The sequence below is a fragment of the Lampetra planeri genome, unplaced genomic scaffold, assembly GCF_965212315.1.
Source record: "Lampetra planeri unplaced genomic scaffold, kcLamPlan1.2.h2 scaffold_227, whole genome shotgun sequence".
NCBI classification, from domain to species: Eukaryota; Metazoa; Chordata; class Hyperoartia; order Petromyzontiformes; family Petromyzontidae; genus Lampetra; species Lampetra planeri.
In genome coordinates, this window is record NW_027615043.1 from 1 (window position 1) to 72,089 (window position 72,089).

At 52.8% G+C, this 72,089-nt stretch overlaps 2 protein-coding genes across 2 annotated transcripts; one reads left to right on the forward strand and one right to left on the reverse strand.

The window, feature by feature from the left end:
- Positions 1-592: 592 nt before the first annotated feature.
- LOC144740536 (uncharacterized) lies at positions 593-1,555 on the forward strand (the record flags this gene model as incomplete). Its single annotated transcript, XM_078623379.1, has 1 exon — positions 593-1,555. A coding segment is annotated over one exon (963 nt), but the record flags the coding sequence as incomplete, so codon positions are not given.
- Positions 1,556-1,762: 207 nt separating this feature from the next.
- On the reverse strand, positions 1,763-29,600 carry LOC144740535 (SAM and SH3 domain-containing protein 1-like). Its single transcript, XM_078623377.1, has 4 exons — positions 27,595-29,600; positions 16,668-16,793; positions 3,837-3,884; positions 1,763-3,111 (listed from the first exon to the last, which is right to left on the reverse strand). Exons 1-4 carry the CDS (start codon positions 27,742-27,744, stop codon positions 2,947-2,949), a joined length of 489 nt encoding a protein of 162 aa, XP_078479503.1. The 5' UTR covers positions 27,745-29,600; the 3' UTR covers positions 1,763-2,946.
- Positions 29,601-72,089: the final 42,489 nt, after the last annotated feature.

The following is a 72,089-nucleotide window of genomic DNA, read 5'->3' on the forward strand; positions in this document are numbered from 1 at the left end:
ACCATTGCCACACGTTATTTCGAGCGTGCAAGTTTAACTTGCGCCTTTCAAATTTTCCAGATATACAAACATAGACGTAACTTCAACCGAGATGATGGATTCTATTCGAGCAATCATTGCAAGGATGTAATTAACCAAATTAAAATTTTAGCTGCCGAACAGTTTACTGCTAGACAGCCAGTTTAGATTTATTTTCATAATCATATTCATATTCCCAGTATGTTACCCCCAGCTTAAAACACTACCATCACCATTGCCACACGTTGTTTTCAGCTTGCGCAATTTACCCCCCGAGCGCATAACAAAAGGCTGCTTAATCTAAGCTTTCTTATCTACTTCCGCCCGCGGCATCACAAAGCTTCAGTTTGACTCCGTACGTTGCACCCACCCCGTTCCTCACATCATTGCCTCCCCGCCCACAGCCCGCCCACACACTCACCCTGGCCCCTCCCCTCCCTCCATCCCCCGCGACTATATAATTCCTCGTCACAGCCATCTCTTAGACACACTTAAGCGGTTGTGCTTTCGCTACGTTGTCCCAACCTGAAGAAGGACACTTGTGTTGCGCCCGAAAGATCGTGATTCAATTTAGTTGTTTTCATTTATTTTATTTTTTACCTACGTGACTTTACAGCCTACCACAGCCTCACACTCACAGCCTACCACAGCCTCACACTCACAGCCTACCACAGCCTCACACTCACAGCCTACCACAGCCTCACACTCACAGCCTACCACAGCCTCACATTCACAGCCTACCACAGCCTCACACTCACAGTCTATCACAGCCTCACACTCACAGTCTACCACAGCCTCACACTCACAGCCTACCACAGCCTCACACTCACAGCCTACCACAGCCTCACACTCACAGCCTACCACAGCCTCACACTCACAGCCTACCACAGCCTCACACTCACAGCCTACCACAGCCTCACACTCACAGCCTACTACAGCCTCACACTCACAGCCTACCACAGCCTCACACTCACAGCCTACCACAGCCTCACACTCACAGCCTACTACAGCCTCACACTCACAGCCTACCACAGCCTCACACTCACAGCCTACTACAGCCTCACACTCACAGCCTACCACAGCCTCACACTCACAGCCTACCACAGCCTCACACTCACAGCCTACTACAGCCTCACACTCACAGCCTACCACAGCCTCACACTCACAGCCTACCACAGCCTCACACTCACAGCCTACCACAGCCTCACACTCACAGCCTACCACAGCCTCACACTCACAGCCTACCACAGCCTCACACTCACAGCCTACTACAGCCTCACACTCACAGCCTACCACAGCCTCACACTCACAGCCTACCACAGCCTCACACTCACAGCCTACCACAGCCTCACACTCACAGCCTACCACAGCCTCACACTCACAGCCTACCACAGCCTCACATGTGGACTGGAGGGGGGCCGGGGGGGACGTCGGTACAAAATTCAAGAAGCTCGCTCCATTATTTCAACTTCCACGCCAATCAAACCGGCGACCTTTGGCTCCCCAGTGCAAGTGGAGCTGCTGCGGCTGCTGCTGACCAATGCAATACGTGGAGGGGTTATGGGTGGGGGGGTCCAGGTCTCCCCTGACTTCTCCAAAGCCCCCCAATTGCCGGTGACACGAAGTGGTGGCGGCGGCGGCGTTTGGGGGTGAACGGTTCCACTGACGCACGCGACTCAACCACCCACCCACCCCCACCAACCCACCACCACCCCCCCACCCACCCACCACAACGCGTCGCGATCCAATCCGCTTGATGTCAGCACTTTCCTCCGGCACTTAATGGCCGGTAATTGCACGTTCCGCCAAATTGGGCGCCCGCTTAAAATGCCAGGCGGCGTGCGACGGTGTCTCATCATCCCGCCACAACCACCACCTCCACCACCAACAACAACCAGGCATATCAACATCGCAACCATCTCCTGCTGTTTAAAATTCAGCTTCAAGATCCTCAACGGATCTGGCGCGTGGCCTACCTCTCAATCGACTCCCCTCTCACAATGTTACAATAAAAAAGATCGTCTCTTTGAACTCATAAATGTTGCCCCTTTTAATTTCAAGATGCCGTTCGGACTCGCGACAAAATGTGTAGGTTTTTTTTTTTTAACTCGATGACACATTCAACACCGTGCCTATTCCCTAAATAGCAATTACTAGATGTTGCAAAGCATTCCCCATATCGCCGTTTTTGTTAGCGTTTATTTGCCACGAACGCCCCTTAATTTATTTCTCCTTATTAGCGTTAATTTGTTTCAGGGGTAATTACTCACTGTTTTAATCAGCGGCAGTAATTACCACAACTCGATAGAAGTTTTTAATTTATCTTGTAAAATGGGGCTGGGAAATGTCATTACGATGACGACGATGGCGACGATGACGATGGCGATGATGATGACGATGATCTGTCACGTTGCATTGTGGAAGCACGCGCACAGACACCGTGCGTGCCATGAAAAAAAAAAAGAAACATTTAAATTTCGATTTAAAGCTTTCGTGACTGCAGGGATTCATCTTCTTGGTTCTTTCGGTAAAGTCACGCAGAAGGGAAATAATAAAATAATAAAAATAAATCATAATAAAATAATTCTCACGACGTTTCGGCCACAACGCAAGCAGCCGTCCTCAGGTGAAGAACAGGTCTGTCGGAAAGACAGCGTCTGAATGACGCAGAACAGGTCCGTCGGAGAGACAGCGTCTGAATGACGCTGTCTTCCCGAATCATCGCTTCTGGGAGGCTCCCCCGGCTACATTTGGGAAGGTTTTGGCCAACGCCGGTGACACAGCGAGGAGGCCGATGAGGCTGGCTTGTAATGACCGGCGAGACGTCACAGTACTCGAATTGTGAATGCTGTGGGTTTACTCTCCAGCACACCGGCGTGCTGAACTGGTAAACTAATCGGCACATCTTGTTTACGTGACAAAACCTTACTAATTGGCTGCGTCAGGCGGTGGTGGCGGGCTTAACGACAGGTTTACATTCACGCGATCTAACCCACGCAACAAAAAAAAAAAACCTCTATTAAGGACAGCAAGGGGTACGTACCTCCTCGCGACCTCCGGCGTGGAGTACCCGCTCACCGCGTCGCTGGCATCCTGCACACACCGAGGGGACACGAGGCACCGGCGTTCAGCCACACACCGCCCGCCCCTCCCTTCACACCGACGGGCTGGTGAAACCGGCAGCCGACGAACCGGCAAGAGGTCAAATAGGCGCAGCTCCTGCGTTTGCTCGACGGCGCCGAGGACCAAACGGCTCTTCCACCAGAGGGTGAGCTCCGGCCTGGTATTGTTGGGGTGCTCTTCCAAGCGGGACGCTAGGACTCGCCACCGATGTTAGCCGTGCGAGTCGAAGCGAAGCTCGCTGTGCTTATAATGATCGCGCCACTGCTCCGTCATCATCATCATCATCATCAAATCTTTACTCGGCCCTTAGGGCAATGTGACCAGTCTCCTGAAGGGTAAGTAACTAATAGCAACACAACGGTATAGACATGGCGTGGATGATGATGATGATGATGATGGAGTGCATGATGATGTTGATCAGAGTTGGCAATGGCACTTGTTTACACCGTGGCGGCCTGATGAGAAAAACATTTTAGAAACGTTTTTGATGAGCAGAAAACCTTCCAATCGCATCATCTTTACGAGAGCTATCTTGGCCTCACGACACAGATGGACAAACAGATGGACAGACGGATGGATGGATGGACGGATAGACGGATGCACAGATGAATGGACTGATGGATGGATGGACGGATGACGGACAGACAGAGTTCATCGCATAGGTGAGAGAAGCGCCGTCATGTCCCGACTCCCACCTCGAACGGTGCCGGGCAGCCATGCAGGGCGCAGTCCTCCTCCAGCTCCTACGGAAACAACCCAGAGAGGAGCACGGCTCAGAGGAGATCCTCCCAGAGGCGAAACAACAACGGACGGACGGACAGTCCGACCAACCAACCAATAGGATGGATGGACGATCGAACAGTTGGACGGAGGGAGAGACACACGATCAGACGGGCGGACTGACGAACGGACTGACGGACAGATTGCCAAACGACAACTCGGCACGATTGAGATGATGACGGTGATGAGAATCGGAATTCGGAGTATCCTCCTGCTGCTGCTGCTGCTACATTGCATTAATATTTTAAAGATGTGTCTTTTTTCCAGCAGATTAACGACGCGTCGTGTTGCCTGGAGCACCCGGAGAAAACCCACGGCTTGTGCGAGGGGACAACGCTCTATATCCCTGCACAGATGGCGATTCGTCCACTTGCTGTGGTGCCTTGTACTGGCGAGCCAGAGTACGGCTCCTCTTCGATGCCCACGGTGGAAGGGAGTTTCACAACCCATCTGTGTGCTGATCCGCCAACCCTCGCTGCTGCCTCCACAGTGCTGGGTTACAGGCGGTCAAGTGTAGCAGCGTAGCCATCACCGATAACAATGTGCCAAGAAAACCACGTATGTGGCATTCACGTCTCAGACGTTTTGGACAAAGGCCCTGCTTCAAAGCACAATTTAAATATATTGTTGTTGTTAATTGTGCTTGTGCACTGCTGCCAACGTAGCAGTAGCATCATCACCAACATAATTTGTTCAATTATATAAATGATGCGTCTTCATTCGGAGTTGTTAATCTAGCCTCACGCTTGGGTGTCTGGTCGAGAGCACCCATCGTCACGCTCGCCGACTGTCCCATTCCACACTCATCACCAGGATCCCACACTCATCATCAAGATCTCAGACTCATCATCATCCCACACTCATCATCAGCATCCTACACTCGTCAAGATCCCAGACTGATCATCATCATCATCATCCCACATTCGTCATCAGCATCAAACACTCAAGATCCCAGACTGATCATCATCATCATCCCACATTCGTCATCAGCATCATACACTCAAGATCCCAGACTGATCATCATCCTATACTTATCATTATCATCCCACGCTCATCATCAAAATCTCAGACTGATCATCATCCTACACTCATCATCATCCCACATTAATCATCAAGATCCCAGACTCATCATCGTCATCCTACACTCATCATCATCCCATACTTATCATCAAAATCTCAGACTGATCGTCATCCTACACTCATCATCATCATCCTACACTCATCATCATCCTACACTCATCATCAAGATCCCAGACTCTCATCATTATCATCCTACACTCATCACCAGCATCCCACACTCATCAAGATCCCAGACTCATCATCATCATCCTACACTCATCACCAGCATCCCACACTCATCAAGATCCCAGACTCATCATCATCATCATCCTACACTCATCACCAGCATCCCACACTCATCAAGATCCCAGACTCATCATCATCATCATCATCATCCTACACTCATCACCAGCATCCCACACTCATCAAGATCCCAGACTCTCATCATTATCATCCTACACTCATCACCAGCATCCCACACTCATCAAGATCGCAGACTCATCATCGTCATCATCCCACAACAGTAGCATAACGAGCGTGGGCACACAGGCGCGTGCCTTGCCCCCCCTGGTGGCCAATGCTACGAGTTGGGGGCCCCCCTTGACAACCACCATGATATTTGTTTTGAACAACAGTGTAAAAACACTCAAACTTATGTAAGGATGTGATTAAGCAAGAGGAGCTGCGGTGTATAATCGCCTGGGTGCGACCGTCCGAGACGAATCAAATATTGGGGCCCCACCTGACGGATTGCCGCACGCCCTGAGCTGATAATGTCGCCACTGTCCCACATCATCATCATCACCCAACACTCACCATCACCATCATCGTCAAGATCCCACACTCATCATCATCACCCCATACTCACCATCACCACCCCACACTCACCATCACCGTCATCGTCAAGATCCCAGACTCATCATCAAGCTCCCACACTCATCATCATCAAGATCCCACACTCATCATCATCATCCCACACTCACCATCACTATCATCATCACCCCACACTCACCATCACCATCATCGTCAAGATCCCACACATCATCATCGTCAAGATCCCACACTCACCATCATCATCATCCCACACTCACCATCATCATCATCGTCAAGATCCCACACTCACCATCATCATCATCCCACACCCACCATCATCATCACCCCACACTCATCATCACCATCATCACCATCATCGTCAAGATCCCACACTCACCATCATCATCACCCCACACTCACCATCATCATCATCAAGCTCCCACATTCATCATCATCATCAAGCTCCCACACTCACCATCGTCAAGATCCAACACTCATCATCATCATCACCCCACACTCATTATCATCCTTTATTCGCCATAAAGGTCCCACACTCATCATCAACATCCCACACTCACCATCATCATCAAGATCCAACACTCATCATCATCGTGAAGTTCCAACACTCATCATCATCAAGATCCAACACTCATCATCATCGCTGGCTTTGGTGAAACAACTCTGAGCGGTTGTAAATGTCACGATTTTCACTCGCTCGGCGTTTACCACCATCATCAACATCAATCGTCATTAGCCATGATCAATCCACTGCTAGATGACCACCTCCCCAAAGCCGCCACCGCCGCCGCGACCACGTCTCATCTTTCATGCGATGCAAGACTCCAAACGAAAAAAAAACAATCAATTTGAACCGAACCAAACGCTCGATTACAGACATCCCACGTGGCCCCATCGGACGCGCTCAACCGGTTCAGCGGCTGTGTGCTCCGCCCACGTGAACCACTCCCAGACACGCAGCAAAATGCTGCAAGGCGGTTGTCCGTCACCACCACCACCACCCACCCGTGGAGCCCCGGGAACAGCAGGCTTCACGCGGGATTCATTTGCAGCAGGGACCGTGTTTCTCCCAACGAACAGCGTGGATGATGCACTCGCCAAAGTGATGGGCACATCTTGGGGGGCATCGACGTTGCTGCCCTGGAAAAGGAACTCACAGGGAGTCCTCGAATTCCCCGAATTAAGTGAAAGCCAAAAGTTTCGATTTTTTTTTTAATCGATGATTAATTCTAGATTTGAAGCTTTCGTGACTGCAAGGATTCATATTCTTAGATTTTTCGGTAAAGTCACGTAGGTAAAAAATTAAAATTAATCGATGAGTGGACCCTGGGGCCGAGTCGATCAACTCTCCGCACTTGCAGAGCCCCGGTTTCATCACGGGCAGGGGCTGCAAACCGGGATCGGAATTCCGAGCCGTTCTCTGCGGAGGCGGCTCGGCCACCTGCTGCTGAGAACGAACGGCCTGGGGGGGGGGGGTGGTGGTGGTGAGGGGGCGGCCATCAGCCGTGTTTGTGGGAACTCCACTTGGAGGGGGAATTTGGCGAAATTCCCCCCCCCCAACCCGGCGGGAATTTCCAAGGCGAGACGAGCTCCACGTGCAACGCGGTGACGCATCCACCTCTGCGGGGTGGGAGCTGGACGGACGGACGAGCAGACTGACGGATTGACTGACTGGATGGACGGATAGACGATTATATAGGTTGACGGACAGACCAATGGACTGACCGACCAGACGCACTGTCGAACAGACTGACGGACGGACGGACAGACCGACCGACTGATAGGATGGATGGACAATCGAACAGTTGTACGGAGGGGCAGACACACGATCAGACGAACGGACTGACGGACAGATGGACGGACGGGGACCTCGGGCGTGCTTTTAGGGTTGCGCCGCGCGTCGTTTCGGCACCGCGTCCGACGTTTCGCTCCACGTGCCGGGAGCTACTCCGCAAAGGTCAACGGAGGAGGTGGTGGTGGTGTGAATGAATAACGACGCCGGCGGTGATTAGGATCGTCCTCAACAGTGTCATGATTATCATCGCCGATGTCATCATTATTATCGTCACCATCATCATCACCGTTAAATCATCATCATCATAATTTGTTTCTCCGAGGGCCAAACACGCAGAATGAAGCTGGTGTCGGGCAAACTTTCCCTGCAAGTGACTCTCACACACAGACACAGCAGCAGCAGGAGGCATTGCCACCCCGACTCAGTGAGACTCAGTGAGGCTGCCGGACCCGAACAAGGGAGTTTCACAGACAGAGATCCCCCACCCATAAGCCACAACAGACTTTTTGGGGCAAGTACTCTTCAACTAGTAGCACCTATTAGGGTGGGTGGCCAGAACCACGCCTTTGTCTGCAGATGTTTACACACACAGCACCGGGCACCACATTTTTATAGCCGATTCGAATTTCGCTACAAACCCGAGTGGCCGGGTTTGCAAGCGCAGCGCAGATAGAGTGCAATGACAGGCAGGGCTACGCATGCAGACAGGCAGACATACAAATTTCAAGAACGCCCCCGTGTAGTCTTAACAGACTGTTGGGGCAAGTGCTGTTAGCGAGCACCTATGAAGGCCGGCACGAGGTGGGTGGCCAGCAACCACGTCCGGCCGCCTTTGTCTCCCTAGTGGCGATGTTTACACTCATCACTGGTGTTGGTGAGTGGGAATTGAACTCGGGTCGCTGGGTTCGTAGCGGAGCGTGCTAACTGCTACGCTACAGGGCTACACACACGCACACACACACGCACACACACACGCGCACACGCATGTAATGTATCTTCCATCCACGCTAAAGCACCAATGCAAAACACAGACCGGCAGCGTCTCGACCAGATGTGGCGACTCCGTGACTCACCCCGCGAACGCTCAGCATAGAAAAAACAATCCCACCAACACCACCACCACCGCCACCACCACCACCACCGCCGCCGCCACCGCTACCACCGCCACCACCACCACCACCAACACCACCAACACCACCGCCAACACCACCGCCACCACCACCAACACCACCAACACCACCAACACCACCACCAACACCACCAACACTACCGCCACCACCACCACCAACAACACCACCACCACCAACACCACCGCCGCCACCACCGCCACCACCACCACCACCAACACCACCACCACCACCACCAACACCGCCGCCGCCACCACCGCCACCAACACCACCGCCAACACCACCGCCACCACCACCACCAACACCACCAACACCACCAACACCACCGCCGCCACCACCGCCACCAACAGCCACCAACACCCACCAACACCACCACCACCAACACCACCTGCCGCCACCACCAGCCACCACCAACCACACCACCAACACCACCACCGCCGCCACCACCAGCCACCACCACCACCACACCACCAACACCACCACCGCCACCACCACCACCACCAACACCACCACCAACACCACCACCACCACCAACACCACCACCGCCACCAACACCACCGCCACCACCACCATCAACACCACCGCCACCACCGCCAACACTACCGCCGCCACCACCGCCGCCACCACCATCGGAAACTGCTGCTACCACCGCCAAATCGCTGCCTTGCTGCAGTTACTTTAACAACAAAGTCCGTATCATCATGGGACATCTCTTGCCAGTATCGAAATATAAGAGTTGGCTTTTAATCTAGAATTGAGTTGGGTTTTAATGTAGAATTGAGTTGGGTTTTACCCTTTCTGGCAACAAAACAGCTGTGTTAAGATGTGCTTATATTACCAGATTGTGTTCTTGTGTTACATGTTCACCGCGAGTATGTGTGGTCAATGCAGACATGATTCCTTGCAAAAAGTGTTTTTGTTCGATGTTTTAACATCTTAACGCAGCTGTGTAATCGCCAGAAAGGGTAAAAAAACGAATTGTAATACTAAAGTCCGTGTTTTTATTTGTTTACAAGTCTAATATACCTATTGGTCGTCCTTGTAACACCTCTCATTACTGTCGCTGCTGCTCGATTGTAAATCGAATTCATCGTCGTATTGGGTTGCTCAGCGGTATGTTTTGAGGCTACACGGGGGATCTTTGTCTTTGTGCATGTGTGTATATGTGTGTAGCGGTAGTGTAGCGGTTAGCATGCAGCGCTACGAACCCGGCCACCCGAGTTCCGATTCCCGCTCACGGCCAACACCAGTGTTTATCTGAATCGGTTCTGGGCCTCCCTTGGGTCGACTCAGCCTGAAATGAGTACCTGATGCGGTGTGTAAACATCGCCACTGGGGAGACAAAGGCGGCCAGGCGTGGTGTTGGCCACCCACCCCTTCGTGTGCCGTGCCGGCCTTTATAGGTGCTGCTCGCTAACAGCACTTGCCCCTACAGTCTGGTCAGGCTATACGGGGGATCTTTGTCTTTTTTTTCGGGGGGGGGTATCTATGTGTGTGTGTACGTGTTGGGTCGTATCTGTGTGTGTGTGTTGTGGGTATCTGTGTGTGTGTGTGTGTGTTTTGAGGGATATCTGTGTATGTGTGTGTTAAGGTATCTTTGTATTTGCGAGCGAGCGAGCGAGCGGATGGAATCGACCTCAAAATGTGAGCGACGACCTGGCGAGGTCTTCTCACGGTTCCGGGCGAGATGCGTGCAGTCTGGATGATTCAGCACCGCACGAGCTCGCCACATTTGTTACCGAACATCATTACACGCTTCGACGAAATAGCAAATAGCACGGTGCCTCTACCCTCGGCTTTATTAAAATATATTCATATATATACACGCATGCGTAATTTGTTTGTTGGCCAATATATAGAGGTTATCGTATTTTTTTTCCTCTCCACGCTCCGTTAATCAGGGGACAGCCTCGGCGAGTCTCAAGACCCGCTCGCGAGGAGGGTACTGCCGAGGAGAGGGGGTGGCGATGCTGGCCACCTCCGCTGCCGTGGGATTCCAATGGAGTTCATTTGTAGGGAATGTATTTTCAGCGTTGATTTGGGATGTCTGTGTGTTAGTGGGTGCAGGAAACCCATGCAGAAGAGTAGTAGAACAAGACAAAGATCCCCCGCATGGCATCAACAGACTGTTGGGGCAAGTGCTGTTCGCGAGCACCTATGAAGGCCGGCAAGGCACACGAAGGGGTGGGTGGCCATAACCACGCCCGGCCGCCTTTGTTTCCCCAGTGGCGATGTTTCTTTACACACCGTACCAGGTACTCATTTGTGGCTGAGTCGACCTAGGGGAGGCCCAGGACCGATTCATATAATCGTCACTGGGTGTTGGCCGTGAGCGGGAATCGAACTCGGGTCGCCGTGTTCATAGGGCAGCGCGCTCACCGCTACACTGCCGCTCCCCGCACACACGCACTCATTCACACAGTCACACACACGCACTCATTCACACAGTCACACACACGCACTCATTCACACAGTCACACACACGCACTCATTCACACAGTCACACACACGCTGCAGAACAGGGGTAGCATACAACTCCACGCGGAAAGGAGGCTGAGCTAGCAATCGAACCTAGACCCTTGTCGCTGTGAGGCTCACAGCTTACGTTATCAACAATAATAATAATAATTCACAGCCGCCTTGTCAAACCACTGCCGGTGTCACGATCCCAGCGGTGGTTTGACCATACTTCACCACGCCGGTCAGAGCGGATTTGCGAGGGCGGGGAGTGTGAAATCTCACGTGGACGGTGAAACGCGACGGCTTCTCGGGGCAAGGAAATAAAGATTGCTCGCAAATACGTTGCTTCATCTCGGAATAATTTGCTTGCACCAGTGGGCAGTTGGTGGATGTCACGTGACCGCGATCCGGAAAACAGCGATCGCATTGTCCACTCGGACCGTGACTCACACGCGCGTGCACACACACACACACACTCAAAGACAAAGATGCCCCGTATAGCCTCGACAGGCTTTTGGGGCAAGTGCAGTGAGCGAGCAGCACCTATGAAGCCCGGCATGGTACACGAACGGGCGTTGTGGCCGGAAGCACCACGCCCGGCCGCCTTTGTCTCCCCAGCGGTGATGTTTTACACACCGTGCCAGGTACTCATTTCACCTAGGGGAGGCCCAAGATCGGTTTCAGATATGCGTCACTGCTGTTGACCGTGAACGGGAATCGAACTTGGGTTGATGGGTTCATATCGCTGTGCGCTAGCTACTGCGACACCGCTCCGTACTCACACACACATGTGCACACACAGAGAAAAACAAACACGTACCAAGGTTTCCTGCATAGCCTACACGTGCTGTTGACGTCACAAAGACAAAAATCACCCATATAGCAAGCACCTACATAAATACACACACACACACACGCACACACACACGTACGAGTACACCTACACACAAAGACAAAGATCACCCATAGAGCATTTCACAGACTTGTTGGGGCAAGTGCTGTAAGCGAGAACCTATCAGGGCCGGCATGGCACAGAAGGCAGTCGGTGGCCAGACGCGTGCCAGACCGCCTTTGTCTCCGCAGCGGCGACGTTTTAGACACCCCACCACGATGCAGGTGAGGTCCAGGGAGGGCTCAGATAGATAATCGTCGCTTATCTTGGCAGTGAGCGGGAATCGAACTGGGGTTGCAGCGTTCGTGGCGCAGCACACTAACCGCTACACCCCCCACACCCCACACACACATGTACAAAGACCCCCGTATAGCCTTAACAGACTGTAGGGGCAAGTGCTGTTAGCGAGCACCCATGAAGGCCGGCACGGCACACGATGGGGTGGGTGGCCAGCACCACGTCCGGCCGCCTTTGTCTCCCCAGTGGCGAGGTTTACACACCGCGCCAGGTACTCATTCGAGGCTGAGTCGACCTGGGGGAGGCCCAGGACCAGTTCAAATATCCGCCACTGTTATTGATCGTGACACATGGACGGAGCTGTCCCCTTAACACATTTGACCTCATGGCCTGGATGGCGCTACAGAAAAAAACATCAATGTTTGTGTTGCTAAACTGCCATTGCGTTTCAGCCTTGTCACTTTACCAGCCACACAGAGTTTCTAGTCTTGTGCACAATAGCTGCGTCAGAAATCTGAGCACCGATGCCAGTGTCAAGGTCCTGCTGCTGCTGCTCACCATGACGAGAGGGGCTTCTCGGCAGAGAGAGAGAGAAGCGCAAACTACAGTGGTTGATAACATTGCCCGTAGACTAACATTGTCCATCGACTTAACATTGCCCATCGACTCAAACATTGCCCCATATACGTACCATTGCCCACACACTCGTCTATTCCTGCTTATGACAATGTGGTTCAGGAGCTCGATGCTCAATGTCGAGGGCTGCTACTGCTGCTGGCCACGATGAGAAGGCCCCAGCAGTCATAGAGAGAGAGAGTTCGTGTCGTGTCGCTGTTCCTCCTCCTCCGTTGTAGAAGCGCAGACCACATTGGGTTGACCACGTGGTCAACAGTTTTGGGTTACGTGGTCACAGTCACTCACACTTCCGTGGCTGCGTCTGCAGTCCGCGTATGCCTGTGGTATCGCTTCCACACCGCACAATGTTTGCACGTGGCTGTTGTTTACCGCCGTCAAAACACCTCGTGCTTACGCAATACAACCTCTTGGGAACCCCGTGTACTCGTTCACTGCAGTTATCGATGTGTGTGTCTCTGTTTTGTAGTCGCTGCTGCTGCTGTGCTCACGCAGCACCACGGATCTCGCGTGCGAAATAGCTGGATAGCCCTGGCTACACACGGCATCAAATACACTCAAAACTCCATAACAACTCTACGTGAAATTTCGATTTAAAGCTTTCGTGACTGCAGAGATTCATCTTCTTGGTTCTTTCGGTAAAGTCACGTAGAATGGAAATAATAAAATAATAAAAATAAAACATAATAAAATAATTCTCACGACGTTTCGGCCACAACGCAAGCAGCCGTCCTCAGGTGGAGAACAGGTCTGTCGAGAAGACAGTCTGAATGACACACCCCAGGCTTGGAGCGTCTATTTAAGCTGGGATGGAGGGGGAAAGAGCGCCTTGACAAAAGAACTCTACGTGAGTGTCATCCATCTCAATGTCTCTCTGTCTCTCCATGCATCTCAATGTATCTTCGTCTGTATGTATCTGTGGGTCTCGATGTATCCCTATGTATAGCTAGAGGTCTACGTATCTCTATGTATCTCTGTGTATCTACGAGTCTTTATGTATCTGTATGATTCTCTCTGGGTGTATATGTGTCTCTGTGGGTCTACATGCATCTCCAGGAGACTCTACGTGTCTCTGTGTGTCTCTTTAGGGGTTTACAACTTGGACCATAGTTTGCGCTGCGTGGCCACACAGAGGTCAGGATCGTGGCAGTTTTGAGATAACAACTTCCACGAAAGTGTCCGCGGGTGAATGATTACACAGAGAACAATAACAACGTATGAAAAAAAGAATGCGTATATTATCAGAGGGTGTATGTTTGCATGTTGACCACGAGTGCGTGTGGTTAATGTGAACTTGATCCCTTGCTAAAGGGTTTCTCTTTGGTGTTGGAACATCTCAACACCTCCTGCTTGATTGCCAAAACGGGTAAACACCTAGCCTTGTTTTTTCATACTTTGACACTGGCAAAAAAAGGTCCCATTTTATAGTGATAGGGTTTTACCCTTTCAACTGGTACAAAAACTGACACCTTTATACAAGGGATCATGTTTGCAATAACCACAACACAAGCAGTCAAAATGCAAACAAAAAGAAACAACTCTGATAATGATAATGATATGCACTGTCCTTGAAGTTGATTGGTCCACACCCGAGACAGCTTTTCTTAGAGCCCAGTCTCACATGGTGTTGGACCAGATGACGCCAGAAGGCGTACAACTCAAAAACAGCGCACTATCAGAGTATTGAGAGCTCGGGGTAGGCATTTACACAATGAGACCTCCTTTACCAGTGGCAAGCTATAGTAATAGGGTTTTACCCTTTCAACTGGTACAAAAACTGACACCTTTATACAAGGGATCATTTTGTAACAACAACAACGAGGCACTTGAAAAACAAAAACAACAAAACACGGACCGGACCTTCTTGACCTTCACACGGCCAGGACCTTGACAGGGTCAGCGCAACCGAGAGCCAAATCACGAATAATATTTATAAAATTGCGGTGAATGTTATCGTTGCCGTGTCATAAACGGCGTTTCAGAGCTGTGCCCCCGAGTGGGGATTATTTTCGTCAAATATTTTGCCCAAAAAGTCTGTTTACATTACCATCCAGTGTGCGTGTGTATATGGCAGGTGCTCGCGAACAGCACTTTCCCTCAAAGTATGCAGAGCTATAGGGTGATCTTTGTCTTTGTGCAAGGGGATCGGTGGTGCAGTGGTGAGCACACTGCAATACCCACCTGGCGACCCGAGTTCAATTCCCGGCCACAGTTATCATCAGAAGTCGAACCCGTCTGGGGCCTCCCCCCCCTAGGTCGACTCAGACTTGAATGGGTACCTGGTGCTGTGTGTAAACATCAGTACTGGGGAGACAAAGGAGGCCGTGCTGGCCTTAATAGGCTCAAGATAACCGCACTCGCCCCAACAGTCTGTGCATGTGCGTTGTGCAACAAGGTGTCAACCCCTGGCCTCTGCTCATCCACGATCAAAACCCCTGACCCCTGACCTCTCGTTCACCGCCACGATAGCAAAGGCCAAAGTTTATCTCCGCTCGGAGGAGCACGGGGCAAGACTCATCTCCATTCTCAAGCCCAATTCAGTGGTGTCAATTCCACATTCCCAAGACGGGGACCAGTCTCTCCATGAGACAACTGTACACTATTACTGAAGTTCCCCCCAAAGCGCGAGATACACCGACGTTCGTGCCACCCACACGTGGTCACCCTTCCGAGCACCCACGACTAATCAGGCTCAAGCCTGCCGAGCTTCTGAGCAGCGATGAGATCGGGCGCCACCAGGGAGAGTTCATCGCATGCAGATTGCCGAAAGGGTGTTGTTGTTATTATTTCTCTTTAAGATTTTTTGAACACCAACAACAACAACAGCCGCCATTCGCAACTATGTGGCGGTGACGTCAGCACGGCACTTGTGCCAGGCTCGGTGCACTCCGAGGCCACGTGAAGTCTCGAAGGCTCGCTGGGCAGGATGTCACGGGACAGACCCAGGTGCCATGGGTTGATTGACTCAGATGACTGGTAGATGCACCAGCTGTGCCCCCTGCTGTGCCAACTTGCTACATTTTAGCCGCCCGCCGCTCCGCTCGTTATTGTGAGCGTCGCTCCTCCTCCACGCTCCACTGTTGTTGCTGGAGGGTGACTGCCTACTAACACCAAAGACAAAGATCCCCCGTATAGCCTTAACAGACTGTTAGGGCAAGTGCTGTTAGCGAGCACCTATGAAGGCCAGCACGGCACACGAGGCGGTGGGTGGCCAACACCACGCCCGACCGCCTTTGTCTCCCCAGTGGTAATGTCCCCACATTGCACTAGGTACTCAATTGAGACCTAGGCGACCTTGCGTAGGCCCAGGACCGATTCAAATATTCATCACTGGTGTTGTTGGCCGTGAGCGGGAATCGAACTCGGGTGGCCGGTGGTCCGTGGCAGATTGTCAGCGAGATCACCGATTCTGGTCTTCAGCCCCTTCATATTGCCGAGCACACACGGACATCTCCTAACGTCACCGCATGCCTCATAGGAGCGAGTCTCTGAGCTGCAGCGGACCAATGGTTATGCCAATAAGATTAACCGTCTGACATGGCCGTTGTTCACAATTGAACAAAAAAACACCACCACCACCACAGCACCACCACGGCACCACCACCACCACCACCACCTGCTCCTCGTCAACGCTCTCGAACCGTCCTCCGCTAAAACTGAACGGCGGCGGGGGGCGGCGCAAGATGGCCGGGTCGAAGAGGCCTGCACTCACCGCGAGCTCCAGCACCGAGTGCCTCTTCTGCAGCTCCTCCATCCGGTCGAAGACGTCGTCGAAGTGGGTGTTGAAATACTCGGCGTACTGCTGCGCCAGGTCGTCTATGTTGCCCAATGAGCCGTCCTGGAGGTGGGGAGGGGGGGGACACACGGGGGGTGGGCACAAGGGGTGGACACACAAGAGTTACTACTGGAGGTGTCTATGTAGTTCTGTGGGGCAAAAAATTACCCCCCCCCCCCCCCTTTTTGGATCCCACGTTTCATCGCCCAGATGTCTCGTTGAAATATTCGGACAACAATGTCGTCATCATCATCTTTGTCATCGTTGGCTTTCATCGATCCACTGCTCCCCGCACGCCCCCCCGCCCCCACCAAGCCTCCGCCACCAACTCTCGCAGCAGCGATCCAAGACCGGCAGCTTTAAAACCGGGCTGAGATCTCATCGCTCCATCTCCTGTGCAACAACAGCACGGTGCCTGTTGTTGCACATTGGAGTCCGCGTGTTCTCTTTCATCTCTCGCCGTTATCCGTCGCGTGGATCGTTTTTCCGGCTTCCCCTGGTTTTGTGCCCCTCCTCCTCCACATTTTTAATCAACACGCGCTTAGCTTTATTCGGCTGCTGCCATAAACTCCCACGTGTGATGATGATGACAGAAGCCACCTCAATGCGCTATCATCACATACCTAAATATGAAATATAACATATAATCAAGTTTCTCTAACCAGGTAAGGCCCCACTGAGCTATGTAGCTCTTTAGCAGAAGCCACCTGGCCACAAACAATCGTGGCTCATCACGTGGACATTTACAGCAGCCGAATACTCTGAACGCGCGATGTTGATTCTAAGTATGGAGGGGAAAACCGAGGACCCGGAGAAAAATCCACGCGACCACTGGGAAAAAAAGAGAGCGAACATGCACGCTCCAAATATACAGCGGGCGCAAGGGTTGAGATCGAACTTACGAACCCTCCCTGTAGACCAGGAGAGGTAGTTAACATCTCGCCACTGCGGCAGATGCGTGGCCAGCTCGCCTCTGAACAAGAGCCAAGTAACCTCAACGGGCTCTACCTAAATTTCGATTTAAAGCTTTCGTGACTGCAGGGATTCATCTGCTTGGTTCTTTCGGTAAAGTCACGTAGAAGGGAAATAATATAATAATAAAAATAAAACATAATAAAATAATTCTCACGACGTTTCGGCCACAACGCAAGCAGCCGTCCTCAGGTGAAGAACAGAATCAAGAAGAGGGCTCTACCTGGTTCGTAAAGGAACAACAACAACCACAACAAAAAGGAGGTGACGAGCAAAGCACTTGCAGGGCTGCGCCTTTACCGGCGCGCTACATCAAAGGGCGGTGGCGGTGGTGGCGCTGGGCGCGGTGATTTGCGCTGACGCGGTGAGCCCGGGGAGCCCGGTGAGCCCGGGGAGCCCGGTGAGCCCGGGGAGCCCGGTGAGCCCGGCGGGCTGCTGCTGCTGCCGGGGGATTGTGAAGCAGCGTTCTCGCTGTCGGGGCTTGCGCTGTGCGGTGCGGGGGGGGGGGGGGGCGGTGGGGGGGGGGGTGCTGCGGAGTTTCCGCAGCAGCAGCAGCAACAGCAGCGCAGAGAGCGGCAGGGGTGGGGGGGGGCCGGGGATGGCGGGGGGGACGGGGGAAGGGGGGGAAGGGGGGGCGGGGGGGAAGGGGGGGGCGGGGGGGAAGGGAGGGCGGGGGGAAGGGGGGGGACGTGGGGGGGCTGGGGGGCTGGGGGAAAGAGGGCCGGGGGGGGCGGGGAGAAGGGGGGGCCGGGGGGAAGGGAGGGCGGGGGCAAGGGGGGGAAGGGGGGGCGGGGGGAAGGGGGGGAAGGGGGGGCGGGGGGAAGGGGGGGAAGGGGGGGCGGGGGGGGAAGGGGGGGGCGGGGGGGAAGGGAGGGCGGGGGGAAGAGGGGGCCGTGGGAGGGCTGGGGGGGCTGGGGGAAAGAGGGCCGGGGGGGGGCGGGGAGAAGGGGGGGCCGGGGGGAAGGGAGGGCCGGGTGGGCCGGGTGGGCCGGGTGGAAGGGGGGGCCTAAGGAAGGAGGAACGGGGTGGAAGGGGGGGGCCTAAGGAAGGAGGAACGGGGTGGAAGGGGGGGGCCTAGGGAAGGGGGGGCCTGGGGAAGGGGGGGCCTGGGGAAGGGGGGGCGGGGGGAAGGGGGGGGCCGGGGGGAAGGCGGGGGCTGCGTAGTTTCCGCAGCAGCAGCAGCAGCAGCAACGCAGAGAGCGGTAGGGGCGGGGCGGGGGGAAGCTCCGGTCGGCCGCATTCCTGAGCGGTTGGGTAGACGCAGCGACGGAGCGGCTCCCAGGCGAAAGGCGATCAATCGAACGCCAAGGGCGGGGACACCCCGAAAAACAAACCCGAATGAAAATATCGAGAGAGAGAGAGAGAGGAAGAGGAGGAGGGGAGGGGGAATAATTCGGCGAAAATGGAAAAGTCGGGGCGAGGGAGGAGAAGGAAAAAGAGGAACGGAACTGAAAAAAATAATAATCCAAACAAATCCGGCCAGATGGTTCAAGTTGGCCCGTCGCCCATCCCACTCCGGTGAGGTTTTGGGTTAGATTTAACAAAAAAAAATGCGATACTATATAAATCACGGATGCCTGAGCATAGACCCCTAATGGCCCTAACAAGCGGCCAGCAACAAACAGCACCGTGAAATAGTGTTGCGCGTTTCTTGACTGGAGCGAGGTTATTATTGTTGTTGTTGTAAGAACTTAGGGAGGGGGGAGCACAGTGGAGCAGCAGAGAGGTGAGGTTATCTGCAGTGTGGTGAGTGGGTGGGTGAGTGGGTGAGTGGGTGGGTGAGTGGGTGGGTGGGTGAGTGGGTGGGTGTGTAGGGGGATGAGTGGGTGGGTGGGTAGGGGGATGAGTGGGTGGGTGGGTAGGTGGGTGGGTGGGTGGGTAGGTGGGTGGGTGGGTGGGTAGGTGGGTGGGTGGGTGGGTAGGTGGGTGGGTGGGTGGGTAGGTGGGTGGGTGGGTGGGTGGGTAGGTGGGTGGGTGGGTGGGTGGGTGGGTGGGTAGGTGGGTGGGTGGGTGGGTGGGTGGGTGGGTAGGTGGGTGGGTGGGTAGGTGGGTGGGTGGGTGGGTGGGTGGGTGGGTAGGTGGGTGGGTGGGTGGGTGGGTGGGTAGGTGGGTGGGTGGGTGGGTGGGTAGGTGGGTGGGTGGGTGGGTGTGTAGGGGGATGAGTGGGTGGGTGGATGAGTGGGTGGGGTGGGTAGGTGGGTGGGTGAGTGGGTGAGTGGGTGGGTGAGTGGGTGGGTGGGTGAGTGGGTGGGTGGGTGGGTGAGTGGGTGGGTGGGTGAGTGGGTGGATGGGTGAGTGGGGTGGGTGGATGAGTGAGTGGATGAGTGGGTAGGTGAGTGCTTAAATGAGTACTTAAATGAGTGTGTTGTTGTGACCTGCAGTGTGATGGTGGTTGAACAGTGTTGGGGTGGTTGAACACAGCGTGGTGGTCGTGGTGGTGGTTGTTGTTGAACACTATGGTGGTTGTTGAACACAGCGTGGTGGTCGTGGTGGAAGACACTGTGGTGGTGGTGGTGGTGGTTGAAGAGCGTGGTAATGGTGGTGGATGAGATGAAACAGTCGGCGTCTGACAGACCGGGTCCTTAACACGGGTGACGTCCACAGGAACAGCGACCGCGCTAGTAGCGATAGGAGAGCGATAGGGAGGCGACTGACCGCTGGTGAATTAGCGAGTGACTCGGTGAGTGCTGATTCCGAGCTGGAATCTCCGGCGAGGCAGTGAAACTCAACCCACAACCACCATCATCATCAACAGGGGGTCACGTAAATTAAGTACCCTTTTGTGTGCAGAAGTTCGTAGTTCGAGGACCATCGGCCGCCCTGGTTAATACCGCCCATGTGTATTCCTCATAAAATAACACTAGCAGACTGCGTCTGCTTCGGAGTGGCCATGAAAGACCCTGGGACGCTCGTTGGCTACGTACGGTGCGAAAGAGGTTCATCATACGTACATAGATTTTTTTTAAAGTAGGCAATTAGAAAAATCATCCCACTCTGTGAAACGGCACAGCAGCAGTACCGTCCCCACAGAGCGAGCTCGCCCCCAACTAGCAAAGGCGCCGTCGGCACTTATTCTCCTATCTACAGCCCTGATGTAGAGCCAGTGGTGTAAATTCCACATTACTGTGACGGGGGGGGGGGGAGGTATCTTCATTGAAAACTGCTGTTGGTGTTCCCCACAAAGATTGTTGTCAAAGTTTGTCGTCAAACAAACTTTGTTTGCGTTGAGTTTTTTTTCCGTCCTTCCCACCGTACATTAGCACGGTTGGCTACGTATGGTGTGAAAGAAGTTCAACATACATGCATACATATATACAAAGTGATACTTATTTTATCCAACCCGGAGGGATGGATGATGATGGGCTAAAGCCAACCAACCGCCCTCGACCGCCACCACAATGAGAACTTGAACTCTTGACCTTTGCGTTGGCCGCTCCCTCTACCTGCTGAGCCACCTAGACGGATGACGGCATGCACCTCGACTGCCAGACTATAATTAAAAAAGTATTATAATAATAACAACCGATTGATCCAGCAGAGCCACGCTGAGTCACCGGAGTCTGATACATTAGGGTGTTTGACGATTGTAAGTTTACAGCCAATAAACGACGACGACCTGTGTTCATTATTCACGTGGCGGAGAAAACCCCGACGCCCTTCCGCGAGGGGGGGCAACGCTCAATCCCCCGCACAGATGGAATAAACAGATGGCGATTAGTCCACACTTGCTGTACTGACTTTGCCTGGCGAGCCCAGGGTTATGGCACCTCCGCACGCCGACAGGGGAGGAAGTTTCACAAAATAAGTGCGGAAAATGTGAAACTCTCCAGTAGCAGCGGTGCGACTGTGCTCGTCAAAGAGCAGACCGTGCAGCGTGTAACGCGCTCAATGCCCCGATCCACAAATACGAAGGGGACGTCACAGCGATGGATACGCCACTCCGCTGCTCCCGGTTGTCCTGGCCCTGACCACCTGAATGTGAAATCGTACGTTGTCGCTCTGCCATCAACATCAGCAGCGGTACGAACGATTAGGCAGTGCGGCGACCAACCAACCCTCTCTGTCTCAAGCAGTGCTGGACTGCAGGCCACCTGCATCGCTGCTACCGCTGCACCCATCTGCGAAGCGTCGTGGCGACTTCGTGATAGCCTTGCGCTGGTGACCGATTCCTTTAGAACTGCGGTAGCACGGTTGGCTACGTACGGTGCGAAAGACGTTCAACATACACACACACATAGCGCCACACCAAACGTGCTCGCTATTATTATTATAAATACAGACGCATGTCGGTCACGGAGGCTGAGTCACCAATGCCCCGTGCGGTTATGAATTCTGTGCACTTGGCATCGTTTCAACTCAACACTACGACAACGCTGCGGGCGGCTCATCCCCATCCCCCCCTCCCGCATTCCCCCACGCAATGAGCCAAGAACTTCGTACGAATACACAACACAGACAAAAACAGAGATCCCCACAGCCTCCAACAGACTGTTGGAGCCAGTGCCGTTAACGAGTAGCAACCTACGAAGGCCGGCACGCCACACAGCACCACGGCTACACACACACAAAAACAAAGATCCCCACAGCCTCCAACAAACTGTTGGAGCCAGTACCGTTAACGAGTAGCAACCTACGAAGGCCGGCACGCCACACAGCACCACGGCTACACACACAAAGACAAAGATCCCCACAGCCTCCAACAAACTGTTGGAGCCAGTACCGTTAACGAGTAGCAACCTACGAAGGCCGGCACGCCACACAGCACCACGGCTACACACACAAAGACAAAGATCCCCACAGCCTCCAACAAACTGTTGGAGCCAGTACCGTTAACGAGTAGCAACCTACGAAGGCCGGCACGCCACACAGCACCACGGCTACACACACAAAGACAAAGATCCCCACAGCCTCCAACAAACTGTTGGAGCCAGTGCCGTTAACGAGTAGCAACCTACGAAGGCCGGCACGCCACACAGCACCACGGCTACACACACACAAAGACAAAGATCCCCACAGCCTCCAACAAACTGTTGGAGCCAGTGCCGTTAACGAGTAGCAACCTACGAAGGCCGGCACGCCACACAGCACCACGGCTACACACACAAAGACAAAGATCCCCCGTATAGCCTTCACTGTCGGGGCAAGTGCTGTTAGCGAGCACCTTTGAAGGCCGGCAACAGTAGACGAGGGGGTGGGTGGCCAGCACCACGCCCGACCGCCTTTGTCTCCCCAGTGGCGATGTTTTTACACACCACGCCAGGTACTCATTTGAGGCTGGGTCGACCTAGGGGAGGCCCGGGACCGGTTCCGATAAACGTCACTGGTGTTGGCCCGTGAGCGGGAATCGAACTCGGGTCGCAGGGTTCATAGCACAGCACGCTAACCGCTAAACTACCGCTCACCACACACAAAGACATAGACTCAGTATAGCCTTCAAGAGACTGTTGGGGCAAGTGCTCTTAGCAAGCACCTATGAAGGCCATACTTCACCACATTGGTCCAGTCAGGACTAGTGGCTCCCCGCACACAGCTGTGAAACTCCCGTCCCGTGCGCGTCGAGGAGGAGCCGTATACCCTGGCTCGCCAGGAGGCGGTCCTAAAAAAAGTGTCGACTGATATCGTCTTTCCCTACTGCACGGGATAGAGCGTTGCTCCCTCGCTCGCACGAGCGGGGTCTCCTCCGGATGCTCCGGTATTCCTCCCACACGTGTAGAAAGCCCACTCATTACATTGGCCAGAAAGCGTCTCAACATGTCCGTAGGACTGCAGAGCTTGGGAAAAATGTTGGGTAACGGCGGCTCCTCGCCACTGATTTGCCTGCTGCTGCCTGTCCCCGCTCGTCTGTGGTTCCTCCTCTGAGCGCCTCTGAGTCGGATGCCGTGCGGTAGCGATGGGAGGAAGGGGGGGGGGCAATGCTACGAGTTAGAATTCGACAAACGTTTATTTGACAGGGACACTTTCTGCGACAAGCACCGTGCAACGCGTTGCATCGCAGGTAGCCGCAGCGTCGACAAGGCGACACGCGGCCCTGCCAACACCAATGTCCCACTCAGCGCTTCAGCGGCGTTTAATAGAGGAGGAGGTGGTGGAGTAGGAGGGGGTTGTCAGTGCCATGATGACCCCCAGCAGCGGATTTAGCGCGGAGGGATACGAGAGGAGACGGGACCGAATGTGTTATTGGCAGCAGCAGCAGAATAGCGAGAGAGAGAGCGAGTGGTGTTGCGTTGTGGGTTGAGTGTAAAAATGATGAGTCTGCGAACCCAGTTTGATTCCTGCCCTCGGACAATAACATGTGGCGAACATCCTGACCGCCCCCCCCCCCACCAGAAAAGCAGTGATGAAAGCGGGCAAAGTCGCCCTCGGCACTACACCTCAACCAGCCCACCCACCCACCCCACAGATGAAACACCAATGACGCTCGCCACCCCCAAAACCACCAACTTCATCACTGTGCCGTGCTCCGCAACTCTCGACTTGCATCACCACCACCGCCTTAAATACCACTGCACTGCCCTAAATACCACCCCTACTCATGCCACCAATCACTCACTCACCCTCGTCACCCTCACCACCCCCCCCCACTCATCCACCACCCCCCACTTTCACTACTCTGTCTGTCTCTGCCTGTCTCTCTCTCTCTCTCTCTGTCTGGCTGTGTGTATTTGTTTTCCCTGGCCGCCTGTGTCCATGTATCCGTCTCATATCCCTGTGTGTCTCTCTGCGTCTCTGTCTTGTCATTGTGTGTGTGTGTTTCTCGGTCTCTCTGTGCGTGTCTCTCTGTCTCGTCTGTCTCCCTGTATTTATGCCTCGCTGTCTCTGTTGATTTGTCTCTCTGTTTTTGTTGTATCCTCACATCTCTCTACGTCTCTCCGTGTGTCTCTCTCTCTCTCTGTCTTTCTGCCTCTCGGGTTCGACAAGCACTCCTCCCTGGGCTCCCACTATTTATTAGATATTCTTCTCGACTCTCTGCTGGCGTCTCATCTCTCTGATTCTAGTCCTTTTTCTCTGGGTCTCTCCGCCTCTGTACGTCTCTGTATCTCTCCAATTGCGTCTCAACTCCTTCTGTAAACAACTCTCCGTCTCTCTCTCTCTCTCGTTGTCTCCTCTCTCTCACACACACACTTCCCTCAACCGTGATGAATGACCTCGCATACTCTCCGATAATTATAATCACTCAGATTATGTGACTCAGATCCCGCACCCCACAGCCCGGCTGGCACTCGAGCCGGTAGCACGTGGTATGCAGGGATTGCTGATCCCCCCCTCCCCCCCATCAACGAGGGGTAGGGAGGGGGGAGGGGTATGGAGGGGGGGAGGGGAGGGGGGAGGGGGGAGGGGAGGGGGAGGGGAGAGGGGAGGGGGGGAGGGGAGGGGGGAGGGGGAGGGGGGGAGGGGAGGGGGAGGGGAGGGGGGAGAGGGGAGGGGAGGGGGGAGGGCAAGGGAGGGGGGAGGGCAGGGGGAGGGGGGAGGGCAGGGGGAGGGCAAGGGGAGCCGGAGGGGGGAGGGCAGGGGGAGGGGGGAGGGCAGGGGGAGGGGGGAGGGCAGGGGGAGGGCAAGGGGAGCCGGAGGGGGGAAGGCAGGGGGAGGGGGGAGGGGTAGGGAGGGTGTATGGTGGAGAAGGGGGTAGCGTGGGGGGGAGGGGGTAGGGAGGGGGGGAGCGTTGAATCACATTGCACGATCCATCCCATATACCCCCTCGGGGTAGCGATTCTACACAAGGCCGGTTACGATCCATCAGTTCTCCCCAACGTTTTAATTGGCTACCGATACAATGCGGATGGCTGTCGCAGACGGTGGTGGCGTTGTAAGCGGTGAGCAGCGCGGCCGGACTTGAAACCCAGAGAGAAGGGGGCACCCCATCTCCCCCGGCGAGGCAGGCAGGTGAAGAAAATAAGTTGGGCGAGTTCACAAACCGCCACCACCAAAACAACCACAACAACCACAACCACCACAACCACAACCACCACAACCACCACCACCACAACCACCACCACCACAACCACCACCACAACCACAACCACCACCACAACCACCACCGCAACCACCACCACAACCACCACCACAACAACCACCTCTGCCCACTCAGCCAATGGGGTTAACCACAATTAGGCTATGATCCTGGAGGTTACGCGTGGTGGGGTAAAGTGTGGATAACTCCCACCTCTAGAGCTCCCCTCTAGTGGAGGCTCTTCCGCCAGCAGTGCAGTGAGCAAAGACATTGCAGGGCTGCGCCTTTAACTCTGCCAATGGGGGTCCCTTCGTCAATTAAAGTCGATGGTTAAGGCGATGATACAAACATTGACTCGCGCGAGTTTAGATTAGATTAAGATATGCAAAACGAGATGCAAATCGGGCTCACGATGTGGCCAACCGACGCTGTGTGTTGAACTTCTTTCGCACCGTACGTAGCCGACCGTGCTAATGGGAGGTGCTGGGGGGTGGGGGTACAACAAACGCAAGCACGAAAAGCAGTTCAGACGAGGAACAATACCGAGAAGACGGATCCAAGAATACAGAACCATCCACTCCCGGATTGAATCATGATCTCGATTTTCGACTCCGTGTAGAAATCTCTCTCCCTCTCTCTCGAGTCTGTTTTAACAGTCGTATTCGTGTATTCCTATCTCCGCGTCCCTCTCTCTCGGTAACAAATAACCAAAATCGAATCTCTCGTTACATTCGTAAATTACACTCAGTGGCTTCTAAGTTTGCGTTTTTGTCAGCTGCGTTACAATGATGACGATGATGGTGATCAGCATCGCCTCCTCTCTTCCACTGCTGATGAATATTCTCACCTCCACAACCCTCGGCGGTGGCTAGGAGATGTTAACTATCTCACTTGATGTGCAGGAGGTCGTAGGTTAGATCCCGACCCTGACGCCTGCTGTAGTTTTGGGAGTTGTGCGTGTTATCTCCCCGTGGTCGCGTTGATTTTTCTCCGGGTCCTCTCGGGGGTTTTTCCCCTCCACATTTAAAATCAACATCACGCGTTTAGAGTATTTGGCTGCTATATATTTCAACGTGATAAGGCACTTCGTTGAGCTATTATTTGTAGCCAGGTCGCTTCTCACAAAGAGCCCTACAGCTCAGTGGGGCTTAGCTGGTAAAATAAAACAAAGTAAAATATAATCTTGGTGTAACAGCTCTCTCGCTGGTTCAGCAGTTCCACTGCTGGATTATTTTTTCAGCCTGAGAACGACCGCTTGTGTTGCGATCGAAACGTCGTGATACTGTATATTATATTTTACTTTATTTTTCTACCTACGTGACTTTACTGAATGAACCAAAGAGTATAAAACAATACATCCCGGTTTCTTTATAGCTCAGAGGTCGAAACTGGACTGACTCAATCCACTCCACCACCAAAAACAAAGATCCCCCGTATAGTCATTTAAAAGCCTATTGGGGAACGTATTGTTCACAAGCGAGAACCTCCGAAGGGCGGCACGGCAACACCACGCGCGGCCGACTTTGTCTCCCCAGTAGCGATGTTTACACACCGCGTCAGTTACTCATTTGAGGCCGAGTCGATCTAGGGGCGAGGCCCAGGATCGGTTCAGATAATCGTCGCCCGTGCTGCTGGGGCCGCGAGTGGAAATGGAACTCGAGACGCCGGGTTCGCAGCGCGGCGACCTAACCACTGCGCCACCGCTCCGCCACCCCTCCACCGCCACCCGCTGACGCGGTCGTGATGACAGCTGCTCAGCTGTGAACCAGTGGCATGCAAACAAATTCCCGAACAGACAATTTACCCTGGGCTAGGATTCAGCCGAGCCATCCACTCAACAAAGCCAACGATTCCAGCAATGCGGACCGCATTGACTGTTGGGACAAGCGCTTTTAGCGAGCACCTATTTCTGGGTCGACACACACAATAAGCCTTCTCACTCACCAGGACACCCATCATGTCGTCCATGAGTTGCTTGCTATCCGAACTTGCTCCTTCTCCTTCTGTTGGAGGTTCAGCCGTAACAGCCGCAGATGACTCATCGCCAGTATCGACCTTCTCGGCCGCCGCCGCCGCATCCTCCTCCTCCATCATCTCTTGAATCGTTGTGCGGTTGAGGTCTTCTCGCTCTCCTCAAGTCCTTCTCCCCCTCCGTCTCTCCACTGTCGCCCCGGTCCCTCTCCTCGCAATCCAAAGCAACTCTCTGGTCGTCTTAAAACCTATTCGTATGAACCACCTCTTCGTCAGAAGCACCTCTTCGCATGAAGCACCTCTTCGTCAGAACCACCTCTTCGTATGAAACACCTCTTCGTATGATGCACCTCTTCAGTCCCGTGTGTCCCTGCGTCGTCTTAATGGACAACTTCGAAAAAAACTTTACGGCTCATCGGATTCCTCCGGTCTGGAATTCAGATCCTGATATTTCTGTCACGGTTTCAACGCCGGATATTATTTGGGCCAAATCCAGTGGAGATTAAAAATAAAATACACCAACCCCTGCGCCTCCCCCCAATCCCACCTCTTCCTCACCTCGTCTCTTTCCTCTCCCCCCCACCGCACCTCCCTCTCAGAGTAAAATATCGTAGCCCTGCCGAGTTGTGCCCAGCGAGAAATCACTTGGCGCAGGCTATCCGCGCAAGGAAGTACCCCACGTGGTGGTGTTTTGTTGTAAATCTCAGCCACGGAATTGGGATTTCGTGCCCCCTTCTTCTACTTCACCCCCCCCCGCCCCGAACGCCACCCTCATAAAAATAATCCCATAAAAATAAACCTGGGGTAGGTCACCAGAGGCGAAGAGGCGAAGCTAATTTGTAAACCAAAATCACTCCGCGTACAATTAATTATTGCTTGCCTCCTGCCAGTGAAAGTTCAACAAAGCATCACAATCAACGCGAGTTAATATTTAATTGTTTGCTATTGACTTTCCACCAACAACTTCACAATAAACAACCCAGACTCCCTCTTGTCACTCACTCTCCACCCTCACGACCTCTCCACCCTCACCTTCTTACTCGTCCACCCTCTCTCACTGGCCCCTTGTCTCTCCCTCCCCTCGCTTCCTAACTCTCCGTCGACACCAACTTCTGCAGTGACCTCTCTCAACTCATCAAACACAAATCCGCTGCAATTCTCCCCGTCTCTCTCCCCGTCTCTCTCTCTCTCCGTCTCCCTCTCCCCGAGCTGTCGTCCAGCCTCCTCAAAGAACAATCTCAAAATCTTCTTGGAGGCTCCAACAACCACTCAGGGAGTCGTCACCTCCTCCTCCTCGAGTCACCCCGTGACTCTCTCAGTCGTCGTGCTGACAGTTGTCCACCTCGCCACGTTGTCCACCATGCCCCGCTGAGCAGAGTGCCCGATGTGTCTGTTGTTGTTGTCGTCTCTAACAACCCAGTCGAGAACGTCCAGGCTCTGTCGAACTCGCCGAAGATAATCCAGCAGTGGAGTTGACGCTCGGTGGCAGCTCTCGAGCTGAGCGGCGCGCGAGTGTTGGATGAATCATGACGCTTTGATGGCAGCTGAACGCACACGCCAAAGTTGCTCTCAGCTCTCGTCTCTCTCAGACTCGCAGTGCCGCTTCTCACAGCAAGTGCCACGGTCTCCGCAAAGGCTTCTCTGGGTATTCTCAGTCTCCCTCGAGGCTCTCTCTCTCAGCCTCTCCCCGCACCCGGCTACACTACGTCCCTTAAGCTCTCTTTGTTTCCTTCGCCATTAAGAGAGGGCGAGAGAGAGAGAGGGAGCCGTGATGGAGTCCGAACCCTCGTCCGCGCCCTCGTTTAAAAAAAACAAACAAAACACAACCACCGGCGTTGACGAGGTGAGCAGTGAAGGAGTGAAACTCACAAACTCACGGGCCGAACTAAACTAACTTCGTTTTCCAGCGCGACTCGGCCGCCGCCGCTGTTGTGTCAACTCTTACTAACCCCTCCCTCCCCCACCACCACCAACCACATTATCCAGTCTCCCACGACCTGCATGCACACACCATCATCCACCCTGCCCCTCCTCCCTCCCTCCCTCCACCTCTCCCCCCACACAGGCACAACCTTTTTTGGGGGAGGGAGGGAGGGGAGGGAAACAAAGTGATGTCAAAAGCATTTTAGACTGTGCCAAGTTGGGTCCATGCTGCATTCGGGGTGGGCGCGTGGGAAGGGAGGGCTTTGTGCGAGTGGGAGAGGGGAATGGAAGTGTGTTTATGCACGAACGAGCTACCCCTCGCACGCACGGCTCAGTGGACTTGTCCGAGAATTGCCCTCGGGTTTGTTTCCGTCGCTTTTAAAGAACCACGTTTTCTCGTCCTTCCTGTCCCACCAACCAACCACACTGGACGGGACAAACGTGTAGGTTCGACACCCGGCCACGTGACCAAGCCGGGAGGGCAATCGGATGATTCAGTCCATCATCATCATCCCTCCAGGGTCGATAAACTTGTCCGAGAATTGCCCTCGGGTTTGCTTCCGTCGCTTTTAAAGAACCACGTGTTCTCGTCCTTCCTGTCCCACCAACCAACCACACTGGACGGGACAAACGTGTAGGTTCGACACCCGGCCACGTGACCAAGCCGGGAGGGCAATCGGATGATTCAGTCCATCATCATCATCCCTCCAGGGTCGATAAACTTGTCCGAGAATTGCCCTCGGGTTTGCTTCCGTCGCTTTTAAAGAACCACGTGTTCTCGTCCTTCCTGTCCCACCAACCAACCACACTGGACGGGACAAACGTGTAGGTTCGACACCCGGCCACGTGACCAAGCCGGGAGGGCAATCGGATGATTCAGTCCATCATCATCATCCCTCCAGGGTCGATAAACTTGTCCGAGAATTGCCCTCGGGTTTGCTTCCGTCGCTTTTAAAGAACCACGTGTTCTCGTCCTTCCTGTCCCACCAACCAACCACACTGGACGGGACAAACGTGTAGGTTCGACACCCGGCCACGTGACCAAGCCGGGAGAGCAATCGGATCACTCAGTCCATCATCATCATCATCCCTCCAGGGTCGATAAAGTTAGTACCACATTGTGTCGGGGAAATCAACAATGGGTAGTCCTATGAATAGACTCTCCCGCACCATAGGAATGTGGAATTTCCACCACTGGCTTAGGCCCTGTGGAAGAGATGAGCACGACCTCCACGCTCATTTGAGCAAGAAATCACTTAGACTTTTTCACAGTTTGCGTGGAGAGCTCTTTCAGATAAGATCTGGCAACCCAGCAGCATAGATTTAAGACTCCTGCTGATGAGACCCAGAATATGTAAAACTGGTCCAGAGATGTGTTTCCCTTAAACAAACGCTGCCGCTGCTGTGATATGGAGACTGGGCACGCGACCTCTAACCCAGCACTGCGGAGGCAGTGGCGAGGGTTGATGGATCACACAGAGATGGCGTGAAACTCCATTCCCGTTGGCGTAGAGGAGGTGCCATACCCTGGTTCGCCCCGAGAAGGCAGTCTCGCAAATGTGGACTCCACTTCTTGCATCTGTAGGGGATAGAGCGTTGCCCCGTCACACACGTGCGTTTTCTTCGGGTGATAACAGGAGCTAACCAGACCCTACCCCTAGCCCTCACAACATTCGCTCACCAGACCCTATTAAGCGGATTATCGCGTCCAAAGCGCTCGGAGACGGCCTCGGTATGAATGGCGCTCTCATGTGTTGACTGACTGAGATGAGGACCCTGAGGCGAGCGAGGAAGATTGTGGCCGACTCCTCCCACCCTGGACACTCTCTGTTCCAGCTACTCCCCTCCGGCAGAAGGCTGCGGTCCATCAGGACCAAAACTTCACGCCACAAAACAGTTTCTTCCCATCCGCTGCTGGCCTCTTCAACAAGGCCAGGGGCTCAAACTGACTTTAACGCTCAAACTGACTTTAACACAATATCTGCACAATGACACCCTGCCATATTTTCACTATGTTGCCCTATTTGCATTTTTGTAATTTTATATTGTATATTATAGCTATTGTATATTTTAGATTTTATTTTATTAAATGTTTACATACTTTAGCTCCTTAGTATTAGTTAGACGTGTACCTTTAGTATAGTTAGACTTGTAAACCACTTATTTTTAAGATTCCTAAATGTTAAATGTATGCACCTTCCGGCCAAAGTAAATTACTTGTCTGTGCGAACTTTCATGGCGAATAAAACCCTTTCTGATTCTGAATGGCAAATGCACCACCTGTGCCCCCCCCCCCTCCTCCCACAACCGTGCCACCTCGCAACCTTTTAACCGCCCGGCGCTCCGCTCGTTGTGGTGAGCGTCACTCCTCCTCTACCCTCCACTGTTGTTGCTTGAGAGCGACCGCTCCTCAACTTGCCCGGTAGCGTCCTTCACAAGCCTCCTCCTCCTGCTCCAAAGGGGCCGATCTCAACACCGCTGGTACCCGTGATTGGGCAAGTCCCCACTTGTGAACACACACACACGCTCCCCGCCACTCCCCGCTCTCCATTCATGCTGCAGCTCCCTCTAAAGGAATGTGAAGTGACGACAGTCAGTCAGACAGTCTGTTCTCTCCAGAGGGCCCCGTGCTTGTTGAGTCACGGCAACCCATACCCAAAGGACATTTAAAACTGGAGCCAGCGAACTTTGTACCTGTACGCAAATTAAACATCCGCAATCGTGCGAATCGCCGCTGTTTTGTTTTTTCCCGTGCGCCTTTTATGGGCCAGTGTAACCCCAGCAATAACAAATCAAAACGTTGGGCCCATGTTGGTCCAACGGTTCGACCCACATGTCAACAACGTCGCACCAACGTCGGAAACGTCTGCTCGGGTGCAACGTCGCATATCCGACTCGCCGGGGCGGAGGGGTGGGGGCGGGGAGTGACGGGCGTGACGCTAGGCGCGTCACGTGGTGACGCGTTTAGCAATCATCTGGCGCGTGCAGCAGCGTGGAGATCGACTTTAATATTTTACGTGAATGGGCGAAGATTACATCGGTGAAGGCGGAGAGACGGAGCGTGGTGGTGGCGGTGGCGAGGATTGAGGGGGTGGGGCAGCGAGAACTGGAGTGTGGGAACTCCCTGACTCGCGAATTCTCAACGCAGCGTCGCCTCCGTCAATCAAATGACCTCCGATCTCGCGGAGCGCGATTCTTGCGAATGGAACTTCGTGAAGTTGAATTTGTTTTTTGTGAATTTATATATTTACTTCCCCCCCCTACAGCCACAACAACAACAAATGGTCTACGTGACGATAAGCCACTTCTTTTCGATTTAAAGCTTTCGTGACTGCAGGGATTCAACTTATTGGTTCTGTCGGTAAAGTCACGTAGAAGGGAAGTAATACAATAATAAAAATAAGAAAACATAATAAAATAATTCTCACGACGTTTCGGCCACAACGCAAGCAGCCGTCTTCAAGTGGAGAACAGGTCTGTCGGGGAGACAGCGTCTCACTTCTCGTTAAGCTATCATTTGTGGCCAGGTCGCTTCTGAAAAAGAAGCGACATTGCTCAGTAGATCTCGCCTTGTAATATACAAACATAGTTTCGTTTTATATGTTTTATATTTATTTTAAGTGATGTGTTTTCTTTTCCTATACTTTGCACTCCGATCGTGTTTTTGTATTGTTTGTTGTCGTAACCGTCTGACCCCGTGTCCCCAAATGGACATCTGTGAAAAAGAGCTTCATAGCTCATCAGATTCTGCCAGTATAAACACATATTCTGATTTTGAACAACAACCATCACCGGCAGGACCACACACAGGATCGGGATGCAACAGCTTCCAAGCGACGCGTGCATCGCAATCATAGCGAACCCCCAGCAGCTGCGATTCGCTGATCTCTCTCTCTCGAGGGAGAGGGAGAGAGAGAGGTGGTGGGGTGGTGGGTGGACAGAGTTTTGACTTTTTAAACAACGTTTATTGCCGCCAGCAGCAAGAGCACTGGAGGCGATTCCAATACGAAATAAAACAGTCACCAGCAAACAAATAAACAAACGCTATGAATCCACGCGATGTGGCGCTAAATGGGTGGACAGAAAGACGAGTGAGAGAGAGAGGAGAATGAAGAAGGTAGAGAACACGACTGCGCGAGCAGATATATCCAGGATTGGGAAGCCCTCCTGCTGTAAATTCACGTAGAAGGGAAATAATAAAATAATAAAACATAAAACGTAAAAAAATAAAATTCTCATAAAATTCTCAGTGGCAATTTTATTTTATTATGTTTTCTTTTTATTATTTTATTATTTCCCTTCTACGGGACTTTATCTGCAGTCACGAAAGCTTTAAATCGAAATTCCTCCTGCTGTGTTTTGTTTCGCACCTGATGACGGACGCTTGTGTTGCGATCGAAACGTCGTAAACTATTATTATTTTTTCTACCCACGTGACTTCACCGAATGAACCAAAATGCATGAATTCCTGCAGTCACGAAAGCTTCAAGATTGGGAAGAGTTAAACAGATTTTAAAAAAATCCCAGCCGACTGTAGTTAACACTCACCCCGCGGCCACACATCATCGCCACCGTCTCTCTCTCTCTCTCTTCTCTCTCTCGTGGATTTTCACGGCAATTTGCCACTAAGCGACAGCAGCTGTTGCATTTGCACCCCCCCCCCCGACGCACCCCCTACCCCCCACCCATCCTCCCCCACAGTCGCTACCCGACAGCCCCACGTGGTGGCCTTGAGAAAATAGTCACACGGCCCAAACGTGTGCCCCCCCCCCGCCCCACCACCAACCACGAAGATGAATCAATTCATGGGGGACTGCGATCAAACGTCAGCTCTGATGGGATGGAGAGAGAGAGAGAGAGGACACACCAACTCTCGAGAGGAGACGGCGAGAAAAGGGGAAGAGAATCGGAGGAGAGGCAACAGCAGAGGAGACAACAGCAGAGGAGGCAACAGCAGAGAGACGACATCGCAGAGTTCAGAGGTCACGACTGACCAGGGGCAGCTGGGGAGAGGAGGGAGTTGGGGGGGGGGCTCTGTCCAGCAGTTGGGGAGTTACAGGCTGACAACAAAGACAAAGATCCCCGTATAGCCTGCAACAGACTGTTGGGGTAAGTGCCGTGAGCGAGCTACGGGATACGATCGGGGCAAGGTGGCCATAACCACGCCCGACCGCCTTTGTCTTGCTGATGATGACGCTTGCACACACACGCGCACACTAGCCGCCACTGACGATGCTAATGATGGAATGTTTCCCTAGGACGTGCAGCAGCAACACGTGGTAGGGATGGAGTTCCTAGGCCGTAATTGAGCATATTTGATATACATAAAATATGCTAAAATGTCCCCCCCAATATATTGCAATAAAAATTGCTATGCTATGTAAATAAAAACAACAATTTGCTAAACCTTGGCCACAATATCTGGACTTGTCTTCATGTAAATCAATGCATAGATTTCTGTTTATATGATTGTGGTTATGGTTGTACTTTATGAATCCCTAATCTCTGCAATTACATACAATGAAACATGAAATGGTAAAAAAGAAAAAAACAGAGCAATGTACACTATTAGACATTATTGTAAAAAAATATTTAAAAAGTCCATCCTATGTGTTAGTGAATGTTTTTATATTTTAGGCAGGAAATTAGTTTTCAAATTTAGAAATGTTTCTGGGTTGGGACCCCCAGACAACCTGGAAGATTTGGTCCCCCCCAATGTTGATTCCATGGCTACGGCCTTGCGGAGTTGACACCAATCCACAAATCCACGCGATTCTTCCTCCGCGCCGTGTCCGTCCCACGTGCTGCGCTCGCCCACGGAGCTTCCATCGCAATCGGGGGGTCGTGGCTGTGACGTGACGGGCAATTAATGCGGCAGCCCCCCACCCCCCAGCGCCCCCGCCCCCTTGCCCCCCCAGCCAACCCCCTGAGGCCACAGCCGCCGCGGCGGTGACGCTAGAGCGCACACAGGGAGCCAGAAGCACCCCCCTTCCCGCTAGCTCTGTGCTGTCACCCAACGCCCCCCCCCCTACCCTCCCAGAGGCACCCTCCCTGCCCCCCCCCAGCTCTGTGCTGCCCCCAACGCCCCCCCACCCTCCCAGAAGCACCCTCCCTGCCCCCCCCCCCAGCTCTGTGCTGCCCCCAACGCCCCCCCCCCACCCTCCCAGAAGCACCCTCCCTGCCCCCCCCCCAACTCTGTGCTGCCCCCAACGCCCCCCCCCACCCTCCCAGAAGCACCCTCCCTGCCCCCCCTCCAGCTCTGTGCTGTCCCCCCACCAACCCCCCCACCCTCCCAGAGGCACCCTCCCTTCCCCCTGCTAGCTCTGTGCTATCCCCCCACCAACCCCGCCCACCCGACCAGAGGCACCCTCCCTGCCCCCCCCAGCTCTGTGCTGCCCCCCACCAACCCCCCCCCCACCCGCACAGGGGCACCCTGCCCCCCCCGCTAAATCTGTGCTGCCCCTCCCCGCCCACCCCCGTGCCCACCCCTCCAAAGTGCGTTGGGGCCAATGTCAGGACACGTGTCCACTGACACCTTCACTGCGGCCTTGCACGCCTTTGGTTCTCGATGACGATACAAATGTATCGCGTTACTACATACATTGAGGGTTTGATGAAGCAAAGGAAGTTGCACTTACGTGCCCGTGATTAAGTTGTCTTTTCGATTATACACTGGTCAACAACAAAAAATCATTTTTTTCTGGCCTGGACTTTTGCAGCTGTTTCAGACTAATTTCAGGGTGCTGATTCCAAATCTGATCTCAGATTTGCCCTATCACATCTCATTTTTATGCTATCGGCATACCCCATTTTCATTGATTTTACCCGAAATTAACTCTGTCACTTATGATTGCAAGTTGTTGCGAGTCAGTGACTGCTTTAGTGTTAAAATATGGTGCTGTATTTTTAGGATAGTGTGTTTATAATATCATTTTATGTAGATATCCACATTTATTTAATATTTTTCTTCTGCAGTTTTTATTGAAAATGCAATATTTGATATCTCAAAAACCTGATGTTATAGACAAAAACTGATGCCAGATTTGGAATCAGCACCCCAAAATTACATTGCAACCGTTGGAATACCTTATGCCAGAAAAAGTGTGTTGACCAGTGAATTATTTACCTTCTAAAAACAATTGGACCGTGTCTCGCATCCCCATGTGAAGCAGAAGAAGAAGACCCGCTGATTTAAACAAACATAACGAGTCTCGCCGAACCAGAATCACCGTGCCATTGAAAATGAGGGGGGCCAAGTGAATAAAGGCGCAGGCCTGCAATGACTCGCTTATTGCCACGTGCTTAGTAACAAGGAGGCTCCCTCCAAACCCATAACGATCTCATGTTAACGTAATTTACGTAGCGCCTTAACCGAGGCGCTTGATATAGAATTAAGAACGGTACAGAGTGTGACTGGTGGATATGAGCTGAATGAATTTAGACGAGAGGAAGCAATGGGGGGGGAGAAGGGGGGGGCGAGTCTGTGGCGATGCTGCGTGAATTCGATGGAAGTGAAGTTGATGACGGTAAAAAGATGACGAACGGATTGAATGATTGGCGAACGAGTGATAGTAGCCATGTCATGAGAATATGAAGAGAGAACACGAACGGCGGTGGTTACGAGGCGCGGGGGGGGGGGTTAAGGGGTCGTGGGGTGAGCTTGGGAACAATGAGTGTGAGTTTTGCGTGAGGAGTGGAGACAATACTCTTAGGTTTTTTCGGTAAAGTCACGAAGGTAAAAATAAATAATACAAATTAAATAATAAAAATAATAATAGAAATAAAATGATAAATCACGACGTTTCGGAGGCAACACAAGTCTCCGTCATCACAGCTAGATTTACTGTATCAAGTGATACATTAAATCTAGCTGTGACGGTCCCATCGTCGTGATTTATAATTTTATTTCTACTATTATTTCTATTATTTGTATTATTTATTTTCACCTACGTGACTTTACCGAAAAAACTTAAGAGTAGGAATCCTTGCAGTCACGAAAGCTTCAAATCTAGAGTGGAGACTAGCCAGCGACGGTGACCGCTTACTGTGAAGGGGAAACTCTTGCGAGATCTCTACTGGGCGCCTCTGATAAGGATGTTTTTTTTCGATTTAAAGCTTTCGTGACTGCAGGGATTCATCTTCTTGGTTCGTTCGGTAAAGTCACGTACAATTGAAATAATAAAATAATAAAAATAAAACATATAAAATAATTCTCACGACGTTTCGGCCACAACGCAAGCAGCCGTCCTCAGGTGGAGAGCAGGTCTGTCGAGTAGACAGAATTTGTCTAGAGAGCAGGTCTGTCGAGTAGACAGACTGTCTACTCGACAGACCTGTTCTCCACCTGAGGACGGCTGCTTGCGTTGTGACCGAAACGTCGTGAGAATTATTTTATCATGTTTTATTTTTATTATTTTATTATTTCCATTCTACGTGACTTTACCGAAAGAACCAAGAAGAAGGATGTTTTTGTTTTGTCGAGGCCCAACTCTTCCACGCCGGGCCAAGACGTCTTGGGAGATGTGAGGATACCCCAACACACTTTACCCCCCCACCACACTGTGGTGTCACACATTTACACTCGCGGGCGGGTAGACACGGTGGTGGTGGGGTGGGGGGTGGGTTTGTGTTTGTTTATTTCGTTTGTCCCGAGATGGACGATGACCCGGTTAAGCGCCCAACCAAACTGAACGATGGCACGCGGGCCACGATTCAAAGAGAATCGACAAATGGAGCGACCCGAAATTGGAGGAATCTGCGCGGCACGCAGAGCTCCCTCGGAGTCCCCTCGTTTCAGGGCGGTGCCTTTGATCGACGTGCCCCCCCCCGCCTTCCCCCCCACCACGTCCGTCTGTCACGGCACGGGCTCGAACAGAGACGCGACTTTTGCGCCAAAGCTTCGTGAATCGCAGGTCGTCTCTATTCGAGCTAACCTATTGAACTGTCGTCTTTGGTTCTTTCGGTAAAGTCACGTAGGTGTAAAAAATAAAACAGAAAATTGTATTTTTCAATTCGAAGCTTTCGTGACTGCACGGATTCGTCTGCTTGGTTCTTTCGGTAAAGTCACGTGGAAGGGAAATAACAAAGCAGACGGCTGCTTGCGTTGTGGCCGAAACGTCGTGAGAATTTAATTTTATAATGTTTTATTTTATTATTTAGTTATTTCCCTTCTACGTGACTTTACCAAAAGACCCAAGAAGAAAGTTATATATCACGACGTTTCGATCGCAACACAAGCGGTCGCCCTCGTTCAAAACGTCGTGATATATTATTTTTTGTTTTATTTTTATACCGACGTGACTTTACCGAAAGAACCAAAGAGTATTGATTCCTGCAGTCACGAAAGCTTCACATTACTATTAAACTGTGTTGTTTTTTGTGTTTTCCAGGTAAGGCTCCCTGCTGAGCTGCTATGTAGCCCATTTTCCAAAGCGACCTGGTCACAAACGTTCGTCCAACGAAGTGGCTTATCACGTGGAAATGTATCGCAGCCAAATACTGTACTCTAAACGGGTGTTGTTGATTCTAAATGTGGAAGAAAAACCCAGAGGACCCGGAGAAAATTCCACGCGACCACGGGGAAAGAGAGAGAGACGCCCAGACTCCAAATATTTCAGGCGTCAGGGTCGGGGTCGAATCCACGACCTTCTGGATACCAGACGAGGTAGTTAAGGTCTCAGCCACCGTGGCGTACGAAAGCTTTACGAATGACAGGTCATCTCTGTGACGGCGCGTCCTTTCGCGACATGAGCTTTGGAGGTTTCGGTCTATAACCGAAACCCGAGCTCTCAGTACTCGCACCGCTGTGGTTGAGTTTATGGTGGGGCCCATGTTTCACGCGACGCACCCTATGACCGTGTGCGGAGTTTAACAAGGATCAGTGCCAGTATACTGCAAAGTAATGGCGTGTGACCTTTGCCAAATTGACTATCGAAGACTGGCTAAATACGGTCGGCTTTGTGCGTTTGTGGTCAGAAGTCCGGACGTTCAAGGACGGACTTTTAGAGTCCCTGTCAATCCCAACCCCTCCCCAATCAGGAGACACCCTGCCCCCAAAGCTATCCCGCTCTGACTGCCACAATCTCTGTTAGAGTTACCGTGCCCCAACTCCCCAACCCTTCCAACCCCCCCCCCCCCCCCGCGTTACAGATTGCCGGACCGAGGGAGACATCAGAGAGCTCAGTGCCAACCGTCGAAGCAAAAATTCCCTCCTCGCCACCACAGATGAAACATATTCTCTGGCGCTGCCACTGCTGCTGCTTGCTGCTGCTACGTTGGCAGCGGTGCAGAAGCAGAGCCAACAACGAACTCTCTACGCTGCGTGTCGATAATAACACCGTGTGGCCGCCTCGACAGAAATACAAATATAGCGGGCGACGTTTCGTGCCATGGCCCTCCTTCGTAGCAAGTAGTGAGAGAGAAGACGTTTTGAAGAGCGCCTAGGTGCGGGAGAGGAAAACAAAGGGCTATTGTCCGAAACGTCGCCCGTTATATATATTTTGGAGAGAGACAGAGAGGTGGGGAATGAAATGCCTTCTTCCAGCCGTGGACATACCCTGGCTGGTGCTAATGATGATGATCAATATCATGAAGGACTCACAAAAACACAACTACGATCGATCACAAACACACGTACAGTCCTCACTATCAACACGATGACCCCACCCTCTCCCTTCACCCCCCCACCCAAACCCCCCACCTCCCCCACACAAAGCGTTCACTTCCCCAAGAATTATTTTGGTGAAATCCGAAATAGTTCCGAAAATTACACTTCAAATATAGGCAACAGGCAGAGCGCTGTTCCGGAATAATCGGACCTTGTGTGAGTCCGGGACGCGTAATCACGAAACGTAAACTCGCCAGGAATTTCGTGAATGCCACCGGCCGTTTTATTCAATTATTTATTTCATTTGCGCTATTTATTTACTCGGCCACAAATGTTCCCTTTCATTACATTCGCGATGCTGTGCCCCCCCCCCCCCCCGGAGAGGGGGGGGGGGTGTGAGCGACTCTGCCCTGGAGGGATGATTGCGGACACACTCACAGGGACAAAACAAAGACAAAGATCCCCCGTATAGCCTGAACAGACTTTTGAGGCAAGTGCTGTTAGCGAGCAGCACCTATGAAGGCCGGCCCGGCACACGAGGGGTTGGGTGGCCAACACCACGCCCGGCCGCCTTTGTCTCCCTAGTCGCGATATTTACGCATCGCATCAGGTACTAATTTAAGGCTGATTCGACCGGCCCAGGACCGGTTCAGACACTGTGGACACACACACGAGGACACTCTCTCGTTTCTGTGTGTGTAGGGAGAGGTGGGATAGTGGTTAGCGCGTCGTGCTACGAACCCGGTGACCCGAGTTCGATTTCCGCACACGGCCAACACCAGTTAAGATTATCTGAACCGATCCTGGGCCTCCGCTAGATCCACTCGGCCTCAAATGAGTACCTGGTACGGTGTGTAAACATCGCCACTGGGGAGACAAAGACGGCCGGGCGTGGTGCTGGCCACCCAGAACTTGCCCTAAAAGTGTGTTAATGTTATACGGGGGATCTTTGGCTTTGTTGTTCGAACCCGGCGACCCGAGTTCGATCCCCGCTCACGACCAGTGACGATTATCTGAACTGGTTCTGGGTCGACTCATCCCACCCAGCCGTATAATCTTAACAGACTGTTGGGGCAAGTGCTGTTAGCGACACGCACCTACTGTATGTTGAATAATACATTCACACATCACACTCCCACACACTCCAATATATACACACACACACGCGCGAACACACACGCAGTAACATTCTTTACCGGCACAGCAAACACAGTTAAACCGCACATGGCACTCGCTTAACGACAGCATTGACGTATGGCCTGCCGCGGTACCATTTGCATAATAGGTTTCGGTGAAGCTCAAATCTAAAAAAACGAGTCTCATCGGCACAGAGGGACCATTTCGCAGCCACCGTCATCATTGTGCCCTCAATCCAGCCGTCTCGAGTCTCTGCTCGTATTTCCATTTCCCGTTGCAGAGAGCCACAGGAGGAAATTCCACATTCCTATGGCGCGAGTCTCATCCGTAGGACGAACCCCGTAAAGTTGGTGATCGTTTCATCAACCCGCGCGCCAGACCCCATTTGTCTCCCCACACACGGTACCAGGTGCTAATTTGAGGCTGAATCGACCTAAGGCCAAGACCTGTGCGACTATTTGCCACTGTTATTGAACGTGAATCAAACACTTGACGTCACAACAATACATACTCACTCACCCACAAAGACAAAGATCCCCCGTATAGCCTAAACAGACTGTTGGGGCAAGTGCTGTTAGCGAGCACCTGTAAAGGCCGGCATGGCACACGAGGGGGTGGGTGGCCAACAGCACGCCCGGCCGCCTTTGTCTCTCCAGTGGCGATGTTTACACGCCGCACTAGGTACTCATTTGAGGCTGAGTCTACCTAGGGGAGGCCCATGACCGGTTCAGATAATCGTCACTGGAGTTGGCCGTGGGCCGGAATCGAACTCGGGTCGCCAGGTTCGTAGCGCAGTGCGCTAACCGCTACACCACCGCTCCCTACACACCCACCCAGTCACCCACCACTCACTCACCCACTCACCCACCCACTTACCCACCCACTCACCCACTCACCCACCCACTCACCCACCCACTCACCCACCCACTCACCTACTTACCCACCCACTCACCCACCCACCCACCCACTCACCCACCCACCCACATACCCACCCACTCATCCACACTGCAGGTGACATCGCTTCACTTTCTGCTTCTTCCCACGCACTCCTCCAGTTTTGAAATTTCTCCTCCCATTAACTCTCGTCTATCGCATCTTCAATCGTGCTGCTTGTTGCGTGCCGCTTGGCGTGTTGGACTCTTGGTTTCTCTGCCACTGTGGTTTGGTTTAAACCCGACAAGAAAAAAACAAGAAAACAGAATATAGCCTCAGGACTGGGAGCCAGAAAGATGTTGAACCCCGTGACCTGCGCATTGCGGGGGGCGACATCGACCACAGCGCCCGTGCGTCTGGACATCAAGGAGACGAACACATAAATAAACCAAATAAATAAACCAAAATCCACAAACGGAACTGCTCGCCTCTCTCTTTAAAGGTCTTTCGGTTGACTGTCTTCAACATTTCAGAGGCAGAAGCAGTAGCAGCTGTCGCCGGCGGGCACAACGTGGCAAGATGAATTCAGAACGAGACTAAGTAGACAGCGCTGGCAATATAAACATCGCCCGTACGCGTTCGCGTATTTAGGGAACACGGAATATACAACAACAACGACGACGACAACGACGACGCGAGCGAGCGAGTCCGTGTACGCGTGGCTCACGGCTCACCGCTGAACACGATTCGCATTTTCACCGAGAAACGATTTGAATTTCCTTCCCTTCGAGATGGATAGCATTACGTGCGCCGGACATAATTTCTCGAGGATAAACAAAGTTTATGATTCTGGAATGGATGGGATCGGGGGTGGGGGGGGGGATGTTGAACTTCTTTCGCACCGTACGTAGTCAACTGTGATAATCGGTAGGGGTGGGGGGGGCATGATGACTCTCGTTTAAATAATCCACGGTGAACCGAGTTGCGACTTCGATTTGCATCGCTGTTCTTGATCTACCCCGCGGAAGTCGGAGACCACCACGTTATTGAGCCAACAGACGACGTTTCGGGCAACGGCCCTTCTTCAGAGTGCATACATAGAGAGACCAGTAGACAGTCGGTGATAAGAGTTGGAGGCTGCACTTATTCACACTATGGGGCACTGATGAATTAAATTAAATTGATGGAATACAATAAACAAAATAAAACAACGCCAAAGCGATTGTTTTGTCTATTGGCACGTGACCTCGTTACTCAAATCGATTTTAACCCAAAAAAATGTCCCGATGATAATTATCGAAGCGGACACTCCCACGTATTGGAGATAGGTCTTTTAGCAGGGTAGAAGAGTAGGCCAAGTACGGCGAGTCCTCGCTGAACGCGTGTTCACACTACAGCGCGTTTTTTGTTGTTTTGCTATAACGCGGTTCTTCCATGAGGGAACACTTCACGCAGCGCGAAACCCGCCCCGTTATAACGCGAGGTTCTGAGGCGCCGTCCATAAATGACGTCACGCACCTAGGGGGGGGGGTGGGTGAGGTCAGACATTCGTGACGATGTGTGACGAGGGGAGGGGGAGGTGAGAAATGTGACGTCACATCAAAATGCGCAACTTTAAATTAATATGGACAACACGTTCTACTCAATTAAATAGACGTTTTAATACATGTTTTCTCCTATAACATCAGAGTGCAGCGCCAAATTAAATACGCACTACAATGACAATAGTTTAAAGCGATTTGAAGCATGTTTTATCTTTTTTTTTGGGAGGGGGGGGCAGAGCTTTGTGACGTCATATTTGAGGGTGGGGTCTGACTTTTTGTGACGCCGTGTGACGAGGGGCGGGGGTTAAAAATCGTCCAAAATAGCGTGACGTCATTTATGGACGGCCCCTGAGCCGCCGCCGACGAACTACTTTTTTGAGCTGAGCGGAACGATACAGTCACGCGGAATGATATCAGTAACGCGGCGGCGTACCCTCGGTTATTTGTCCCGCCGTCTTCACTGCGTGTGCATCGTAGTAATCAGTACTTCGTATCTCGTCCAACGTTGTAGTTACGTTTTTTATGAACGCGTTTTTTGTTTTGTCTTCGCTTGAACGCGGGCACTTTTCACGACCGCGTCTGCTGCCGCGTTAAGCGAGGACTACCTGTGCACCGTACCACGTGGTTGCGGTACGGCGGTGCGAGTGAGGAGGGGGGAGGAGGAGGGGAGGAGGAGGAGGGAGGAGGAGGGAGGAGGAGGGAGGAGGAGGGAGGAGGAGCAAGAGGAGGGAGGAGGAGGACGAGGCGGGAGGGAGGGAGGGGGCAGGAGGAGGGAGGAGGAGGGGGGAGGAGGGGGGAGGAGTGAGGAGGAGGGGGGAGGAGGAGGAGGGAGGAGATCACTCGCTCGACCCTTCTCTGAGCCACATGAATTCTGACATTTCCCCCCCTTCGCCTCGTCCGCCTTTGTAGCCCCGGGGGGAGGGGAGGAGGGGGAGGGATTGACGGCATCTGGACGTCGATCAAAGCCACATGCGTCTCTGCGCATCTTCTTCTCGAGGCGAATGTCTCACATAATAATAATAATAGTGTCAACTTCGAGGCGCGCCACTCGGCCGCACGGTGTTCGATTTGGGATGTTTTTTTTGTAAGTTAATAAATAAATAAGAGCGCCTTCCAGCCGTCTCGCGATCCATCCAGAAACAAAGAAGCAAACGAGAAGAATCCTTGCGGAGCAGCGCGGCCCCGTTGCGTGTTAGCGAACGTCCCGCGGAAGCGGACACTACAGAGCCGCCTTCGAGATCCCCTCTTCTCTCGTCTTCTCGAAGAGAGAGAACGACTCAAGAATTCGTCACTGTTCTGACAGCTGATCTGTCCACCGCTGGATGAAGGCGTGTCCCATGCAGCAATGCAGAGATCGTGTGTTTTTTGGGGGGGGGGGGAATGTCTTCAACCAGCAGTGGATAGATCATGGCCGATGATGACGATGACGAGTATGATACTTGACTACACTCGTTGATGAGTGTAGGGAGGAATGTACACTCAAACAAAGACAAAGATCCCCCGTATAGCCTCAACATACTGTTGGGGCAAGTGCTGTTAGCGAGCACCTATGATGGCCGGAACGGTACACGAACGAGGGGGTGGGTGGCCAGCACCACGCCCGACCGCCTTTGTCTCCCTAGTGGCGATATTTACACACCGCACCAGGTACTCATTTGAGGCTGAGTCGACATAGGGGAGGCCCAGGACCGGTTCAGATAATCGTCACTGGTGTTGGCCGTGAGCGGGAATCGAATTGGGGTCACGGGGTTCGTAGCGCAGTGCGCTAACCGCTACACAACTCACACTCGCACACAAAAAAGATCCCCCGTGTAGCTTAACAGACTGTAGGAGCAAATGCTGTTAGCAAGCACCTATGAAGGCCGGAACGGTACACGAACGAGGGGGGGGTGGGTGGCCAGCACCACGCCCGACCGCCTTTGTCTCCCCAGTGGCGATGTTTACACACCGCACCAGGTACTCATTTAAGGCTGAGTCGACCTAGGGGAGGCCCAGGACCGGTTCATATAATCGTCACTGGTGTTGGCCGTGAGCGGGAATCGAATTGGGGTCACGGGGTTCGTAGCGCAGCGCGCGAACCGCTACACTACTCACACAACAACCGCCATTCGCCACTGAGTGGCGGTGACGTCACCACGACGCTTGTGCCAGGCCATGTGCACCTTGAGGCCACGTGAAGTGTCGAACGCCCGCTGGCAGGAGGTCACGGGGCAGACCCAGGTGCCACGGGTCGACTGACCGAGATGACCGAGATGACTGGCTGATGCACCACCTGTGCCCCCTACTGTACCAACTTGCTGTGCTTTAGCCACCCGGCGCTCCGCTCGTTGTTGTGAGCGTCGCTCCTCCGCCCTCCGTTGTTGTTGGAGGGCGACTGCCTCCAACTGCCCAGTAGCGTCCTTCACGAGCCTCCTCCACTGAGGCCGATCTTGATACCGCTGGTACCAGTCATCGGCAAGTCCACTCAGCTCCACATCCTCCTGTACCACATCACTCCATCTCTTCTCTAGCCCGTGCCGCGCCCGTTTAGCCCCCTCGATCCGGCCGAACAAAAGCTGTTTAGGCATGCGGTGGCTGGGCATGCGGGCTACATGACCCAGCCAACGCAGCCTTGCCTGCCGGAGGAGCTCACTGATGGGACTTTGCCCAGATCTTTCAAGGACTTGTGAGCTCCTCACACAATCCAGCCTGGTTAAACCCAGGATGGATCGTAGGCAGGCCAGCCTAAATGTTTCCAACCGGTGAAGATGCTCCACTAGGGGGGTCTACGTTTCGCAAGCGTAGAGAAGGGAGGGAACGACCGTGGCCGAGAAGACCTGAAGCTTCGTGCGGAGCGACAGACCAGGTAGCTTCCACACAGCGTTATGCAACCGATGAAAAGATATTGCCGCTCGACTGATTCGGAGTGAGACCTCTGCTGATAAACTGGAGCCGGTCATAAGCACACTGCCCAGGTATGGGAAACTCTCCACTCTCTCCACAACTGCCCCATCACCAATTGGGAGTTGTGGGGGTGGAGTGTCCGATGGTACAAAATACCCAGGCAGGTGCTTAGTTTTGGTGGGGCTGATGGTAAGGCCCCACCTCTTAGTGGCATGCTCCAGTCTCAGCAGCAGCGCCTCCAACTCCTCTTCTGAATGAGCAGCTATTACCAAATCATCGGCATACATAACGTGGTTGACCAATAGGGAGCCATCCCTTGATCGCACCCGGGCGTCGATCAGCCTCCCATTATATCTGTACCAAATGGAAATTCCCCCGGTACAGCTATTGAAGGCTTCACGAACTACGCAGTCGAAATAGATGTTAAATAATGTGGGAGCCAGAGGACATCCCTGTCGCACCCCAAGGTGTACAGGGAAAGGCTCCGACTCCCGGCCACGTAGTTTTACCCGGGCCCGCTCACCATCATGAAGGTCCTTAATGATCGTGAGCAGAGGGTCAGGGACTCCGAAAGCACGAAGAACAACCCAGAGCCCAGTCCTACTGATGGTATCATAGGCCTTGACCAGGTCAATAAAGCAGAGATGTAGGTCTTTTTGGAATTCACTACACCTCTGCTGTAGCAGACGGACAGAAAATATGGCATCTGTGCAGGACCGCCCTTTCCTGAAACCGCATTGGGGCTCCGCAAGCCTCTCCTCAGCGTGCCTAGCAAGGCGATGTTGAATAATCCTTGCCAGGACCTTACCCGGCACACTGAGGAATGAGATGCCCCTGTAGTTGTTACAGTCGGTACGGTCCCCCTTCTTAAAGAGGGGGACCACCAGGGCATCCTTCCAGTCCTGCGGAACCCGTCCAGTGGTCCAGACTGTTGCTATGATGTCATATAGGGCAGTCTGTGCACAAACGCCACCCTCCCTCAGCATTTCGCTTGGGAGATCATCTCTGCCCGGTGCCTTCCCTGGTCTCAGACTCCGGATCGCCCTCAGTACTTCCTCAACAGCTGGCACCTCAGCCAGCCACTCACAGGGGGTGACCTCTTCCAATATTTGAGGCACCGCAGCCTCAGCAGGGTTATCCCCACTTTGTGCCATAATGTTTTCCTGGCTGAGAGATTTTCCCTCCCCCAGGACCTCACAGAAATGCTCAGCAAATCTGCAAACCTGTTCCTGGGGGTCGGAGATTGGATCACCGTTTTTTCCTCTAATGATGGTAATAGGTGTGGCGCTGCAGGTTACTTTTTTGATGGAGTTAAATAGTGATTTGTGATCGCGGGCCACTGAGGCAGACTCCATCTCCTCAGCAACCCGCGACCACCACCCATCCTTACAGCGCCTTACGGCTCTCCGAACCTCCGAGCGAAGGCTGCGGTAAACCTCCTCATTCTCTGACGTGGGATGCTGTAGGCGATGAGAGTGGGCCTGTCGCTTTTTCTCAATTAACCTGAACACCTCCTCTGTCAGCCAGGGTTTCTGGGGAGGTCTGGACCGCGTACCCAAAGCAGCCATTGCAGCTGCATGAGTCACAGTCTTAAACCTCGCCCATTTACCCTCGACATCAGGTGGAGTGGGGGACGATGCCAACCCCAGCTGCAAGCGATGATGAAATTCTCGCTTGCAACTTTCATCAGCTAACTGAGACCAGGCCACTTTTGGTTTGAATGGGGTCCTGGGTGTACACCCACCACCGGAGTGGAAAAATGGCAGGCGCATCTTACAGATGACTAGTCGATGGTCAGAGGGCAGATCAGCTCCACGGTAGGTCCTGGTGTCAAGGACATGGGCTCGCATCCGCTGGTCCGTCACTATGTAGTCCAGCAGATGTTCTTGCTTGGACCCGGCATGTATCCATGATGTTGTGTGGATGCGCCGATGCCGGAAGAGCGTGTTGGTAATTACAAGCCCATGGGCTGCACAAAAATCTAGCAGCCTCCTACCGTTATTATTGAGCTGATCTGGCCCATGCCTTCCAATCACTCCAGACCAGGTGCCAGCATCATGACCAACTCGGGCATTGAAGTCACCCAACAAGATGACTCTGTCCCGAGTGGCCACTTTAGCCAGCACCTGTGACAGGAGGTCATAGAAAGCGTCTGACTCATCGGCTTTGCCTGCATCCCTCCACAGATGTTCGTCTTCGGTGGGGGCATAAGTAACCACGACCACCATTCCTCGCCTCTGATTGATGGGAAGGCGAGCCCAAAGTATCCTGGGGCTTACAGCTTCCCACACCTCACCGCCACGCTCCCACGCCCCCTTCATTCTTTTGTTCAGAAGAAGAGCCACACCCTGTTGTTTGGCAGTCTCCTGCCCCGAGTAGAGGACTGTCCACCCCTCATGGTGGCAGGATCCAGAACCGGTCCACCGGACCTCCTGAATGCCACAAAGATCCAGGCGGTACCGGTCCAGCTCCCGACAGAGGAGTGGCAGCCTCTCCTCCGCAGTGAGCGTTCGAACATTCCACGTGGCCATCCGCAATGGTTTTTCGTTGTTTCTGGAGGAGCCCCGAGGGTGAAAATTCAATCTCCTGGCTCCGCCAAATGGGGTTTGGCCAGGAGACGTCATAAAAGCCTGACCCCCCGGGGCCTCCGGCACAAGCTTATTAGTTACAGGTTTATGTTTAATTCGTAGTTTAGTGGTGGTTAATTGAAGGTGGAGGGGTTACCAGCCCCTCGCACCCGTCCAGAGCCCCCGTTTAGCCACTGTGGTGGTCACAGACGCCATGAGGGGAGAGGCCAATGGGCATTGGCCCTCCCCCCACCGCACTGCCCACGACAGTGTTGCCCGTCCGGCACCGCGAGGAGGTAGGAGGTTGTTTTTCCGGACACACACACTTGCACACACACACACACTCGCACACACACTTGCACACTCACACACACACTTGCACACTCACACACACACACAACTGCACACTCGTGCACACACACTCAGACACACACTCGGTGGTGGTGGGCGGAGAGTGAAGGCGACCCTGGCAGTGGCAGAACCGGGACCCATGGCACAAAGCCCTCCCTTGTGCTGAGTGGAAGCATTCCAGGTGACAGAGGCTGCTTCAGAGATCAAATTCCAGTTCGGCGAATGTGCCAATAGCGTGCGCCAGAGCTGCGATGCGCCACGGCGATTTAGGGATGTGCTGTCGCGTGCAGTTACGGCTCGGCGTCCGACGTTTCGCTCCACGTGCCGGGTGGGGGCTGCTTGAGGAACTGAAGAACACTCAATTGAAGAGTCCTAGTTGTGTGCACAAGAGGGTCGCTTGAAGAAGCGATCTCAGAGACAGCTCTGGAGTGTCCGCTTCCGCGAGAAATTGTCTAGAACACGAAGAGGTTCCACTGCTAAACAGTTAATTAATTCTACTTTGGCGAGATGCGGATTACGCAATCACGAGAAAATGTGAACACATTTATGTATTTTTCCATTTAAAACGTTAATGAGCGTTGAGGCATTGCGGCTTTGGTGCCCATGCCCTACTTACAGCCCTGCAGAGCAACTGCTGTTGACTTCCCCAGATAATGGTACTGATTGTATCGACCCGGGGATAGATGATGGGCTGAGTCACCCCGACCCCCGTTCTCCATCAACAAGGATTTGAACTCGCAACTTTCCGACTGTGAGCATTTTGCTCCGGGCCACGTGGCTAGATTCACAACAACGAGTTCTGACCTCACTCGGCTGCGTGCCCCTTGCGATGATCAAGCGCCTCTGCCCGGCCTCATCGTCACCGACACGACCAGACGCGAGGTCAGGTCACGAGGTCAGGTCACGAGGTGAGGTCACGGCGGGCAGCGAGAGAGGGGGTGGGTGGCGGAAGAGGGGAGGGGCGTGGAGGAGGAGGTGGTGGGTGGGGGTTTGGGCGATCACGATTTTATTTTATTTTTGAAAAAGGCCCCGGTATTAATAAAATTAATTTTAAAATAAACATTTATACGTAAATTGTTTTCTCTCGAGTAAATAACCAACTGAGACCCAGAATATCAACGACACGGTGACTTCTCCCGTCCGGATCAAAACAAAGTAAAAACGAAAACCCGGCGCACTCCGCCTGGATCCCGGAGCGCTTCGCAACGCGCGTGCCGATGGCCCTGAATTGGCGGTACGGAGCGCTACGGGGGAGACGGACGCCATGGACAAGTATTACTTCCCTGCACCCGTTTCTGTCTCCAGGGTTTTATTTTTTCGAGAAACGCCTCTGATGAACACGGCCGGTTTCCCTCCGGGCGAGTGCGCGATAGCATTGCGGCGTCACACGAACGTCTCAATCATAAACCATCGTCTCGATCATAAACCATTCATCCTCGCAGGAGCATAAACCATCGTCACGCAAACTCCGGTTATCATCGCAGGAGCAGCGGCTTTTGGCTAGCCTATCAACAAAGGCGGTCACCGCTTCTGCGATCGTCTGGAACGCTCTTCCTTCCGATATCAGGAGGGCACTGGGAGCTGTGCACTTGTAAATCATCTAAAATGACAAACTCACGTTTTGTTTGACTATTTGTTTCGTGTGATTAGTTTGTTGTCCTTCCCCCGCACCTGCGATTAGCACGCTTTGGCTACGTACGGTTGCGAAATAAGTTCAACGTGCATACATTTAATTAAATTTTATTTCAGTTACATTTATTAAGCTATAACCATGTGAGCCATGCGGCTCTTGACTCGGGTGCAACCGCAACAAAACAAAAACATGAACAAGAAACATCTGAAAGTGACTACGCGCAAACAGAAAAATCCTGAAAAAAACAGCAAAGCCTTCCAGAAAAAAACACCGCATTTCAACGCTGTGTGAAAAAATCCCAGTGGGATGCAAGTCAAACAATAACAACCATTAAGATGATGTAGATTAAAGTTATCAGGCCAACTCTGTACTACAACAAACAAGCATGGTCAGACCAAACCGTCCTCAAAATCACCAAAATAAAGCCACAAAAACATACACTGCCATGTCACGACCGTGTCTCTCCGTTTGCGGTAACTTTGATCCGCCACTGGGGTCACGGGCTGGACAAGATCTCCCGTGTGACTAATGCATCGCTGTTGCACCCGTGAGTTCGTTCCCACATTCTCTCCAGCCTGCAGTGTCCTGTAGCTGCCGCGGCTGCCAGCGGCTCTTGGTGACTGTGATTCGTCCACGTGAAGGAGCTGCTTAGCACAACGGGAGCTTTGTCAGACTAAAACTAAAGTATTGAAACAGTTTTTTTCTATATTTTACCAGGTAAGACCCACAGTTCTATTTCAGAAGCCCAACGAAGTGGCTTATCAAGTGCAAATGTATAACGAGCATGTGCTCTAAATGCACGTTGATCCTAAATGTGCAAGAACAAAACCGGCGGAACCGGGGAAACATCATCCACGCGACCACGGGTAGAGAGACTTTTGACTTTTAAACAACTTTTATTGCCGCCAGCAGCAACAGCACTGGAGGCGATTCCGATATGAAATACACAGTCACCAGCAATCAAATAATCGCTATAAATCAACGCGCTGTGGCGCAAAAATGCAGCGCGCACAACACGAAAGAAAAGTCACGTGGTGGTGAGAGAGACACGCAAACTGCAAATATAGAGCCGGCGTCAGGGTTGGGATCGAACCCACGACCTCCTGTGTACCAGTCGAGGTAGTTAACATCTCTTAGCCACCGCCGAGGGTTCTGGAGGTGAGAATATTTCTCAGCAGTGGAAGAGAGAAGGCGATGCTGATCACCATCATCATCGTCATTGTAACTCAGCTGACAAAACAAACCTAGAAGCCACTGAGTGTAATTTACGAATGTAACGAGAGATTAGATTTTGGTTATTTGTTACCGAGAGAAACAGAGAGAGAGAGACGCAGACCTAACTATACAAATAAGAAGGCTGCTAAACGAGAGCAGAGAGAGAGAGCGAGAGTAAGAGAGTGAGATGGGTGTTTACATAAAGCAAAGTTATTTTTAAAAAAGAAAATAAAATAAAAAATTACGAAATGATGAACGAAGCAAAGTGCCGACTACACCGAGCATCTTATTGTTCCCCCTGATCGTAAAAAAAAAAGAGAGAGCGAGAGAGACATGCAACGGAATCGAGTTGACAATTCACTCCGGCAGTGGATGAATCCCGAGTGCGACCCGGTGCTGTCACTCCCTCTGCTCTTGCGACAAAGGCGACGGGGCAGCCGGGAGGGGGAGGGGAGGCGACTGTCTGTGATCGCCCCGCGGTGTAACTCGAGACAGGGGGGGGGATGCACAGGGGACTCGTGGTTGCGCAACCGCGCTCCGTGTAATCACAGCGAGCGCGGAGAACTTCCTCAAGTCTCCTTCTCAAGTTCTCTTGCCCCAAGGCCAGACCCAGGCGTGGCTCAATGGCCTTGGCAGGGAATCGAACCTTGGTGTGCTTTGGTTTTGTTTGATTTTTTTTTGGGGGGAGGGGGCGGTGGGGGTTTGGTAACAGGCAAAATTCCATTGGGCCATGAATGTCCTCATTCCATGGGGCGACCGACCTGGCGACACCATAGACGCTTGGTTTTAAAATAATTCCACGGTCGTACATTCGCACCGTGCAAGCAACGCACACACACACACACCACAACAGGGCTGGTAAATCACATCGCAGGCAAAGTGTCGCGTGTGCAACTGTACCCCGCTAGGTAAGATTGCCAAAAACAAAACGGGTCGAGCCTTAAACCCTTCAAAGCATAACGATCAATTGGCGTGGACACGAGAATGTGGCCAAGCCAGACCGCCTTTGCCTCCCCACAATTGACCCACACCACATCAGGTACTCATTTAAGTCTGAGTGGACCAAGGGGAAGGTGGTCTACATACAGGTTCACATACGTGTCACCGATGTTGGCCTTGAGTCAAAATCGAACTCGGGTCGCCGGGTTTCAGAGTGCAGTGCATTAAACACCCCCCCCCCCCCCAACTCTTTGTTAACGCGCTACGAATCCGGCCACCCGAGTTCGATTCCCGCTCGCGACCGATGAATCTTGGCAAATATTTTCAACCGGTCCGGGGGCCTCTCTCATAGGTCCACTCAGCCTAAAAAAAGTGGAAATACATCGCCACGAGGGAGACAGAGGCGGCCGGGCGTGGTGTTGACCACCAAACCCCTCGTGTGTCAAATAGGTGCTACTCGCTAAGCAGCACTTGCCCCCAACATTTCGTTGAAGGCTATACTGGCGGGGGTGGATCTTTGTCTTTGTCAGTGCACTGCTGCACGCAGCCACGAGCAGAGAGAGTGGACGCATCGGTAAAACTTACCCGACTCGCATCGCGAGACGCTCCCTCCTCCTCCTGCTGCTCCATCACCCCTTGAACCTCTTGGGACGCGCGTAGTCGGCCCGCTCACTCCGAGCGTGTCGCTGAGGCTATACGGGGGATCTTTGTCTTTGGATTTTCACACCACCCGTCTCCTACACCGCTCTCCTATTCCTTCCCCTGCTCCTTCTCCTCTCTCCCTCCCTAAACTACTCTTTTCCACATGGTATTAGCCCCCCGCCCCACAATGATTATATATATTTTAATACCTCTCCAATATCGCAATCACCGTTAACTCCGATCGTCAGAGTGGTAACGGCAGCGGCAGCAGCAGCACATTGTACAACGTGTCGAGTGAACGAACTTGGTACAAACTCGCCCACGTCTCTCTCATTCTCTCCTCTCTCTCTCTCGGGCTCAAAGGAACTGAGTGAATAGAGACCAGGGCAGTGTTACTTGTGTCACCCAACACTCCACCCCTCCCCATCACCCACACACCAAAGACAAAGATCTCCCCTGTAGCCTCTCAGCAGACTGTTGGGGCAAGTGCTGCTGCGAGTGAGGCGTCTTTTCGTTCAGGTCGGTGACGGCGCACAAGTTGAGTGGGTGACCAACAGCAACCAAGCCCGCCCGTCCGCCTTTGTCTCCCCACGGTGCTGACGTCATATACACATCGAACAAAATACACATTTAAGGCTGAGTCGACCTGCCGGAGGCCCATGACCCGGTTGGGATATTCGGTTCGTCGGTGTTGGCCGTGAGCTGGAATCGAACCCGGGTGGCAGGGTTGGTTGTGCAGCGCGCTAACCCCTGCGCCACCGCTCCCCCCCCCCCCACACACAAAAACACAGCACCCCCACACCCACACATTGCCTCTCCCAGACCCAGGCCCCCTTTACAAATCACTCTCAAAGAGGTCCCAGTTATGAGAGCACTGGGCGATACCATGTGAGGATGGTGATGGGGGTGTCTATGTGTGTCCGTGTGTGATGCTGGCCTGGGTCTGTCCCGCGACCTCGTGTCACTTCACGTCGTTAGCCTCAAAGGTGCACCTGGCCTGGCACAGGCGCCGTGGTGACGTCACCGTCACTTCGAGGCGAAGGGCGGGGTATTTTGGTGTTGGCCACTCATCCCATTCGTGTGTCGTGCCGGCCTTCATAGGTGCACGCTAAGCAGCACTTGCCCTAACAGTCTGTTAGATGCTATGTGGAGGGATCTTTGTCTTTGATGCTCACGCAAACATCCCACACATAGCATTAAACTGACTGTTCGGGCAGGTGCTGCTTCGCGTATAGACTAAACACACTTCTTTGAGCGGTGTCTTCGAAAGCGGTCCAGAGTTTGCGCGTCGCTGAATCAATGCTCTGCTGGAATGATTCACTGCCCCGAGGCAGGTAGTGGTGCCGATGGGGTTGTGTAAAAAAAATAAGGTGAATGTTTTTTTGCGTGGAGATACGGATAAACGAAGGAGGCCGATTGCCTGCTTATCTAAGTTATTGATTGACGGACTGAGTAAGTGAGTGACGGACGGATGGACAAGCCCCAGGGCCAGACGGATGGAGAGGTCGGTGGGGGATCGGAACAACATTTGGAGGGAGACCTCCCCCATCGTCTCCTCAGCCATGTGGCGCCGAGAGGGGGCGAGCGGGGGGGGGTAGCGAAGGGGGCTGACCCCCCCCTCCCACCATCTCCCCCCTCCGCCTCCCTCTTCAACCTCCCCCCACCACCCCCCAGCTCCACGCGCCACGAACGCTGCGCTGAGTAATTAATCTTGCCCCAACACGTTTCTCATCATTACGGGATGCCTCGTGCCATTAACGGGGCCGATCTGTGCGCGCCCTCTCTACCCCCCCCTACCACCACCACCCCTCTCTCTCCCAGCCAGTTCGTAAGCGGCGCTGCTATTTGGGGTCACGCGCGGAGAGGCCCTCCCATCAATCAAAGGTTGAGAAGCAGCAGGATTGGCGAATGCCCTTCTGCTTTGGTGGCGCGGCCCCGACGGTTGCGCGTTCGTTCGCTCGCCACTCGATGTGCGTTGAACTGCTTTTGCACCGTACGTAGCCGACCGTGCGAATCGGAGGTGCGTGCAGAGCGTCGCGGAACGAAGCTGTCCTGATTGATACTGCGAGCGTCGTCATGATCATCATCATCGTGATCATCAGCAAAAGCAAGATCATCATACACAGCATCATCATCATCATCCACTGTATGAGTTTATGGGTCTCTATGTAAGCCCTTGCATCATCATCGACTGTTTGAGTCTATGGGTCTCTGTGTGAGTTGATAGATCTCTATGTGAGTCCATGCATCTTTACGTGAGTCTATGGGTCTCTGTGTGAGTTAGTGGTTCTCTATGTGAGTCCATTAATCTTTACGTGATTCTATGGGTATCTGTGTGAGTCTATGGGTCTCTGTGTGAGCTGATCGGTCTCTGTGTGAGTCTATGGGTCTCTGTGTGAGTCTATGGGTCTCTGTGTGAGTTGGTGGTTCTCTATGTGAGTCCATGAATCTTTACGTGAGTCTATGGGTCTCTGTGTGAGTCTATGGGTCTCTGTGTGAGTCTATGGGTCTCTGTGTGAGTCTATGGGTCCCTGTTTGAGTCTGTGGGTCTGTGTGACTTTAAACTTGTCGTTTGCTCAACTCGCAAATTACCCGCCAATTACTTACTCAATTGGGATTACACAGCAGCAGCAAATATCGTCCCTACTGGCACACTCATGCCCCCAGGGCACTCTTGTGAATGAGACTCCTCTCATCCTGGTCTCCCCCTACTGGCACACTTATGCCCCCAGGGCACTCTTGCGAATGTGACTCCTCTTATCCTGGTCTCCCCCTACTGACACACTCATGCCCCCAGGGCACTCTTGCGAATGTGACTCCTCTTATCCTGGCCTCCCCTTACTGGCACACTTATGCCCCCAGGGCACTCTTGCGAATGTGACTCCTCTTATCCTGGTCTCCCGCTACTGACACACTCATGCCCCCAGGGCACTCTTGCGAATGTGACTCCTCTTATCCTGGCCTCCCCCTACTGGCACACTTATGCCCCCAGGGCACTCTTGCGAATGAGACTCCTCATCCTGGTCTCCCCCTACTGGCACACTGATGCCCCCAGGGCATTCTTGCGAATGAGACTCCTCTCATCCTGGTCTCCCCTTACCGGCACACTAATGCCCCCAGGGCACTCTTGCGAATGGCACACTCATGCCCGCCAGGGCACTCGTGCCACGGAATTAAAAACTGAAAGTGGAACTTGAGCTTGGCGTTCGTCGGCGCCGTGGCACAGTGCGCGTGCACCACTCGCCACGACAAAAGGCTCCATTCGGAAACAACTCCCAGCGGAGTCCCACGGAAGCGGATGTCACAGAGCTCCTTCTTGAGATTCCTTCAAGTGACCTCTGGCCCACGCAGCATGGGTCAGCATGTTCCCATCCACCCCGCTATAGATCGTAACAATGCGTGGCCTTCACAGAAACAAACATACTCTTTGGTTCTTTCGGCAAAGTCACGTAGAAATTATTATTTTTTCTTTTTACTTGACTTTACCGAAAGTAATTCCTGTAGTCACGAAAACTTCGAATCTGGTTAGAAAAAAAAAATGTACATATATGTAATATAATATGCGACATTTCGGGTAATGTCCCTTATTCTTAGCACATACATGGACAGGCCAGAGATACAGAGTTAGTAAGGGCCTCGCTGTGTATGTGCTATGAAGAAGGGTCGTTTCCCGAAACGTCGCCTATCATATTTGTTTTATTTTAAGGCGACGCACAGTGTTGTTGATGAATCTGTTGACTTTTTGTGTGTTTGCTATTTATGCTTGTAAACAACTGCTGATGCAGCAGCAGCAGCGTCACTAATTAATCTGCTAAAGATAGTAATTAACGTTGGTCGCTTGCCATTCGTAAATCTCAGAACTGGAATTTAGCCAAACTAAGCACAAAGCCAATTTATTTGTTTAAAGGCGATGGGGAGTTGTTTGTGTTCAGTCGTTGGTTACAGACCTGAGACCGTGGCCTTTTTATTAGTTTTTTTTATTTTAATAAATAAATCGGAGCCACGTGTCAATCCACTGCTGGATGGCAGAGGCCTGGACACGTCCCGAGCGGTGGCAGGATGTACGAACAATGTAGGGCGTGGTGGGGGCTGCTCAACGCTACGAATAGTTGCAAGCCCCCCTCAATCACCCTCCCCCCCACGCAAAAAACCTCCCCCCGCCCCCCACCCATGAACCCCCACCCCCCTCGCCCTCTCCTCGCAAAGTCCGGATTTTCCCTCCACATTTAGAATCAACGTGCGTTTAGAGTAGGTCGCTGCTATAAATGGCCAGGTCGCTTCTGAAAGAAAAAAAAACGACATCGCTCCGTTGGGCTTTACCAGGTTACGTAAAAAAAATTGATTAGTTTCGTTTTAGTTTCAAAGTGAGTCGAGCCAAGGATGTAATGCACGGGGACGTAGAGAGAGGGATTTGGAGAGGTTCGAGGAAATTAGAGGAGTGGGGGATGAGAGGAAGACGATGGGGACGGAGGAGAGGAACGGTAGCACAGGGGTCACGAGAGGCTATAAGTTCATAGTGCTGCTGATCATTACACCACTGGGCAAAAATAAATCATTTGAGAGCGAGATATACGGGGTGCTTTAAATATGTTTGAACACTTATATGGGATTATAGTTTTTAGTGGAAAAAGAACGGATAATACACTGTAACATGACAAAAATAAATTATGTTAAACGCTTTAAAAAGTCAAAGAGACTCCACTTTAATGCCATCGTTGTCAAAACATGCTTGGAATCTTCTCCAGGTGGTCTCCAGAGCCAGGAGGCAGCACATTTCTCGTGGCACTGTTGCAAATTCTCAGAAGTGTTAACATGTTTTTGAAGCGCCCTGTATTCCTTGTCGCCCTCTGTTCCAAAGTGTTCAAAAACTCAGTGAAGTTTTGAGAATGTCAACAACGTTGTTGCTGCAACCAACACTATGTGGGGCATACAGCGAGGGCGTGAGGCTGCGCTGATGAGACCCGGAGTGGCGACACCGGAACGCAGGTTAAGTGCTTCAATAAACGACTACCGCCAGGTTAACGTGAACTCACACGGGCACATGGCCGTGGGATTATAAAGCTTGTAAAGTGTATTTTGGTTTTACGTCGAGTTGCTGAACGGAAGGAAGGTGTCGATCTAGTTGCAACGCCGGGAGAATTTGGGGTTCTGGGGGTTCAAGGTTGGATTGGGTGGGTGGGTGCCAGCGAGACAAGATTTATTGTGTCGTAGAAAATAAACGCGGTTCTGCCTTTGTCTCCACGTTCACAATGCAAGGGGTGAGAGACACTAACACAGCTGCTGCATGGGGCCGCACCCCGACAGCCAACACCATCATCAGGGACACCACCAGCACCATTACAGTCACCACTATCGCGCAACAACCACATTCCCGATTTTAACACCACCCAAGACAAAGATCCCCCGTGTAGCCTTAACAGACGGTAGGAGCAAGTGCTGTTAGCGAGTGGCAGCTATGAAGGCCGGCACCGGCACACGAGGGAGTGGGTGGCCAGCATGTGTCCCGACCACCTTTGTCTCCCCAGTGGCGATGTTTACACATGGCACCAGGTACTCATTTGAGGCCGAGTCGACCTAGGGGAGGCCCAGGACCGGTTAAGACAATCGTCACTGGTGTTGGTGTCCGTGAGCGGGAATCGAACTGGGGTGGCCGGGTTCGTAGCGCAGCGCGCTAACCGCTACACCACCGCTCCCCAAACCACCACCACCCCTACCACCCCCTCCCCACCATCACCACCCTCACTCACCATCACCACCACCATCACCCCCAGCCCACGGCTCACAGCCCCGAGGTCCCGCTTGGTGTGGCCCAGCCCCTGGCTCCCCATCGTGGTCACCTCCCGCTGTGGGCCCTCTCTGCTCAAACCACGCGGCTACATTCATATAATGCCACTCCCACTACATTTGTTATAATTACAAATTAACTTATTTATCCAGGAAAGCCGCACAGATTCCTCTGACTCTTTTACAAGAGGGTCCTGCCAGAATGGAATTGTTTTTCAGACGTTTTCAGCCGATTAATGATGAGTTGTGTAAATGCTTCACGTGGAAGGAGGAAATCGGAGCACCGCAAAGAAAAACCCACGCTCTTGTGCGAGGGAGCAACGCTCTATCCCCCGCACAGATGGAAACAGCGATTAGTGCACGTTACTGTACCGCCTTCTGCTGGCGAGCCGCGGTACGACACCTTCACGACGCCGACGCGGAAAAGTGGAGTTTCACATCATCTCTGTGTGTTCCGCCAACCCTCGCCGCTGCCTGCAACAAAGTGCCGGGTTACAGGCAGCCACGTGCGGCGTAGTCACCAACGCCGCCCGGCTCTGTAAATGACGAGTACACCCCCGTCGTCATGGAAAACGCACCTCGTGACCCAACAGATTCGTACGAATGTTGGCATGAGCCGAGCTCATGGATGGACCGCGTAGTGGGCACGTGGGGACGTGCACGTGTGGTGGGTTCCCAGAGGGACACTTTGCAGCAGAAAGTATTTATTGGTGGCTATGATGCGCTGATGAGTCCTGTAAAAAGACAAACCCGGTCCACCGAGTGTTTATCTGTCAGAGTAGTGCAAATCGCCCGATGATGCTGGATGCAATTACAAGCGAAACGTCGTGCTCAAATTGTGAATGTTGTGGATTCACTCTCCAACACACGTGACAAACCCCTTACTAATTGGCTGTGTCGGGTGGTGGAGGGTTACGACACATTTATGCTTACGCGATATAACCCAAAAACTTTTATTATGAATAATATTGGTCGCGAAAGCCTACGTTGTTAAACTGTTTATCTCTGCATCGCCGCTGCCCATCAGTCAGTCAACATCTATGCATCTAGATCAGCTCAAGCCTCCCGCAAAAACACGTGACTTTGTGTGGCCACACTCACTCTCAATCCATCCTCGCCCACTGTGAAAACAGACGCTGCTCCCCCTCCATGCAGCAGCAGCAACAGCGTCGAGGCCACGATGCAGCCTGTTCCTCCCCCCTCTCCTCGCCTCTCCTGATCCTTCCTTGTGCTCCCATTCCGTCGCTCCTCCTTCGTCCTTTTCCCTCTCATTCCTTCTCTCCTTCCCATTCCCCTCTTCCGTCCTTCCCTCTCTCTCTCGCTCTGTCCCGGACGTTACGTCCGTGACTCCGCTCCCCTCTCCGCGGTGGGGGGGGAGGGGGGGGCGCGGTTAAAGCGTCGCAATTTTATTTTACTCAACATGTATTTCGATGGCGACTTAAAGACGAGACGATCGATGTCCTAAACGCTCATTGATTTATTGACCTCATTTAAACCGGGAGAGAGAGAGAGAGACCACGAGGTGCCCCAGGGGAGTACGTCAACCGCGGAGATGGAGCTCGTGGCGCACGTGTTCAATGGATCGCTGCATCGCGGCACTGGCTCCGCGAGGTCGTTACGCATTGTCCGTTGAACTTCGTTCGCACCGTACGTAGCCAGCCGCGCTAATCGGAGGCGCGCCTTGGGGAGGCCTCGCGTCCAGCAGAGGCGAGGTCGTGACTGTTGATGATAATAATTCACACCTTGTAGCTAATCCGCTGCTGGATGAAGGCCTCTCTATGCCATCATCATCATCATAAGCCACGGTCTATCCGCTGCTGGATGAAGGCCCTTCTAAGCCCTCGCCATCTCTCGTGGTTCAGTGATCCTACAGTCGACTTCACTCTCATGCTCATGAGTCGATCTCAATGCGCGATATCTAAATTAACAAAACTCGCCAAATTTTTCGGATTGCAAGATGCACTTTTCATCTCCGTATTTTCAAGTCAATTTGCCCACGCGTTTCAACGATGGAGTGAGCGGCACGCGATCGGCAGGTTAGGCTCGCGTGTTTGGGTAGGGGAGCGGTGGCGCAACGGTTAGCCCACTGCGCTACGAACCCGACGACACCGCGTTCGATTCCCGCTCACGGCCAACATCGGTCGCGAATTTCTGAACCGGTCTTGGGCATCCCCTTAGGTCGACTCGGCCTCAAATGAGTACCTCGTGCGGTGTGTAAACACCTGCTGGGCGAGGGAGACAAAGGCGGCTGGGAGCCGTGGTAGTGTTGGCGCAACCACCCCGCTCGTGTGCCGTGCCGTGCTCGACTAAATCGGTGCTACTCGCTAACAGCACTTGCCCCGATGGTCGGTTAGAGGCTATCCAGGAGGGTGTCTTTGTCAATTGTGTGACCATTATGGCAGAACTACACCTTGCAGGTGCGTCTCACCTTGCAGGTGCGTCTTACAAACCGGCACAAACGGCGTTCCGGGGTTGCTTTAGGGAGTGTCAAGGGGCTGGCGAGGTGATTTACCGGATTCGTTTCGCGTTGTTTACACGACGCAGTGGCCTGCAGGTTAAGCAATTAGAGCCAAATAATTCAAAACCTCCTTCATCTATCTTCTCACCTCGTTTCGCGGGTGCTGATGGGTAACGTGTTCACAGACAAAGATCCCCCGTATAGCCTCAACAGACTGTTGTGGCAAGTGATGTTAGCCAGCACCTATGAAGGCCGGTGCGGCGCACGAGGGGGTGGTGAGTGGCCAGCACCACGCCCGACCGCCTTTGTCTCCCCAGTGGCGATGTTTACACACCGCACCAGGTACTCATTTGAGGCCGAGTCGACCTAGAGGAGGCCCAGGACCAGTTCAGATTATCGTCACCGGTGTTGGCCGTGAGCGGGAATCGAACCCGGGTCGCCGGGTTTGTAGCGCAGCGTAGCGCTAATCGCTGCACCACCGCTCCCCACTTACACCCCACACACACAGTTGTTTAAATACTGTGCGAAAGAAGAACACCCTTCCACACACCCCACACACACATACAGCCCCCCACCCCAGCCGCACACAGAACCGGTCATCCGCTGGGTTCGTACCACAGCGCGCTAACCGCAACACCACCGCTCCCCACGTGTTCTCACACACACACACGTGACGGTCTGTCACCGGCAATAATTCGAGACATTAGTCAGACCGGGCGTTAGGAAATGTGCTTAATGACTATAACAGTGAACTCTCTGACTCAAGGCAAAACTGCCGTCGTGTGAAATAATGCTGCTCTGAAAATAAAGATGAGTGGTGCTGGTGATGCCGCTGCTGCTGCTGCGCATGTGAATTTGAGGTAGCAACAGCTGGAGATCAGTCCACACTTCGCTGTACCGTCTTCATTAAACAATCTACGTCAATAACAAATGAAGACCTTCGTCAACAATAACAACACCGCGCTCGCGTGTGTGTGGCCTTAAAATGGGGCACCATCTATTGGGTGGGAGCCAAAGGGAGACTCACTGACAACAATAAGATGAGTGTGTATTTATATATCTATCCACAGTCCAATGACTCCGTTTGAGGATGGTCCTTTGGCTTTTCTTTTATTTTAAGATATTTTACAGACAGTGAATGATGAGCGTCCGTTCCTTACGCGCACGGGGAGGGAAACCTGAGCACCTTGGGGAAAACCCCAAGCCGCGTGCGAGGGGGAAACACTCAATCCCTGTACAGATTGAAAGATATGACAATTGGTCCACACTTTGCTGTACCGCCATCTCCTGGCAAAGCCAGGGTATCGCTTCTCCTCGACGCCCATGGGAATGGAGTTGGAACAGATGGGGATTAGTCCACGCTGTGCTTTCTCGTCTTCTCCTGGCAAAGCCAGGACACGGCTCCTCCGAGACGCCTATCCTTGGGCCGGGAGTCTCTAAGCCAATCTGTGTGGTGATCCATCAACCCTCGCTGCTACTGCTGCTACTGCTTGACCACAAGCAGCTACGTGCATCAGAAGCGAAGCCACCACCACTGTGCTGCACATTTGGTGGTGTGTCAATGTCTCCACCCCCTTACCCCCCCCCCAGACCCCGCCAGCACCAGACCCCATTCCAGGATCCCCTATGCCAGGGATGCGCACTTGATGATTATTTCTCTCGCGCGCTACAAAGGGAGATCTTTGTCTAAATGTGAACATCTATGGCGCTATTATTGTGTGGAACGCGGCCGCTGCGAATGAGAATTCCGCGCATTGTCCCGGGCGATATTGAAAAATGTGTGCGAATGTTATTTATTACGTGGCGCGAGTCGCTCTCATTAATAACCGGCCCAAGGTGCCCCGAATGCCGTGCGTGTTTTTCTGTGCTGCGTGTGGGAGGGGTGTGTGAGTGAGTGTGTGGGGCAGGGGAGGGGGGGAGCGGTGGCGCAGTGGTTAGCGCTACGCTGCGCTACGAACCAGGCGAACCCCGAGATCTGCTCCCTCTCACGACCAATAACAGTGGCGCATATTTGAACAAAGGAGACAAAGGCGGCCGAGCGTGGTGCTGGCCTCCGTAGGAGCATGTGCTGGCGAACAGCACTTGCTCCAAAAATCTGTCGACGCGAAACGGGAAATCTTTGTGTTTGTGGGGACGGGGGGGGGCAGTGGTGGCTCAGTGACTCGCGCGCTGAATTCGGTAAACCCCAAATTCGATCCCCGCGGCTCACGGCCAACATCGGTGACGAACGTCTTAACCGGTTTTGGGCCTCCTTGATCGGCTCGTCAAACGAGTGCCTGCTGCTGCTGCGGCGGTGTGCAAATATCAGCGAGCGCTGTGGAGACAAACGCGGCCGGACGTGGCGTTGACCACCCACGACCTCGCGTGGGACCTTCACATATCCGTGCTCTTTGTCTTTCAGATGGGGGTGGCCAGGTTCGTAGGGCAGTGCGCGAACCACTGCACCACCGCTCCCGGTTGCTGGCACACAAACGCGTGCGTACATGGCGTGGGTGACCAGCGCCACGCCCGGCCGCCCATTATCTCCATAGCGGCGATGTTTACACACCGCACCAAGGTATTAATTTAAGGCCGAGTCGACCTAGCGGAGGCCCAGTACCGGTTTAGATAATCGTCACTGACGGCAGTGGCGGCCGAGAGCGGGAATCGAACTCGGGTTCGCCGGGTTCCTAGCGCAACGTCGGAACCGCTACAACTACCGCTCCCCAAACTACGACCACCACCACCATGATCACCACCACCCCCACCACGACCACCACCACCCCACCACGACCACCACCCCCACCATGACCACCACCATGACCACCACCACGACCACCACCACCATGATCACCACCACCCCCACCATGACCACCACCACCACCCCCACCTCCACCACCCCCACCACCACCACGACCACCACCTCCACCATTCCCACCATGACCACGGCTCACAGCCGCGAGTTCCTCGCGCCCTCGGCTCCCATCTCTCCGCCAGCGGAGCGATCGTCACTGGCGTCAGCGGTGGTGGCCGCGAGCGGGAATTGAACTCGGGGGGGGGGGTGTCGGCCCAGGTTTTGTCTTGAAGCGGCGCGCTAACCACTGCACCCCCCCCACACACACAGAAACTCGGAGACAGCACCCGCCCTAAAACACGGGGTCACGGAGACGCTCACCCCGCCGTCAAGATCAATAGGACGAGCCAGAGCGCCGGCGTCCGGGGCAATATAATTAGCAGCCATCACGGCTAATGAGACATCACCGGCGAGAGAGAGAGGGGGAGGTCGCCTCCGACACAACGAGGAGGAAAAACGGTGCGCGCGCATGGGTTCCCTGCCACGTGGTCCACACACACAGGCAAAGATCCTCCGTGTAGCCTTGACAGACCGTTGTGGCGAGTGCTGTTAGCGAACACCTGTGAGAGTCGGAATGGAACATGAGTGGGTCGCCAACACCACGCCCGGCCGCCTTTGTCTCCCCAGTGGGGATTTTTACACACCGCACCAGGTACTTATTTGAGGCTGAGTCGACCTAGGGTAGGAGGCCCAGGGTCGATTCAGATAATCGTCACCGGTGTTGGCCGTGAGCGGGAATCGAACTCGGGTCGCCGGGTTCACGCGCTAACCGTGACACTACCGCTCCCCACACACACACACCCGGGGTGTTATTTTAATAGTTGTTGCTGTTACCAACTTTTGAAATATACTCTTAGGTTTTTTCGGTAAAGTCAAGTAGGTAAAAATTTAAATTAATAAAAGTAAAATAAAAAATAAAAAATAACGACGTTTCGGAGGCAACACAAGCTTCCGTCTTCAGGTGGAACCGTCACAGCACGATTGCTGTATCAAGTAAAGAGAAATTCCGTGCTGTGACGGTTCCACATGAAGACGGAAGCTTGTGTTGCCTCCGAAACGTCGTTATTTTTTATTTTTTATTTTACTTCTATTAATTGTATTTTTATTTTTACCCACGTGACTTTACCGGAAAAAACCTAAGAGTATGAATCCTTGCAGTCACGAAAGTTTCAAATCTAGAAATGTCTAATGAACGACACGCTACTGACGTTACGTCTAAAAGCCGAACAGCGATGAGACGTGAATAGGGGGGGGGGGGGGGGGGTGGTGCACGTCGTTCTAGCGATGCGAATTCCTTGAAAGCGTTGGGGGTCTTTTATTTTTGTCCACCAAAGTCATCGACCCACCCTCGGGGAGGGGGTCAATTGAGATCGTTTCCAAAGATGCTTTTATTTTGAATAGCAACCCAACTTGGTGCTAAAGTTGCGTTCATATCGGATCATATTTATGGAGCCTAATGTATCACTAAATGTTGCACGGGTCCCGGGGTAGGCTGTAGCCGCAACAGCCACGGCGATAGGCAAACTGGACGTGATGTGCCGAGTGCCGAAATGAATATTTTCCGGAACTCAGCCCCGAACAGCTCCGGCTGAGAGCCCATTACCCCTTCCGGGAGGGTTACTGTCTCTGTGTCTCCGCGTCTCATCGTTCACGTGCTATGACATCAAGAGACAGAGGCGCGATGGACGAGATTTTAGACTTCTTCTCTCTCCTTCTTTCTCTGTCTCGCTCTCTCACTCTCTCTCTCCACCCCGCCCACCCATGGTCACGTCTCGTCATATCCATTCCTCTCTAGATTTGAAGCTTGATGCAGCAAATCTGGCTGTGACGGTCCCACCTGATGACGGAGACTTGTGTTGCCTCCGACACGTCGTGATTTTATTGTTTTATTTTTTATTAATTTTAATTTCATTTTTTACCTACGTGACTTTACCGAAAGAACTAAGAGTATGAATCCATTCCTCTGCTTGTCTCTCTCTCTGTGTAGCCAACTTCGTCCTGTGTGTGTCTATGTGTGTGTGTGTGCGAGTTGCGTGTGTGTACATGTACCCTTCCGACCTTCGTATGTGCTTGCTCACAGCACTTGCCCCCAACAGACTGTTGAAGGCTATATGGGGGATCTTTGTCTTTGCTGTGGGGTAGTGTAGTGCTTTCACGACTGTAGTGGTTACGAGTTGGATTCCCGCTCACTGCCAACATCAGTGGCGAGTGCTATCAGAACGGTCCGGTAGCCTTCATTTCGGTAATCTCAACCTTAAACGAGTGCCTGGCGCGGTGTGCCAAGAGCGTGGAAGAGTAGGCCAGATCTCCCTGTAGTGGAGGCTCTTCCACCACCAGGGGCATGAGCAGGGAATTGCAGGGCTGCGCATTTATCTCCCCACCTTTGTGTACAGGTGTAAGTGTGCGCGCGTTTGTTCTTCAATTCCACACCCCTCTCCCGACCACCCCCTCCCCCACCCATTATTCCTCCGCCTTCCATCAACGTGACCGCGTCTTCTCATTCCTCCGCTGTCACTCCGCAAGACCCCTCCCCCCCCCCCCACGTTCATCACCTCGCCTCCCCCCAGTCTGTCTCTCTCCCCTCGTGTCTCTCTCCTCCCTCCCTCTCACCCTCCCTCTCCCTCCTCCTGTCTCTGTCTCTCTTCCCTCTCTCTATTTATTCGCTCGTGGCGCTTTTATCAGCGGCGAGAGACGCTCCGTGACATTTCACCAAATCGCTCATTTACATCGCCATCTCATCTCCGCGCCACGCGCACCCAATCTCCCCCCCCCCCCCCCCCCAACGGGGTGGCTTCAGCAACAGCGACGGCCACTCAGGGGCACGCTGCCCCACGCAGAACGCAGGGCCACCAACTGAGCCAGTGAGAGACTCCAGCTTTTGCAAGGGTAAAGGGAAGCAAAGGTAAAAGTAAACAAAAATAAGTGCAGCCTAAATGATTGTAATCATTATCATTCTTTTTTTTCATGGAACTCAACTTATTCGTCAGCGTGTGGTCTGAAACGAAAAATATTGCGCGTGTAAATAGGCGACGTTTCGGGCAATGGCCCATCGGCACAGCACGGAGGGAAACCTCAGATTGAGTGGATTGTTTGGTTATTGCTGCTGCTGCTGCGTTGGCAGTGATGCACAAACAACAACAACTCAGCACATCCGTCAGTAACAACACTCTGCGTGGCCTTAAAATAAATATATATAATTCGTTTAACATGTTGGCTTTCAATATCATCCATGAGAGTTTTTTGGGGGGGGGGGGTTTGATTGCGTAAATATATAAATGTGTCGTTAAACCCGCCACCACCCGACACAGCCAATTAGTAAGGTATGTCACGCAAATAGAACGTGCCAAATGTCGTACTCAGATTGTAAATGTTGTGGTTTGGCTCTCCAACACACCGGCGTGCTGTACTTGTAACGAATTAGCACGTTCTGTTTTATATATAATTAGTCAATGTTTCGGCCAATGGCACCATCTTCACAGCAAGTCTCATTACAGGATCGCTTAATGTTCTTCAGTTAATAAGAAGCTTGTAATTACAATAATTATCTTGAATAACGAGAGCTAATTAACGAGCGGCTAATTTATATTTGTACAATTTTCTAATTTCTGCACGGGCAAATGCTTCCGTCTGGTCGCGATGAAATTAACTTTCGCCCGGAATGAATATAATCTCGCGTATCAACAACAACAACAACATCATCAATGACAACATCAACAACATCAGCAACATCACGTCTCCAACGTGCACGCAAATTCGGGGATGATAATGCAACGAGACTGTGTCGGATGAAGCCACGTGGCGTTGGCAACATTCATTTTGATAATTGTTTTTTTACCCTTTTATCTGGCAACAAAACTGACACCTTTTTTGCGAGGAGTCATGTTTGCATAGACCACAATACCTGCAGCCATAATGCAAACAAAACACACAACTCTGATAATGTATGTATGCACTGTCCTTGAAGTTGATTGGTCCACACCCGAGACAGCTTTTCTTAGAGCCTAGTCTCACATGGTGTTGGACCAGATGACGCCAAAATGACTCCTCGCAAAAAAAGGTGTCAGTTTTGTTGCCAGATAAAAGGGTAAAAAAACAATTATCATATTTTTTACTGGCAAAGGAGGTTCCAATGGTGTAAAAACATTCATTTTCTGAGCCATCCCGATGACGGTTACAAGTTGCGGTGATTAACTGAGCCAGTGGTTCATATTCTTAGGTTTTTTCGGTAAAGTCACGTAGGTAAAAAATTTAATTAATAAAAGTAAAATAAAAATCACGACGTTTCGGAGGCAACACAAGCTTCCGTCTTCAGGTGGAACCGTCACAGCACGATTGCTGTATCAAGTAAGAGAAATTCTAAGAGGCCCGTCCTTGTATATATACTGGTTGAGGGTGGGAGGAGCCAAGGTAGGCACCTGGATCGGAGTTTTTTTTTATACATAATTATTTTTAATTAATAAAAAAATGTACCTACGTGACGAAAAAACCTAAGAATATGAATCCTTGCAGTCACGAAAGCTTCAAATCTAGAATGAGCCAGTGGTGATAAATATCCACGTTCCTTTGGCGAGTGCAAATCCCACTGATCACCTGAGCCAGCGCTGAGAAATGTCCACGTTCCTATGGCGGGTGTGAGTATATCCATCCGACAGCCACCACTGTTGATCTCTCCCACAATGTGGTTCTCATTTTATCAGCCATTAAACGATTGGCCGCCGCAGGGTGGTGTGAATTATCCTTGAAAAACCACGCCGTCGCCTCGCCATCACAACCGCTGTTAAATCTTTGCTCTTCGCGCACAGCACTTGCCCCCCCCCACCACCAACATTCTACGCAGGCTATACTGAGGAGAGGGCGGGGCTGGGTAGCTTTGCCTTTGTCTTTGGAAGTGTCTCCCCCCCCCACCTACCTACACCCCCCCCCCCCCACCGCCCCACCTGGTGGATATGAAAGACTGATGACCCGTGCACTCGGACTGATGCATCTCGGGAGCGGCAGGCGGAGCGAGTGGAAGAGGATTCGCGCTCTCTTTGTGTTTGGTTTTGGTTGGGGGGGGGGGTTTGCTAGGTGCTGTATTTGGGGGGGGGGCGCTTTTGATTCCCGAAAGGTCATCACAGCTCTCAGGCAAATGCCACGTGTTACTTGGAAAGGCACTTCACGGGCACCACGTTGTGAATATATCGCAGCAGCAGCAACAGCAGAAGCAGCAGCAACGGCAGAAGCAGCAACGGCGGAGGCAGCGTCTTCGTAATCTGCCGAGTGTTTTAGTTGAGATGCAGCGATGAGATCAGCTGACGTGCATCATCAGAGTGAGGTGAGAGAGAGAGAGAGAGGGAGAGAGCCGAACGGCATAGGGAGACCTTCATCCAGCGGTGGGCAAACCCAGCATTTATATTTTATGAAAACTATAACGAATGTAAATTATGTCCTTGACATTGACACCGCTCATAAATATCTCTGTGTGAGTGTTTTCATAATTTATTCCGAACTCGCAACAGTACTCGATTTATCCACCGCGGAGTGATGATGGGCTGAGTCAACAACCTCTCCAACCGGGGAATTGAACTCGCAACATTGACGATGCGAGCCTCTCGCCCTACCGCTGAGACCACGTGGCCTGATTTTGTTCAACAACGTCAAATATATATCCGTAGATTTTAAAAACAGGAAAGACAAATATCCCCGTATAGCCTGAGCAGACTTGTTGGGGCAAGTGCTGTTAGCGAGCACCAATAAAGAAACGGCACGGTACGCGTGGGGGGGGGGGGGAATAACCAGCACCACACCCGACCGCCTTTGTCTCCCCAGTGGCGATGTTTACACACCGCGCCAGGTACTTATTTGAGGCTGAGTCGATCTAGGGGAGGCCCAGGAACGGTTCAGATAATCGTTACTGGTGCTGACCGTGAGCGGCAGCCGGGTTCATAGCGCAATGCGCTAACCGCTACACTACCGCTCCCACCACCACCACCATCACGAGGCCATAATTGCGATGTCGCGGGTGGGGGGGGGTAGGGGGGTTGAGATGGACGTTTGGCGTGAAGGGTCTGAAGGGATTCACGCGGGAGATGACGGTGTGGGGGTGGGTGGGGGTCACGGAGTGAGTGATGGGGGTGGTGATGGGGCGCGATGATTAGCGGGCGTGGTTGTTGTTGATGTTTTTGCTGTGCCTTGAACAACGTCGGCGAGGAGAAGAGTTTCGGGCGACCTTGAGCCGCGGCGATGACACGCAGGGCGGTCATTGCCGCTGTGAATTCGCGGCATCGGTGGCAGTATTGGCCTCAGCTGAAGCATCATCATCATCAGCAGCAGCAGTTTCAAAAAGTGCCCCTTTTCAACCACGCCCAACCAACCCCTTCCCATCACCATCATCATCAGCAGCAGCAGTTTCAAAAAGTGCCCCTTTTCAACCACGCCCAACCAACCCCTTCCCATCACCATCATCATCAGCAGCAGCAGTTTCAAAAAGTGCCCCTTTTCAACCACGCCCAACCAACCCCTTCCCATCACCATCATCATCAGCAGCAGCAGTTTCAAAAAGTGCCCCTTTTCAACCACGCCCAACCAACCCCTTCCCATCACCATCATCATCAGCAGCAGCAGAATTATCATCAGCACCACGAAGAGCAGCAGGATTTTCATGATGATGATCGGCCGCAGTATCGGCATCACCACCATCAGTATCCGCAGCTCGAGCAATATCATCACCACCACCACCACCACGACCATCACCGCCACCAACGCCTGCATCACCAGCAGAAGCGCCATCACATTCCCCGTCTCCAATCATGCACGTCGCCAACATCATTCGAGACCCAAACAAAATCGCACCTCCTCGGCTTCGGCATTCCTCCACGAAGACGCGCGCGTAATCGTCAACGGCACGAGCACACCAAGAGGCGGATGCACACAGCTCCCTCGTGAATGGATGATTACAGGCGCAGCCACAATACGGGAGGGAGTGCGATTGTGGTCGTACAAACCGAACTACGGACCGCGTGGTAAACCGACTGTGGTCTGCGCTCTTTCAACGGAGGATGCAGAGGAACAACGACACGAACTCTCGTTCTCTGTGTCTGT

Excerpts from the sequence above, each read along its gene's own strand:
- LOC144740535 (XM_078623377.1), bottom strand. The coding sequence starts at position 27,744 with ATGATGGAGGAGGAGGATGCGGCGGCGGCGGCCGAGAAGGTCGATACT. Across the intron at positions 3,885-16,667 it reads ACTCGGTGCTGGAGCTCGCG|GAGCTGGAGGAGGACTGCGC; the intron begins GTGAGTGCAGGC and ends TTGTTTCCGTAG. Across the intron at positions 3,112-3,836 it reads GCTGCCCGGCACCGTTCGAG|GATGCCAGCGACGCGGTGAG; the intron begins GTGGGAGTCGGG and ends CGGTGTGTGCAG.